The sequence below is a fragment of the Malaclemys terrapin genome, chromosome 1, assembly GCF_027887155.1.
Source record: "Malaclemys terrapin pileata isolate rMalTer1 chromosome 1, rMalTer1.hap1, whole genome shotgun sequence".
Lineage (NCBI taxonomy): Eukaryota > Metazoa > Chordata > Testudines > Emydidae > Malaclemys > Malaclemys terrapin.
The window spans coordinates 4143143-4213375 of NC_071505.1; the positions used below are offsets into that span (position 1 = coordinate 4143143).

A 70233-nucleotide genomic window follows, 5' to 3' on the forward strand; every position below is an offset into this window, starting at 1 on the left:
AGATTTGCGTGTTTTTGTTTTATTTTGCTTGGTAACTTACTTTGTTTTGTCTGTTATTACTTGGAACTGCTTAAAACCTACTTTTTATGCTTAATAAAATCACTTTTTGCTTATAAATTAACCCAGAGTAAGTGATTAATACCTGGGGGAGCAAACAGCTGTGCATATCTCTCTATCAGTGTTATAGAGAGGGGACAATTTATGACTTTACCCTGTATAATCTTTGTACAGGGTAAAACGGATTCATTAGGGGTTTGGATCCCATTGGGAGCTGGGTGTCTGGGTGCTAGAGACAGGAACACTTCTTAAGCTGTTTTGGGTTAAGTCTGAAGCTTTGGGGCACATGGCTCGGACCCTGGGTCTGTGTTGGAGCAGACTGGTGTGTCTGGATCAACAAGGCAGGGTTCTGGAGGCCCAAACTGGCAGAGGAAACGGGCTCAGAGGCAGTCTCAGCACATCAGGTGACAGTCCCAAGGGGGTCTCTGTGACTGAACCTGTCACACGTCCATCCGATGATCCCCAAGTGCATCACAGACACTCCGGGTGTTACCTTCTTCCCCGCTCTGAGCAGCAGGTCAGGATCATTAGCTCCACCGCACAGACTGCGATGGGGAGGGGCTTTCCCCAGGGATGGTCACACAGGAAGCCGATGGCGGCCAGGCCAGCAATGGAACCCAGGAGTCCTGGCTCAGTCTTCTGCTCTATTAATGAAGTTTGATTTCTGTAGCACCCTACAGTAGATGTGCATGGAGCCTGTGTACCCACTGGGACGTGTGTGCTAGGTGTACTTCTCAGTGCCTGATCTCAGGAGTCTGCTACAGCTTTATCTCTCACTGTGCAGGGTCCTGCTTCCAGCTCTGAAGGACAATGATGTTTACACAATAGCTAGACACGGCCCTGCTTTGAGGAGCTCAGGGTCTGAGTGGAGATGAGACCAGGAGGAGATGGGTGGGCCAGAAGAGAGGAAACTCTGGGTATTGCAGATATCTGGAGGGAGATCATGTCCTGTCCCTTAGCCAAAAGGCCCTGCCTCCCTCTGGGGGTCCCCTTTCTCTCCTCCACTGGGATCTGGGCGGTTCAGGACACAGTCAGAGGGGGCTGGATGGACGCCTCTATGCGGGGCCAGGAATGGGACAGAGGAGACACACACAGAACTACGTGCTCAGGAGACTTTATTCTTTTCGTGGGCTGCAGCCACTGAGGGGAAGGGAGGGAAGGGGCAGGCGTGTAACTAGAACAGAGACACTTGGGGGAAGAGAGTTTGCAGCTGGGGAAGTGAGATCTGGTCTCTCAGGGAGGGAGGGGACAGGCCCTCGATGCAGCAAAGGCATCGGAAAGTCTGGGCCGTTGCCTGATCATGCCCAAGGAGCCCAGACGCTGAGCTCCCCCTTCAGGCGCAGGCGTGTGACTCCCCTCGCTAGAGTTCATACTTGCAAATGAAGGCATGTTTTGATGCACAGCTAACATTGTTCCATTCCTTAAAACCTAGAAAGTAAAACAGAAATCACTGGGGCAGGGGAAGGGCGAGTGGGGCCATTCCTGCCCTTACAGTGACACACACACCCCATTGCACCCTGCTGAGAGAAGGCCCCAGCTTCTGGGCATGAGGCTGCGAGGAATAAGAGGCTGGAGACAAAGCCCCATGTGCCTCAGACAGAGACAGGCTCCATCACTTCCTGAGGGACGCTGTGTCAGCGTGACAGTGGGAGACCCTCTTCTATTGTGTTGGATTGTGTCTGATGAGAGCACGACGGGGCCTCTTGGTGCTAGGTGCTGTGTTCATACACACACCCACAGACAGTCCCTGCCACAGGGAGCGCACAGTCTAAATAGACAAGAGGTGGGAGGGGAAACTGAGGCCCAGAGTGGGGAAGTGAGTTGCCCAAGGTCACCCAGCAGATCAGTGGCAGGGCTGGGAATAGCAGTTAGGTCTCCTGAGTAACAGTCCCTACAATTCCACTAGGCCACGCTGCACCTGCTGTTACCTCCCCTCCCCTCAAAAGGCCAGAAAGAAGAGCACAGAGCCCTGGCCAGCTGCCAGTGGGGAGACAAGCTCAGGAAGAGGGACGCCGGCTCGCTCTGTGCTGAACGAGCCGGCCCTACCTCCATCTCCTACAGCTCTGGGTTTGGGCGTGGCCCAGAGGCAGCATCTCGCCCTAGGGTCAGCACTACGGATTGGGGTTGATGAATTGCTGTGAATTTCACCCTCTTTCCCGTTCGCAGAGCCCCACAGCCCCGGGAGCGTTCTTCAGAAACGGTGCCCACAATCGTTTTGCAAAAGGTTTCACTTCAACTATTAGCTGTGTGTGATTGGTCGTGCAGGTCACATGGCATTGTTCCTGCTCCAGGATTGGATGAGTGACACTTCTAAGTAGGAGACTGGTGGGGGGGGAATCCTGCCCAGTGTGAGTTTGGGGGACAGAGCATTTGTGCCAACGCTGCTGAACACTCCGACTCAGGAGCATCGGAGGGTGGGCGGGGCCGTGTTCCTAGCATAGCCCAGGGAGAATGAGTTACTCATGAATTAGCAAGTGAGATTTCCCTGTTCAGCCAGCTCCATGTCCTACTTCCAGCAAGGGGACAAGGCCTTCAGCCCCGCTCCACCCTGCTACACCACTCCAGCAACACGGACAGCAGGAAGCTGGCTTAATGGTTAGTTAGGGGTTCTTCTTGCAGAGGGGAACCCAGCAGAGATACAGCTGCCCTGCCCAGCCCTGGCCTCCCCAGCATAGGGGACAGGCAGGGGTGTGGCTGAAGCCCCTGTGCTCTGGCTGCCCAGTTTGTTACTGCCATGGTCAGAGCAGCCCTGAGGCTGCTCTAAATTGTCCTGGGGCCAAAATAGCCCCCTGTCTGCCTCCAGAATCAGAGTGGCAAAAGCCACCAATGCATCAAACCAAAGAATCCATACCCCACCTGCATATCAACAAGTGTGCGATAGTTATAGAATCATAGAACTGGAAGGGACCTTGAGAGGTCTTCTAGTCCAGTCCCTGCATTCAAGGCAGGACTAAATATTAGCTAGAGCATCCCTGACAGGTGTTGTCTAATCTGTACTTAAAAAACTCCAATGATGGAGATTCCACCACCTCCCTGGGCAATTTATTCCAGTGCTTAACCACCCTGACAGTGAGGAAGTTTTTCTTAATGTCCAACCTAAACCTCCCTTGCTGCAGTTTAAGCCCATTGCTTCTTGTCCTATCCTCAGAGGTTAATGAGAACAATTGTTGTCTCTCCACCTTATAACAACATTTTATGTACTTGAAAACTGCTATCATGTCCCCTCTCTGTCTTCCCTCCTCCAGACTAAACAAACCCAGTTTTTTCAAACTTCCCTCAGGTCATATTTTCTAGACCTTTAATCATTTTTCTTGCTCTTCTCTGGACTTTCTCCAATTTGTCCACATCTTTCCTGAAATGGGGCACCCAGACCTGGAGACAATACCCCAGTTGAAGCCAAATCAGCACAGAGTACAGTGGAAGAATGACTTCTCGCGTCTTGCTGACAACATTCCTGCTAATACATCCCTGAATGATGTTTGCTCTTTTTGTTGACTCCTATTTAGCTTGTGATGCACTATGACCCCCCAGATCCCTTTCTGCGATACTCCTTCCAACACACTCATTTCCCATTTTGTGTGTGTGTCTATGTTCTGGTCGTTCCCTTTAACTGATCGTCTGGGGCCTAATGTACTGTGTGGCCTGCCTCTGACTGGAGCTGAGCCTCAAACTGGGACTACCCGTGGGGGAGGAGTTACCAGGTGAGATCAGGGGAGAGAGAGCGGCAGTGTGAGCTGCGGGAGAGAGGCAGGGTGACAGGACAGGAGGCCATCTCCGCAGAGAGAGCTGGAGTGTGTGGCCAGGGTCCTGTCTTGGTTCCTTTGTTGGTGCATGTGTATTTGAGCATCTGTTTACCCCTGTATTTCAGCAGCTCAGTGCAGTACTCGTTGTTCAGGTTGTGTGGTTCTCCAGCTTTCCAAGCTTTGTAGCGATACAGGGAGCCATCTGTCCATGTCCAGGTTCTGTCCTGCAGAGACAGGGGAGAAAGGTCGTGGGATCCCACGGAGAAGAGACCTTGGTAACAAGGCACCATAGAAACACCTAAATCCAACACAGAAGTGCCCCACTCAGGCAGTGGGAGAGTCGGGGAAGGGCCGTGGGGCAGTGGGTGGGGAGAGGCCAGCTCAGGGGGACGGGACCTGGAGACGCTGATCTAATAGTAACACTTAGCACATGAACTTCACCTTCTCCCTTTCAAGCTCTTTGCCTGTATTAACAAATCTTCACACCATGACGCAGTCACTCTGCAGTGTGTTCTAGTCCCTAGTGGACACAGCCCCCCGGGGGGCACTGGTGGTTTTAAGGTGGGTGATCTTGTCCTGTGTAAGCAAAATAAAAGTGTGTCTGTGATGGAGATGCTGGATGGATCAGTGAATGGGATACGGGGCCTTTCCCCCTCTAGTGGGCTCAGCGTCAGCCTGGCCCCAAGTTAGCAGGACTGACTAGCGCAGTAGAATCAGAGAAGGGGACATGGGGCCTTTCACCTCTGGGGGTGCTGGCTCTGGCCTGGCCTCAGCTCATGGGGGGACTCACTGGCTTTGGGGGGTTAGAGAACTGGATCCAATCCATTGCCAGGCCGGGGGGAGCTGGAGGGCTGAGGACACTAGAAAACGGGATACAGAGCCTCTCACTCCTCCCGCACTGGGTCCAGCCCAGCCTCCAGTCTGGGCAAGGGATCCTTGGGCTGAGTCTGTGCGTGCTGTTCAGGGAGCCTCCTGACCCCATGTGATGTGACCCAGGGTATAATCTGGACTGATGGAGGGCTGTGTCCCCTCAACTCTCCATCCTGGGGTGCCTTTTACCCTGCTCTTCTGTGAGAGCTACCGCTCCTGATCTGTTCTCACACAGTCCCTAGCACAGAGGATGTCACAACACATTTTTTGGTGGCTTCAGTGTGGCCACCAACCCTTGCTGGTGGCCGCTCTGACAATTTTTCCTAAATTACTTTATTAATTTTAGGAAAAACAAATAAATATGTACAGATCCACGTCCAAATCATTGTAATTTATTGATGGAGGGTTTGGGGTTTTTTTTGGCAGACTCAATAATAAAAGTGATGTACAATTGTCTCTGTTCTTCCCTGGACCTAAACAGAATAGAAACACAAAGAAGGTGCTTCGCATGTTTTGCTTTATTTGGTTGATTTTGTTTTTTAGACGTGCTAGCTAGTAAATATGCTACTGTGAAAAGGGTTGTTGGTATATTTGTTAATATCACTTTTCACAGCAGACTTAGGGCTGGTCCACACTAAGCCCCCAGTTCGAACTAAGATACGCAACTTCAGCTACGTGAATAACGTAACTGAAGTCGAAATATCTTAGTTCAAACTTAAAGGTACTTACTGCGGGTCCACACGCGGCAGTCAGGCTCCCCCGTCGACTCCACCTATTCCTCTCGTGGAGCAGGATTACCGGCGTCAACAGCGAGCACTTCCGGGATCGATTTATCGCGTCTAGACAAGATGCGATAAATCGATCCCAGAAGATCGATTGCTTGCCGCCGAACCAGCGGGTAAGTATAGACGTACCCTTACTCAGCCTTTGCAAGCAGCGGGACAAATTAAGCCCTAGATGGGAAGGTGGGGAGGGAGGCAGGGAGGGCCAGGAGCAGTGGGAGGGTTGAATCCAGGGCTGGAGCCGGAAACCCCATGGCTGGGGGATGGAGTCCCCCGCCACACAGCCAGAGCCTGTTATCCAGCACCCCAGTGCCGAAGCCCAAGCCCCACCGCCCTCAGGAAGGTGGGGAAATCACACTGGTCCCCTGTTCATACGGTGGCCCTATTTGAGAGATGCTGCTCTAGCATGTAAATCACTCCCAGCTACACCGTAAGAATGCTATAGCCAGCCACTCCTGAATTATATAACACCAGCAAATTCCCAGTCCCAGACTTGTCCCCAGAAATGTGCATCCTGCACTGCCCAACTCTCTTCTTCTGGGCAATATGAGCTCATAGAAAGTCCATCATTTCATTACATTCCGAGCTTTACCAGGCAGTTTTGCAATCCGTGTGGGGACCTTGTTTTCCTCAGGAATGTTATGAACTTCACATAGCTTTTCAAAGGTGGGCATGTGCTGTTCAGTGCAGTCTGTCTCTTTGTATGCAGGACACAGCTGGGGATTCTTTGAGTGGAGGGAGATGTTGGAGACGCTGGGAGCCGTCCATGCTTTTCTAGCAGTTCTAGACTGTATTTCTGCTCCTTTTCCTTCCCCTCGGCTTCTTGTTTCATCTCCATGGCTCTTTTATGGGCTTCAGCTTCCAGCGCAGCGGCTGCCTCTTTCTCCTTCAGCTCCATCTCATTTTCTTCCAGTCTAATAGCTGCTTTTTTCTGTCTCATTTCTGCTTCCCACCTCTGGAACTAGCGTTCTCGCTCTCTTTTTCTGCTGCCTGCCCTCCTCCCCAGGTCTGACTTTACAACTGTTTCACGGTCACTTGTTTTTACGCTTTACTGTTTCTACTCCCCTGACCCGAAATAAGCACAGAAAGCAACAACCTGTAACCGTCCGCAATCACCACACCTGAGTCTCACTTAAAATCGCTAGTCCAGTGCTTAAAATGTAAACCTCCCTTAAAACAACAAGCCGGGCATATTCCCTGCGACTCACTGTGTCACTCTGACATTGCCCAGGGTATCAGCTGGATGGATGGACAGCTGTGTCCCCTCAACTCTCCAACCTGGGGTGCCTTTCACACTGCTTCGCTCTGAGAGCAACCACTCCTGAGCCACTCAGACACAGCCGTCAGCCAGTAAATCACTCCCAGCTATACTGTATGAGTGCTATAGCCAGCCACTCCTGAATTATATTACAGATTAACACGAGCAAATTCCCAGTCCCAGACGTGTCCCCAGAAATGCGCATCTTGTACTGCCCAGTTCTCTCCTTCTAGGCAATACAAGCTCATATAAAATCCATCATTTCATTAATAGAAAATGATATGCACAAACCCTGTTATCTCAAATGGAGGTTCCCAAACACTTCAATCCAAACACACTGGTTTAGATAAAACAATAGAACACGTTTATTAACTACACAAAGAAAGATTTAAGTGATCACAAGTAATGAGGCATAAATATCAGAATTGGTTACAAAGAAAATAAAAGGTAAAATGCAACTAACCTATAACTTAACAAGCTAAATGAATTCAAAGCAAAAAATTTCTTACCACATGCTTTTTTTGTTGTCTGTGCTGGCTGTGTACTGATGTGTGACACATCACCTCCATATTGGTGCACATGACAAAATTCATGTGGTGGAAGTGGGGCTGAGGAGATCGGAATGTGGGAGGGGGCTCAGGGCTGGGGCACAGGGGTGTGAGGGGTCCAGCTTGGGCTACGGTCTCTGGGATGGGGCCGTGGATGAGGGGTTTGGGGTGCAAGCTGCCCTAGGGCTACGGTGAAGAGAGAGAAAGAGGTCTTCTCCCAGCTCTCTCTCCCCGCAGCAGCACCTGGACTGGGTGGGAGAGGTGCCTCTCCCCGCCGCAGCAGCTCTGGGGTTGGAGCCGTGGGATAGGCGCCCTGTCCCCGGCCGTGGAAGGTCTGGGCTGAGGCTGGATTGGGGTCTGGGGGGGTGCCCCTCCCCTGGCCGAGGCAGGTCTGGGGCTGAGTTGGGGCTGGAGGAGGAGTGCCCCTCCCCAGCCATGGCAGGTCCTGTCTGGGCGGGTTCCCTGAGCACCTGCGTGGCACTTCATAGGCTGCGCACAGCTTACAGGGAACTTAGTCTGCAGCCCCTATGAAGGGCTCATGGGCCAGGGTCTCTGCCCAGCCCCTGGGAAATAGCCAATGGGAGACGCAACTGCCAGAGGCAAACCAGGCGCTGAGCATTCACCTTGTCGGGGTCATGGAGGCCGATCCAGACGTAATCCTTGGAGCCTGACCGGGTGATATAGTTGGCCACCATCTTCCTTTCTGCTTCAGTGAGAATGGAGGCGAGATGGGACCCCCTGCGGTGATGCTGACACTGCACCTGCAGCAGGGACATCGGCGAGGCCTGTTACCTCCCTGCAGGAGGACACTGTTTGGCACTGGTGTGGGGTCCTGCCCCATCAGGCTGCAGCCAGAACAGGGACGGCTGTGAGGGGAGACAGCCCCCTCTCGGTGCCTCTTCCTGAGCCCCAGGGCCTGGCACCAGCCTTCCCCACCCCACCTTTGCAGGAATACCCCGGGGCCAATGGTGATGTCACCAAACCCCTTCAGCCCCTGCCCACTAACCCACCCCGCCCAGTGGATCCCTGAGAAGAGCCTCATACCTCAGCTTCTGACTAGGTCTTCTTTTCGGGGAAGAACCTATAGCATTGGTAGTTGTAGTGCAGCCAGCCACGACGACAGGATGTGGTCCGTATTCCTCGTCCAAGACGGGGAGAGAGGACAGTGTGGGGAGCAGCTGTTTTGGAGAAGAGAATGGGAGCAGAGCTGTCAGTTGTCATCATTCTAGCTTATCTGGATCTCCAAAAATGCTGTGAAATTTTGTCCTCTGTCAAAATGGCCACTATCTCCTATGACTTTCAATGGGGCTGAAGCCACTCAGTTAAAACAGCTGACACTTCCTTGCCACCTTTGTCTGTGGCAGTGCGTCTGACCTACTGAAAATTACCACTGTCTTCCTTCCAAGGGGACAGGAACTGGGCTGTCCTCAAGGAAGATGGTCACCTCCTATCTTCTGTGCAGCATTGGGGAACATGACGGGGTGAGGTATCAAGGGGGTTGAGTCAGAGTACACAGGGGACTATAGGGTAAGGGTGGGGAGCACTGGGTGTCATGGGGAAACTGGTGAGGCTGGGAGCAGAGGGGAGGTTGCGGACATTGGCGTATAGTAGAGGCTGAAGGGACACCACACACCGATTTGCCAACCTAGTGAGCAGGGTTTAGAAGTAGGTTCAAAAGGGACGGGTGACAAAATCCCACAGGTGACCTTATCAGAAGGCTAAATGTTGGGAGGGAAATGGAAAATTACAATTGAATCATAGGAGCAACAAGAGGGATAACTGCGGGAATCTCCTGTACGTCTCAGATGTCTATATACAAATGCAAGGAGTATGGGGAATAAATGGAAGAACTGGAAGTATTAGTATATAAGCTACATTATGACTTAATCGGCATCCCAGAGACTTGGTGGGATAAATCTCCTGACTGGAATATTGGTAGAGAGGGGTATAGCTTGTTCAGGAAGGACAGGCAAACATATTAACTGTCTTTTAAAAGGGGAATGAAGAAGATCTGGGAAATTATAGACCAGTAGCTTAACTTTGAAACCTGGAAATACACTGGACCAATTTATGAAACAATGAATTTGTAAGCATCTACAGGATAATTAGGTTAAAAGAAAAAGCCAACATGGAATTGTCAATATCAAATTATGCCAAGCCAACCTAATTTTCATCTTTAACAGGGTTACTGGCCCCATGAAGTGGGGGAAGCTGTAGACTTGGTATATCTTGGTTTTAGTAATGCTTTTGACAGTCCCACATGATGTTCTCATAAGCAAACTATAGAAATGTGATCCAGATGAAATTACTATGAGGTGGTTGCATAACTGGTTGGAAGACCCTACTCAAAGAGTAATTGGGGAGGTGTACTTGTTTACTGTCAAACTGGGCCAACATGTCTGGTGGGGTACCCCAGGGGTCTCTCCTGGCTTTGATACTGTTCAACATTTCCATGAATGACTTGGATAATGGAGTGGAGAGTACGCTTATAAATTTGGTGGATGACACCCAGCTGGGAGGGTTTGCCAGTACTTTGGAGGACAGGATTAGAATCCAAATGGCATTAAGAAACTGGAGACTTGGTCTGAAATCAACAAGATGAACTTCAATCAAGACAGGTACAAAGTACTTCACTTAGAAAGGCAAAATCAAATGCACAACTACAAAATGGGGAATAACTTGCAAGGCGGTAGTACTGCTGAAAGAGATCTGGAGGCTATAGTGGACCACATATTAAATATGAGTCAACAATGTGGTGCAGCTGAGAAAAAGGCTAATATCATTCTGGGGTGTATTAACAGGAGCGTTGGATGTAAAACACGGGCGGTTATTGTCCTGCTCTGCTTGGCTCTGGTGGGGTCTCAGCTGGAGTTCTGTGTTCAGGTCTGGGTGCCGCATTTTCAGAAAGACGTGGACAAGATGGAGAGATTCCAGAGGACAACAACAAAAAAGCTAAAAGGTTTAGAAACCTGATCTGTGAGGAAAGTTTAAAAAAATGGACATGTTCAGTCCATAGAAAAGAAGACTGAGGAGTGACCAGAGAACAGTCTTCACATCTATTACGGGCTGTTATAAAGAAGATTGTGATCAATTATTCTCCATATCCACTGATGGTAGGATAAGAAGTGTAGTGAGTTGGTGTGGCTCCCCTCCTGCCCAGAAGAGGGAGCACCCTTGCAGGCACCGGAGTGGGTGGAGCCACCGCCGCCTGTCCCCGCCCCCCGGAAGTCAAGGGGCGGGACAGGAAGTATAAAGGCCGGCCGCCAGAGCTCAGTCAGCCGCCAGCCACCACAGGGAGCAGATGTGCGGCCGGGAGCTCCCGGCCAGGAGACCTCCGAGGCCCGAGGCCAGGGCCCTAACTGGCCGGAGCTGCCCCGGACCCACTACGAGGAGGAGCCGCCGGAGCCCGTCCGCTCCCGTCGTTGGGAGGAACCCTGGGAGCCCCCCCACACTAACCCTGAAGGCGAGACCGCCCCAGAGCCCCTCCGCCCCTGCTGCTACCCGGAGGAGCCGCCCGAGTGCAACTGGCCTGATTTCCCGGCAGAGCTGCCGGACCTGCCACCAAGCCCTGGCCGAGAGGAGCCCATGCAGCTGGACTGGCCCGAGCCCGGTGCCACGAACGAGGTAGGCTCTGAGGGGGAACCTGGAAGTAGCCCGGGGATAGCCGACCCCGGTCAGGTTGCAGATGAATGTGAGCCAATGTCAGTGTGTTTCGGTCAGGATACCCCACTGACCAGCAGCGGCAGTAACCGCTGCTAGGGCCCCGGGCTGGAACGCAGTGGAGTGGGTGGGCCTGCGTTCCCCCCTGCCACCCCCTGCACGGGTGGCAGGCTTCCCCCTCACCCAACGCTCGGCTGTAGGAGCCTGGGCTCCGTAACTGTTTGCTCGCTCAGCCCCTGCACCAGAGGGCCTGAGCTGTAACTGTGTGTGCCCCGCCCTGATCCAGGGCCTGGGCTCCCTAACTGTTTGCTTGCTTAGCCCCTGCACCTGAGGGCCTGAGCCTTGAACTCACTGTTGTCAGCTCGGCCCCTGCACCTGAGGGCCTGAGCCCTGAGCTAGCTGTCAGTTTTGCTCCGCCCCTGCACCGGAGGGCCGGAGCTTCTGAACTAACTGGCTGTTTATTCCAGCAGTAGTGAGTCGGTGTGGCTCCCCTTCCGCCCAGGAGGGTCGAGCCCCGGCACGGACCTATTACAAGAAGCAATGGGCTTAATCTGCAGCAGGGAGATTTAGGTTAGATTTTAGGGACAACTTCCTGACACTAAGGGTAGTTCAGCTCTGGAACAGGCTTCCAAGGGAGGTTGTGAGTTCCCTGTCACTGGAGGTTTTTAAGAACAGGTTGGAAAAACACCTGTCAGGGATGATGTAGATTTACTTGGTCCTGCCTCAGCGTGGGGGGCTGGACAAGGTGAGCTCTGGAGGTCCCTTCCAGCCCTACATTTCTACGATTCTCTGAGAGCTGAGGGCCCAGAGAGGGAAGGGAAGGCAGAGAGCTAGTGACAGATGGGAGGGGGAAGGGATTAGCAGTATGTGGAGTAAGTGCAGAGATTTGTGGGGATACGTAAGGAAGGGGTGCCGGGGAGAGAAATACTCTGTGGATCCCAGGATTTTTGTTTGCACAGGGTTTGGATTATCCATAGCACAGGGATGAAGCTCACGGAGAGGCGACATTTTGAGCCCAGTGAAAAGAGATGGCTGTCACTTGTCTGGGATGTTATTGGCACATACTGTTCCCTGGTTGGGAGGGGACCCCTCTGCCCCGATGGGGAAAGTCCCCCTCTAAGCCGCAGCAGATGGGGGCGGGTTTAGCTCCCAGCCTGTCTCTCACACTCAGCCCCAGGAGGTCTCAGGGATTCCCTCTGCACTCAGAGCCAGGGGCAGCAGGAAGCCGCCTTTCTCCTCAGGCAGGTGCTGAACCGCTGGTTGGGGTCTGGATTAGTGGGGTTAGTGGGGAAGGGGCTCTGGGGACCCAGCTGTGTCGGCTGCTCCTCCATGATGGGGCTGAGGGCCCCTGAGTGAAATGAATTCACTTCCCATTGGGGGAAAACAGAGCCTGGGGTCTCCAGCTCCGAGCAGGGACTCACCTTCCAGCGCGGGGTTAAAGATCAGGCAGCCGAGGAGGCAGAGGCTGAAGTAGGCGACTGACCCCATCTTCTCGCTTCCCCTGGGGGGAATATACACAAGGGAGATGGTGCATGACAGCCTGAGACACCCCCTGGAGCGACCCCTCTCCCCTGCGTGGCATTTCACAGGGGGAGGCGTTTTGCAGCTGGGGCTGTTTTCTAAGTGACCTGGCTGGGCTGGAAGGGCCCCGAGAGGGATCCCGTCCCCCAGCCTGAGGGGATGCAGCTCGGAGCCCATGTCCCTGGTTCCAAAGGGCCCTTCTGCCTCTAGCCCTCACCGAGCCGTGCCCCAGGGACAGAACTGGAGACCCGGCAGGGAGCCAGGTCCCAGCTCCTCAGTGACTGTGCTCTGCAAGCCGCACCGCCAGAGACTCAGGTGGGGAGGAATCGGGGGTCAGCAGGGAGGCCGGGGTCACTCAGATAGGGCCTGGGTCCTAGGCAACAGGGTCCTGTTTACAGAGCAAAGTGGTCCTCAGACGGGGCATTTGCCATCTCCTGCTGTCCCTCTCTCCCCAGTGCTGGGACTGGCAGGTCCGCACAGTAGCCACCTACATGGAACGTGGAGGGAGGGCACAGGTGGGAGGAGGGAAGAGTTTGGAAGAGGCCCCAGTGCCACCAGGATGGAGGCCAGTCTGTGTGCACAGGGCTGGAATGCCGGCTGCAGGTGCAGCACCTCTGCAATAGTTCTCTGACTAGAGACCAGTTCGGTGTTAGAAACATGGAGCCTCTCGTGTTATCACCCACTGACCCCACCCCGGGGCCTTTCCCCCACTAACAGGTATTTGAATCACACTCATATTTCCAGCTCCAGGGAGACTGAGTGTCTGGGAAGCCAACACTGTGTGTTTGGGGCAGGGGGCGGAGGGGAGGGGTGATAGTCACTGCACCTCATGGTGAGGGCTGGGATCCCCGTGACGCCATGACTGGGAGAAGGGGTCCAATGGGAGAGCCGCCCGGCAGAGTGATGCTCCACTGGGGACTAGACACAGGACTGGATGCTGGGCCCAGCTCAGGGAGGGGCAGAGCGCTCGGCATGGCTCTGCAGGCGTTAGGGTGCCACATGCAGGGCTGTGCTGGGTGGGAGGAAGGGGTGAGACAGAGACGGCCCCGGATCAGGGGACTCACACCGGCATCCACCCCTGTAACGGATCAGCTGCCACCAGCCACCCCGAGCAGGAGGAGAAAGAAGCTGGAGGAAGCTCTGAAGGGTCTCACCTGATTGTCTCTCCGCGTAGCCGCTCTGGTGCAAGGTCGGATCAAGTGCAGCCTGCATGGGACACTGGCCGTGCCTGGGGCATTTATAGACCAGTCCAGGAAAGGGGAAGAGGGAACCAGGTGTCAATACTGAACATGCAAATGTATCCTCATGACAGATACAATCATTTAATTCCAGGCAAACAGAGATAAGAGGAGCCATGACCCACCCATCTGCTGGGCTGTGAGCAGGAGGAGGCACTTGGCAGGGCTCATATAACAGATAAAATAAAAGCTGTCCCCTCCCCCGCGTCTGATCGCGCTGAGGTCAGTGTGGCTGTGGGGAGCCATTGTGCCCTGGCCCTGACTGGCCCTGACTGGCCCAACTGCTCACGTCCATCTTGTCCCATGGAAAGTTCCGGGCAGGTCCCCAGGGAATGTAAATCAGCTGGAGTCCCCCTGAAGTCAGTGGGGGGATCCCCAGCGGGTACAGTCTGGTGTGGAGCTATTGGAGTCGTTGGGGTCAGACCCCCAGCGGGTACAGTCTGGTGTGGGGCTATTGGAGTCGTTGGGGTCAGACCCCCAGCGGGTGGACGTTGTTCAGAGCTCCGCTGGAATCACCGGGGCTAGAACCGCACCGGGAGTAAACTGGCCAGTGCTTCACGGGAGTCAATGGAGACACACCAGCTGGGGCCTGGCCTCCATCAGTGCAGGGTAAAATGGCAATTCCTGGCCCTCAAGCCCGGGGAGCACTCGGCCCATCACGCGCCCTGTGCTTGGCTCATCAGCACCCTGCACTGGGTGTTGTCATTTATACCTGTGCGAAGAGACTGGAAAATGCACCGTCCTCCCTGGACGGCGATTTACACGTACCGGGCTCTGGTGTAAATGGTGACGTGTGGGGCCAGGGGAAAGTCAGGCCCACGAGGACTGGACTATAACTTGAGGGCGCTGCCTGTGGCCGAGGTATTGGCTCTGTAATGGGCTCCCCACACTCCCTCGTGTCTGTCTCTCTGCTGCATTTCAAAGCAGCCTGTTACCCTGGTATCTAGGTGCTGCGGTGTAAGACGTGCACCCGAAGTGACTCTGTTTTCACATGTCTTTGGTTTGGCTGCTTATATCTGGGGATATTTATTGATCATCATGGCTCCTTTTACAGTGGCAGGGGGCAGGGCTTAGGGCTTTCTGGGGCTGGACAAATGACAATGATTAATCTTGTCAGTAAGTACATATTTCACTGAAGAATGGATAGTTTTCAGTAACACAGGGGACAATCCTACCAGCTAGTCCCACTGCTGCAAAGCCCAACTAGTATCAAAACCTTCTTTAGACAGGAGGTGAATCCCCTCTTACTTCACTTAAAATGTGGAGGCATAAGACACAGGGTGGAGCCCTGTTCCCTGGTTCTGACTCAATCCAGCTTCCAGCCCTCTTTCAGTAGCCATCTGGGGACTGCCCAGAAGAGCGCAAGGGAAAAAGGAAGCTCTCATCCTCATAATGAGAAAGATACAAGTCGAGATCTTCCTCTGACCCACCACCCTTCCTAGTCTACGACTCCATCAAATCACAATCACTGTTCTCTTCTGCTCTCCCAACATGGCTATCAGAGCACAAGATTGTCTCTTACATTCCCCAGGATTCGCCTGGGTCTTATTCTGAGAATTCTTCAGTAAGGCCCTAACAATTCCTTCACTCTCCACTGTTTCGATCCAGACACTTCCTGCTCCAGCCTGTTATTCTCTCGCTCACTGTCACACCCCTGCTTCTGCAGTGCCACTATCTGAGCAGCCCTCAGGCTGGGTATTTCTTTGTCTTTCTCTTTCTTTAACTCCTCTATTTCTGCCTTTAACTGATTTATCACTTTCTCTACTAGCATCACTAACATCTGCTTACGGAGCTGCAGGAATGCTCTGGAACCAGTAAAACTCCCAGGCTTCCAGAAACCATAAAATCTGCCAAGCGGTTACCCCAAACCATTTCCAGCTTTTCTTTCTTTCCAGATGTTCCCTTTCCTTCTGACATATCTTCTTACCCGGCCAGGCTGTCTACCTGAGCCCGAATCAATAATGGAATGTAACTGTAAATCAACTCACGGGCTACGATGTGGAAAATTACAGGTTGCGACCCTGATCCACTGTCCCCTTCCCCTACTGCAAACCAACAAACAATTCCTGAGTAACAACCCCTGCCATTAGACTTTGAGGGTTTTATTTAACTCTCTAAGGCCTTTGTCCCATCTTTACTAAAAAGCACCGATGCGTAGCCAATGCTTAACAATCAGTCATAATTTGGGGCCTTAGTCCCTACACGGTCATGACAGGATTAAGGGAGAGCCGGTCTGAAACAAATGATCCCCACACGGGGGCTCTGTTCTCTCCTGGTGTGACCGAACCGGGAATGGTCTGTAACGTTTTTATGAACACTGTTCACTTCCGTTGCCCACTGGCCTTTGTATTATTACTCACTGGATGCAGAGGGGTTAAAATGCTTCCCCTGGAATGGAGGGAAGGGATGAGGTGTTTGACTCATGTAGCTCTCTGGTTGGAGACCAGAATCATGAACATGAACGGAATAGAACCTACAGAGGTGAGAGGAGGATCAGGTGATACAAAGGGAGAGCCAAAGACCAGGACACTAACACTGAATGACTGGGAAGTCGAGGCCGGCTGAACATGTGAACTCAGCATGGCTGGCAGCAGGAGGACAATGGACAGCAGGTGTCAGGGGCCTGTGTTAAGAGCGGGGTTCACAGACACACAGCAGCTTTCATTCTGGGACTCCGAGAACAGAAGAGAGAAGAAGGAGGTCAGATAAGCAGGGCATGGCAAAGCCATGGCTTCCACCAAGGTGAATTCTGTCCTAAGCTTACAGCTCATGCTGGCCAAAAGACTCTTCCAGCTGCTGTATTTGCAGTGACTAATAAATGTTACCGTGTTTTGAGAAGGCTCCCCAGTGTCGCTGCAAAGACTGAAGTGCGTTGCACCCAGAAGGGGTAAAATGTCTCTCTCAGGAGTCTGACTTCAGGTGGACTCGCAGCAGGGAGTCACAGACAGACACGGGCTGTTGGATCCCGAGGGCCCAGACTTGCAGTCATTGAAGTCCTGGGCCTGCCCTTGTGCAACAGCTTAGACCTTTGGGGTCCAACAGACCAAAGGGGCTGCACTCCAGAGATTGTTTAAAGGCCGCGCATAGCATAGACCCTGTGAGTTCATGACACATCGTAACTTCACTCATCTCATTTCCAAGTACCTAATTCGAATTTTATGCCTAGATTCCAAGGCCAGGAAGAAACACTGTGATCATGTAGTCTGACCCCTTTAAAAAACAGGCCAGAGACTTGCCCCAGAATAATTCCTAGAGCAGATCTTACAGAAAAACATCCAATCTGGATTCTAAAATTGCCAGTGATGGGGAATCTACCAAGACCCTTGATAAATTGTTCCAATTACCTTCACTATTAAACATTCACGCCTTATTTCCAATCCGAATTTGTTTAGCTTCAACTTCCAGCCACCGGACTCTGTTGCATCTTTGTCTGCTAGACTGAAGAGCCCATCGCTAAATAGTTGTAACCCATGTAGGTACTTATAGACTGATCAAATCATCCCTTAAGCTTCTCTTTGTTAAGCTAAACAGCTTGAACTCCTTGAGTCTATCACGATAAGGCAGGTTTTCTCATCCTTTAATTGTTCTGGTGGCTCTTCTCTGAACCCTCTTCAAAGAATCAACATCTTTCTTGAATCGTGGGCACCAGAACTGGAGACAGCGTTCCAGCAAACACTGCACCACTGCCAAACACAGAGGAAAAAATAACCTCTCCACTGATAAACCAGATTCCCCTGTTTGTGCATCCCAGGATCACATGAGCCCTTTTGGCCACAGCGTTGTGCTGGGAGCTCATGTTCAACTGATTACACTGGTCTACAATTTTTGAGAAGTCGTCTGCTTCAGAGATAAAATGTGCTATTTATTGTGTATTTCGATGTGCTGAATTCAAATCTGACAATTAAAACAACTGATTGGCTACTGTTTCTAAGATATTTAAGTTTTTACATTTTATGTCTATGTATATTGTGTAGATAGTAGAGTTTTAATCATAAATTGTAAACCTAGGTCTTTTCATGTGTTTATGGTTGCTTTATATGATAATATTTCACCTGTCCTGTTTATGTAACACTTTAAAAATCAGCAAAAGGGTTATATAAATAAAATTTATTATGAAACAAAAGGCAAAAAACTATTATGTACATAGTTTAGTCCTATTCAGTGTCTACTCGGCACTTCTTGGCTTGTCTCTTGTATTCATTAAATGGAGCATCTCTTGTCACTGTCCAGCAATAGTCTGCAAGCATTGATGGGCTCCATTTACCCTGATAGCGTTTCTCCATTGTTGCAATGTCCTGGTGAAATCGCTCGCCGTGCTCGTCGCTCACTGCTCCGCAGTTCTGTGGGAAAAAATCTAGATGAGAGTGAAAAAAATGTTTAGTGACATGTTGCAGCCAAGGCTTTTGTATGCCTTGAGGAGGTTTTCCACCAACAACCTGTAGTTGTCTGCCTTGTTGTTTCAGAGAAAATTTATTGCCACTAACTGGAAGGCTTTCCATGCCGTCTTTTCCTTGCCACGCAGTGCATGGTCAAATGCATCATCTTGAAGAAGTTCACGAATCTGAGGACCAACAAAGACACCTTCCTTTATCTTAGCTTCACTTAACCTTGGAAATTTTCCACGGAGGTACTTGAAAGCTGCTTGTGTTTTGTCAATGGCCTTGACAAAGTTCTTCATCAGACGCAGCTTGATGTGTAAGGGTGGTAACAAACTCTTCCTTGATTCAACAAGTGGTGGATGCTGAAGACTATTCCTCCCAGGCTCCAATGACTGTCGGAGTGGCCAATCTTTCTTGATGTAGTGGGAATCTCTTGCACGACTATCCCATTCGCAGAGAAAACAGCAGTACTTTGTGTATCCAGTCTGCAGACCAAGCAAGAGAGCAACAACCTTCAAATCACCACAAAGCTGCCACTGATGTTGGTCATAGTTTATGCACCTCAAAAGTTGTTTCATGTTGTCATAGGTTTCCTACATATGGACTGCATGACCAACTGGAATTGATGGCAAAACATTGCCATTAGGCAGTAAAACAGCTTTAAGACTCATCTTTGATGAATCAATGAACAGTCTCCACTCATCTGGATCGTGAACGATGTTGAGGGCTGCCATCACACCATCGATGTTGTTGCAGGCTACAAGATCACCTTCCATGAAGAAGAATGGGACAAGATCCTTTTGGTGGCCACAGAACATGGAAACCCTAACATCACCTGCCAGGAGATTCCACTGCTGTAGTCTGGAGCCCAACAGCTCTGCCTTACTCTTGAGTAGCTCCAAATCCCTGACAAGGTCATTCAGTTCACCTTGTGTTATGAGGTGTGGTTCAGAGGAGGAGGATGGGAGAAAATGTGGGTCCTGTGACATTGATGGTTCAGGACCAGAAGTTTCATCCTCTTCCTCTTCCTCGTCTGACTCAAGTGAGAATGATTCTGGTGCATCAGGAACCGGCAGTCCTTCTCCGTGGGGTACAGGGCTTATAGCTGATGGAATGTTTGGATAATGCATAGTCCACTTTTTCTTCTTTGACACACCTTTCCCAACTGGAGGCACCATGCAGAAATAACAATTGCTGGTATGATCTGTTGGCTCTCTCCAAATAATTGGCACTGCAAAAAGGCATAGATTTCCTTTTCCTGTTCAACCACTGGTGAAGATTTGTTGCACAAGTGTTGCAGCATATGTGTGGGGCCCACCTCTTGTCCTGATCTTCAATTTTGCAGCCAAAATAAAGGTGATAGGCTTTCTTAACCATAGTGGTTATACTGCGCTTTTGTGATGCAAAAGTTACTTCACCACAAACATAGCAGAAGTTATCTGCACTGTTCACACAAGTACGGGGCATCTCTGTTCACTTTGGCTAAACAGAAATGTGTCCCTTTGCAAAATCAAACACTGACAAATAAGAGAGCACGACACTGTATGATTTCTAGAGCTGATATAGGGCAATTTGTTCAGCAGAGTGATGTAAGCTTCGTTATGATTGCATCATCCATGACTTCTAGGAATAACATCATGCAATTCATATCATGTATGACGCAATACCAGCTTCAGATTGCATCATTCATTGTTTTGCCTAAAAAGCAAGTACTGTCCAAACCCAGTCATAGATTTATTCATAGATCCAGGCAAAGATGTATTTTAGTCATTTCTGGTTTAAATTGAGATCCCTTCCCTTTATAACTCACTTATCCTCCGCCATTCCCAAGTCAAGGGTCATATATACTGACCCAATAGCATATCTTGAAAACTAGAGCCAATCAACAATTTTAAGCATCATTTTCGTTCTCAGTGACCCAGAATTAGTAAAGTTTGACTACATTTATTTCAGAAGCATTTTGGCTGTAGAGCAGTGTTATCCATCCCCACCCCCAAATCTTTCACAGAGTCACTGCTTCCCAGGATAGAGTCCCCCATCCTGTAAGTCTGGCCCATGTTCTTTCCTCCTAGATGTCGACATTTACATTTAGCTGTACTACAACCCAGATCAACGACCTGTCCTCTTCATTATTTGCCAGTTCCCGCAACAGACATCAAATACAATTAACATCCTGGTCTTCAAAGATTTGCCTCAGAAATATTTTCCTCAGCAAATATTGATTCACAGTTTACTGCCATTCCTGGAACCTGTATTCAGCCCCTGCACAGCTAGCCAGCTTTACTGCTCACCCCGACTATCACATGTCACAGAATAAATATGATCAACGATCAAATTATTGTTGTGCTGAAAAATGCAGATGCAGGTCGACTGCAACAATTCCTGAACCTGGGTCAGTTCTGGATCATGGTTTTGTTGGATTACAACGAATACATTTCGGAAATGTCGAAATGGTTTGTCTCGGCCTTTCTTAAATGCAACATTTTGACTTTCCATTTGAGAAAGCCATTTTGGCATTTCATTGAATTTTATTTTACAGAAACTTTAAGAAAGGTTTGAAAACATCAAGAATGAAACGAAACGTTTCTTTGACCTGAAACAAAATGTTTTCTTTTTGCCAGAGACTCAATTTTTTTCCTTTTGGTTTTTCAGTTCAGTCACTGAACCGAAATACTGATTATTTTGACATCTCTACCCAGTCCTCAGGGCCAAGCTGGCAGCAAAATCTGCAGCAAGGTTCCTCCCTCCTCAATTTCTGCAGCGCTCCTGTGGGACAGGCTGGAGATTCTGCGGCAGAGTCACCGGTCTCTCGGAAACGCAGGTTTCCATTGAATTCAGCAGGAAGGTGAAGAACCAGCATCCTGGACCTGTTCCTCCCAGGCTCGGATTCCCTCTGTTTTTAGCCCCAGCCCTGGATTTCCCGGCTGGTGCAGGGCACGGGGCTGGCAGCGTGTTGCTGCATTGCAGAAGATGTCAGGGAAAGGGCTGGGGCTAGGGGCTGCTGGGGAAGGGACAGTGGCGGTCATTGCCCAGCCAGAAGGGGTGTGTGGGGGAATAGGCCTGGTTGGCCTCCCTTGCACCGATCAGAACATCGGCAAAGACTCGTCATATAGGCCCGCCCTGCAGGCCACAAGCCGGAACTAGGCTAAGTGACACAGCCTCCTGCCAAACTCGGTCAAGGGTCATAACCAGAGGAGGGAGCGGGAGGGAGCAATGCAAAAGGCCTCAGCAACAGAATAACCGCTTGTTTAGGAAACAGGATAACCGCTTATATGAAGAAATTGCTTCTAGTAAAGGCCAACTTCTCCTGTAGTTCCAGCTAACTGCCAAACTAGCCAATCATATATCATCTTTGGGCGTCCCGTAATAAATCCCTATTCCCTTAACAGTAAAACCCCGGAAAAAAACAATATGTACCTTGACAGGAACAACACTCCAACTGGTGCCAAGTACCACCCATGGCAGAAACCACCAAGCAACCCCCCACCCAAAAGGCACCCAATTCTCGTAAATCATGAGGAAGCTGCCGGGAAAAAGGGACAGCCCCCAACCCTTATTTTCACATAAATGATGTATTATTTGTACTATGCTTGCGGTTTGACGGAATAAAAGCCGCCTGGGTGCTGTGCTAGGGGTGGTAGTTTTCGGACTGCTACCCCAACGTGTTGGTATGTATTGCAATAAACTGGCCTAAGGCTTGAGTCTGTGAACTAAAATCAATGCATGGGTGACTTTTTCCACGACAGGTGAGAGGACAGCTGGGTTCTGGAGGCAGCTGACGATGCAATTCTCCCTCCCGTGTGTGGGCAGGGTCAGGGTGACGATACCTTGGGGAGGCTTGAACTCCTATTTCCCCACCCTGGCAGCCCTTGATAGGAAGCAGCTGCTCCCCTGGGCCTCAGGCCGGTCCTAGGGCCCAATCCCTCCCCGACACCGCGCTGCCCCAATGCCAGCTAAATGCAATTATCTGGAGCACGGCGAATGTTTCTGTGAGCAGGGAGGTCCTTCCCTTTGCACCCCCATTGCCTCTCACTGATTCTCCCCATGGGCTGCCCACAGAGCACCAGTGTCCCCGCACAGGGACAAATGCTGATTCGGGGCTGGCTCACGTGCCCCTTAAATCAACAGGAGCGTAGTTTCCAAGAAATGCTGGTGGCCACTTAATCAGCCCTGAGAAGCAGAAGAATGATAAGAGCCTGTAGGCGAATGCCCATCTCCAGATGAAATGCAAAGCAGGTCAATATTTGCTGATGGTTGGTGCCTGGGGTTCGGCCTGTGACTCCCCACCTACCTCTCCTCCCCCAGTCAAGCCCAAGTCTCCAGCTGTCTCTCTGACATCTCTTCCTGCTGCCAGCTCACCGAGCACCCCACCTTTCCTCCAGCGCCATGCCGCCACCCCTTCTCTGGCACCCTTAATAAGGCTAATGAATGGCTTATGGATAGTAGCAGGAAAGCTAATGTGAACGAGGATATGGACGTAGAAATTACCACATCGGGTGGAAGTCAAACAGCTTAATGGGACTAAATCAGGGGCCCGGATAGTCTCCATCCAAGACTATTAAAGGAACTGGCACACGAAATTGGGAGCCCAATAGCAAGGATTTTTAATGTATCTGTAAGCTCATGGGTCGTACCCTGTGACTGGAGAATTGCTAACATAGTACCTGTTTTTGAGAAAGGGGAAAAAAACATTTTCCAGGAAACTATAGGCCTGTTAGTTTGACCTCAACTGTGTGCAAATGCTGAGGAGAAAGTAGTTAAGGACACAGAGGTAAATGGTAATTGGGATAGATTATAACATGGGTTTACAAAAGGTAGATTGTGCCAGGAGAACCTAGCGACAGGAGGGGGTTCCCAGGTTCCACGTATCTGCTAGACACTGTTTCTCAAATGCAGCCACCAGGGGGTTTCCCTGTGGTGATGGCAGTTTCCTGGGCAGGTGGTGGGGGAAGCATCCGGCACTCAGAGATCCCGCCTGGGGACTGCCCGGGGGAGGGGTGCCCCTCCCCTGGTCCCCAACCTGCCGCAGCTGGGATGCCCCTCCTCCGGCCCCAACTCTGCTGGGGTGGCCTGGCTCTGCTGCGGTCAGGGTGGAGAGGCCGGAGTGGCCGGGCCGCTGTCCCTTTCCCAGCAGCCACTAGCGCCAGCCCCTTCCCTGACATCTTCTGCAATGCAGCAACACGCTGCCAGCCCCGTGCCCTGCACCAGCCGGGAAATCCAGGGCTGGGGCTAAAAACAGAGGGAATCCGAGCCTGGGAGGAACAGGGCCAGGATGCTGGTTCTTCACCTTCCTGCTGAATTCAATGGAAACCTGCGTTTCCGAGAGACCGGTGACTCTGCCACAGAATCTCCAGCCTGTCCCACAGGAGCGCTGCAGAAATTGAAGAGGGAGGAACCTTGCTGCAGATTTTGCTGCCAGCTTGGCCCTGAGGACCGGGTAGAGATGTCCAAATAATTCGTATTTCGGTTCAGTGACTGAACTGAAAAACCAAAAGGAAAAAAATTGAGTCTCTGGCAAAACAAAAACATTTTGTTTCATTTAATTCTTGATGTTTTCAAACCTTTTTTAAGGTTTCTGTAAAATAAAACTCAATGAAATGCCAAAATGGCTTTCTCAAATGGAAAGTCAAAATGTTTCGACATTTCCAAAATGTATTCATTGTAATCCAACAAAACCATGATCCAGAATTGACCGGGGTTCAGGAATTGTTGCCGTTGACCTGCATCTGCATTTTTCATCACAACAATAATTTGAATAAAAAATTCCGCCCCGCTCTATACAAGGGGTCCTAGCTAGAGTTACAATGGGGTAGCGCTGATCGGGGTTCATGAGTGGGTCTCCCTCTTAAGAAGAGACCACGGTATAATGCTATCTGAGAGCTGCTGCCCCACATCCCACCCTCTCCTACAGCCCCCTGTTCCCAGGCAGCGCCCATGTGGGAATATGGGGCAGCGCTAAAGGCTCGGCCGAGCAATCCCACTCTCCGTGTTGAAAGAGAACTGGAGCAAATGAGTGAAACTGCAGCTCTCAGCTAGACCTTCTATGTGAGACAAATAAGGACCCTTGTAGAGCCCCTCTATCCCCACGCTGCCTGAGACTGCGGCTGCCGAGGGTCCCACAGTGAGGCCCAAAATGTTTAGATATTTTGGCTCTGCCCCACCCGTTGGTGGCTTTCACTGAACTTCTGGGTGTCTGACCATCACTAAGGAGGGTTCAACAGCTGCAAAATGGGCCAGAGGGTCAACTGGTCCCCACAGCTATTGGCTTATGGGAGTTGATCATATTTATTCTGTGACATGCGATAGTCGGGGTGAGCAGTAAAGCTGGCTAGCTGTGCAGGGGCTGAATACAGGTTCCAGGAATGGCAGTAAACTGTGAATCAATATTTGCTGAGGAAAACATTTCTGAGGCAAATCTTTGAAGACCAGGATGTTAATTGTATTTGCAATTTGCAAAAAAGTCTGTTGCGGGACCTGGCAAATAATGAAGAGGACAGGTCATTGATCTGGGTTGTAGTACAGCTAAATGTAAATGTCGACATCTAGGAGGAAAGAACATGGGCCAGACTTACAGGATGGGGGACTCTATCCTGGGAAGCAGCGACTCTGTGAAAGATTTGGGGGTGGCGATGGATAATCAGTTGAACATGAGCTCCCAGCACAACGCTGTGGCCAAAAAGGCTCGTGCAATCCTGGGATGCACAAACAGGGGAATCTGGTTTAGCAGTGGAGAGGGTTTTTTCCCCTGTGTTTGGCAGTGGTGCAACAGCCAACAGCTGCTGGAATCCTGTGTCCAGTTCTGGTGCCCACAGTTCAAGAAGGATCTTCCAGCTGATTTACACACCCTGGGGATCTGCCCAGAACTTTCCATTGGACAAGACAGACGTGAGCAGTTGGGCCAGTCAGGGCCAGGGCACGAGGGCTCCCTACAGCCACACTGATCTCAGCGCTGCCAGGTGAGGGGGGAGGGGACAGCTTTTATTTTATCTGTTATCTGAGCCCTGCCAAGTGCCTCCTCCTGCTCACAGCCCAGCAGATGGGTGGGTTGTGGCTCCTCTTATCTGTATGCCTGGGCATTAAATGTTTGTATCTGCCATCTGGACAGATTTGCATGTTCAGTGTTGACACCTGGTCCCCTCCCCAGACTGGTCTACAAATGCCCCAGGCACGGCCAGTGTCCCATGCAGGCTGCACTTGATCCGACCTTACACCAGAGCAGCTACGCAGAGAGACAATCAGGTGAGACCCTTCAGAGCTTCCTCCAGCTTCTTCCTCCTTCTGCTCCGGGTGGCTGAGGATCCACTACTGGGGTGCGTGGGCAGGCTTGCCCTCTGCGTCCTCTGACCCTGGGACCGTCTCTGTCTCACCCCTTCCTCCCACCCAGCACAGCCCTGCAGGTGGCACCCTAATGCCTGCGGAGCCATGCCGAGCGCCCTGCCCCTCCCACCAGTCCTGTGTCCAGTCCCCAATGGAGCATCACTCTGCCGGGCGGCTCTCCCATTGGACCCCTTCTCCCAGTCATGGTGCCATGGGGATCCCAGCCCCCACCACGAGGTGCAGTAACTATCACCCCTCCCCGCATCCCAGACACAGTGTTGGCTTCCCAGACACTCGATCACCCTGGAGCTGGAAATATGAGTGTGATTCAAACACCTGTTAGTGGGGGAAAGGCCCCGGGGTGGGGTCAGTGGGTGTCTCATGTACCAGGTGCTGGGTGATAATACGAGAGGCTCCATGTTTCTAACACTGAACTGGTCTCTAGTCAGAGAACTATTGCAGAGGTGCTGCACCTGCAGCTGGCATTCCAGCCCTGTGCACACAGACTGGCCTCCATCCTGGTGGCACTGGGGCCTCTTCCAAACTCTTCCCTCCTCCCACCTGTGCCCTCCCTCCACGTTCCATGTAGGTGGCTACTGTGGGGACCTGCCAGTCCCAGCACTGGGGAGAGAGGGACAGTGGGAGATGGCAAATGCCCCTTACGAGAACCACTTTGCTCTGTAAACAGGACCCTGTTGCCTGGGACCCTGTTGCCTCTGAGTTGGCCTGGCCTCCCTGCTGCCCCCCAGCTCCTCCCTATCTGCAGCCCTGGTTCGGGGAGTCCCTGGCAGTGTGGCTTGCAGAGCCCAGTCACTGAGGAGCTGGGACCTGGCTCCCTGCCGGGTGTCCAGTTCTGTCCCTGGGGCACGGCTCGGTGAGGGTTAGAGGCAGAAGGGCCCTTCGGAACCAGGGACATGGGCTCCAAGCTGCATCCCCTCGGGCTGGGGGACGGGATCCCTCTCGGGGCCCTTCCAGCCCGGCCAGGCCCTTTAGCAAACAGCCTCTGCTCCAAAGAACTGAAATGCCCACGAGGGATGGGAGCGGGGTTGCTCCAGGGGCTGTCTCAGGCTGTCATGCAACATCTCCCTTGTGCGTTTTCTCACCAGGAGAAGAGAGAAGATGGGACCAGTCACCTACTTCGGCCTCTGCCTCCTCGGCTGCCTGATCTTTAACCCCTCGCTGGAAGGTGAGTCCCTGCCTGGCCCCTCGGAGCTGGAGACCCCAGGCTCTGTTTGCCCTGGATGGGAAGTGAATCCATTTCACTCAGAGGCCCCAGCCCCACCATGTTGGAGCAGCCATCACAGCTGGGTCCCCAGAGCCCCTTCCCCACCAAATCTATCAATCCAGACCCCAGCCAGCGGTTCAGCATCTGCCCAAGCCGAGAGGCCCTCAGCTATCAGAGAATCATAGAAATGTAGGGCTGGAAGGGACCTCCAGAGGTCACCTTGTCCAGCCCCCCACACTGAGGCAGGACCAAGTAAATCTACATAGTTCCTGGCAGGTATTTGTCCAACCTGTTCTTAAAAACCTCCAGTGACAGGGAATCCACAAACACACTTGGATGCCTATTCCAGAGTTTAACTACTCTGGGAGTTAGCAATTTTTTCCTAATATCTAACCTAAATCTCTCTTGCTGCGGATTAAGCCAATTCCTTCTTGTCCTACCCTCAGTGGACATGGAGAACAATTGATCACCATCCTCTTTAGAACAGCCCTTAACAGATGTGAAGACTGTTCCAGGAGGGATCCTAGTTTTCCAGGATAAAAAAAATTCTCAGCTAAAGAAAAATATAAAAATCTGTGTTTTTCTGTGATTATAATTAAATGCTGAACTTTAGTTTCCCTAGCCACAATATATATAGGTATCAGTTGAACACGTTTTTCTGATATATTTACAGTTGTAAAACGATGGAATGATCCAGTCACAGTGCATTGTTCCATTGCTGTTGTCGATGACCCTGCTGTTTCAGACTCGGTTTTGCGTCTTTTCATTCAGCTCATGTTTAGTGCTTTCCATGTGTTCTACAGTTGTCTGCCTTTGAACATTATCTACAGCCTTGCCGCATACAGAACAGAACAGCACATTACCATCAACGTGAAATTTGTCCTTCCAACTCAGTGACTTGATCTTTAGGGGTGATTTTTAAAGTTTTTGGCATCTTTTCATAACTTTAATTACTCACATCTGGAGGCTGCAGTGAAATTTGAAATGCATTAAAACACAAACCCCTATATGCCATTCAGTAAGATCTATACGCCGGAAGTAGTTTATTGGAGTATGTTTAGCTATGTAAATTTAAAGCACATTCAAAAATCAACCACAAGAGGGGGAGGTTGCATGCATTGCATAAGTGGCACTGGTACTTTCAATAAAACTTATTTAATAGTTAATATATATTTTTATTTTTTCACAAAATGTAAAAACTAAAGATTCTCTGTAAAAAATGCAAAATCCACATTTTTCCACAGCAAACAGATTTCTAGGATCTCTGATTGTCTGGTTCCCCCTCAGTCTTCTTTTCTGTAGACTAAACATGCCCATTATTCTCATAGGGCAGGTTTTCTAAAACTTTTATAATTTTTGTTGCTGTCCTCTGGAAACTCTCCATCTTATCCACGTTTTTCTGAAAGTGCGGCACCCAGACCTGAACATTCCAGCTGAGACCTCACCAGAGCCGAGAAGAGTGGGACAATGACCTCCTGTGTCTTCCATACAACACTCCTGTTAACACACCCCACAATGATATTAGCCTTTTTGTCCACTGCATCACATTGTTGACTCATATTCAATTTCTGATCCACTATAACCCCCAGAACCTTTTCAACAGTACTACCACCAAGTTAGTTATTCCCCATTTTGTAGTTGTGCATTTGATTTTTTCCTTCCTAAGTGAAATACTTTGCACCTGTCTTTATTGAATTTCATCTTGTTGATTTCCAACCAAATCTGCTCTTTGTTAAGGCCATTTGAATTCTAATCCTGTCCTCCAAAGTGCTAGCAACCCCTCCTAGCTTGGTGTCATCCATAAAATTTATAGGCGTACTTTCCACTACATTATCCAAGTCATTAATGAAAATGTTGTATAGTACCACACCCAGGACAGACCCCTGATGGCCTCACTAGATATGTTACTCTCTTTGACAGCAAAGCATTGATAATTACTCTTTGAGTATGGTCTTTCAACTGGTTGGGCACCCACCTTATAGTAATTTCATCTGGATCACAGTTCCATAGTTTGCTTATGAGACGATCATGTGGGACTGTGTCAAAAGCATTACTAAAATCAAGATCTGTCAAGTCTACAACTTCCACAGCGTCACGGGGCCAGTAACCCTGTTAAAGAAGGAAATGAGGTTGGCTTGGCATAATATGATCTTGATAATTCCATGCTGGCTTTTACTTATAACCCAATTATCCTCTAAAGCAATGGTTCCCAAACTGGGGTTCGAGAAGCCCTGGGGGTTCATGAAATGTTACAGGGGGTTCTCAGGAAAAAATTCCCTAATGGTGGACAGAGCTGTCCCTAGGGACCCCGGGCAGCATGGGGCCAGCGGCCTGGAGCCCCTGGACTTCCAAGAGCTAAGCAGATGAAAGCAAGCATAGCTATCAAACTTCAAGACTCCTTATAAGAAATAGAAAGAGGGGTGGATATTTTTTGCTGTTTTTAAAATTAAATAGTAGCTAGTCTTGTTTTTAAAATTATTATGAAGAACAAGTTTAAGGTTTGTTGTAACGTGCGTTGTTTGCCTGGACTGCTCAAGACCTGAATGCTTGTGTAGGAGGAACTCGTTGAGTTGGCTTCTTAAATACCTTCCTGCTGTTTCACATCTGATACTCCTTGATGAAACGTAGGAGCTTTGTCTTATAACAGGCTTATTCAAAGTGATACAAGCTATGAAAGCGAGATCTTGGAAGAGCATTGCAATTTTCATAATGTAATAAAAATACTGTAATGATAAACAATAATTAATAATAGTATGTAATAAGCATGTCATAAAAACAAATTTTATATTTCCAAGATCACTGCTTTTATAATTTATATTCAGGTAAAGGAGAAAATCCCTGGAAATATTCATTTTGAGGCGGGGGTTCGCGAGACTTGACATTTTAATGAAAGGGGTTCACAGGTTGTTAAAGTTTGGGAACCACTGCTCTAGATGCTTACAAATGGATTGTTTCATAATTTGTTCCGGTCTCTTCCCAGGTATCCAAGTTAGGCTACTGGTCTATAATTTCCCAGATCTTCTTTGTTCCCCTTTTTAAAGACAGGTGCTATGTTTGCCCTTCTCCAGTCCTCTGGGACCTCACCCACCCTCCAGGAGTGCTCCCCATCCTCACCCCCATGTCGCCTGTGTACTTTGATTCAACCGTGTTGCTACTTCCCCTCCCCATCAGGTCCCCCAGTGGTCCTGCACAGAAGATAGGAGGTGACCATCTTCACTGAGGACGGCCCAGCTCCTGTCCCCTCAGGAAAGGAGACAGTGGTAATTTTCAGTAGGACAGCCACACTGCTACTGACAAAGGTGGCAAGGGAGTGGCAGCTGTTTTAACTGAGTGGCTTCAGCCTCATTGAAAGTCATAGGAGATAGTGGCCATTTTGACAGAGGGCAAACGTTCACGGGATTTGGGGAGATCCGGAGAAGCTGGAAGGATGACAGCCAGCAGCTCTGCTCCGATTCTCTTCTCCGAAACAGCCTCTCACCACACTGTTCTCTCTCCCCGTCCCATCCCCTCTCTCGGATCAGGAATTGGGGCCACGTCCTGTCCCAGTGACTGGCTGTTCTACCAAGGTCGATGCTATGCGTTCTTCCCTGAAAAAGTGTCCTGGTCGGAGGCTGAGGTACGAGACTCTTCTCAGGGGTCCACCGGGCAGGGAGGGTTAGTGGGCAGGGGCTGAAGGGGTTTGGTGACATCACCATTGGCCCCGGGGTGAATCATTGCAGAGGTGGGGTGGGGAGGCTGCAGAAGTGATGTGACTGGTGGAGGCCCTGGGGCTCGGGAAGAGGCACCGAGAGGGGGCTCTCTCCCCTCACAGCCATCCCTGCTCCTGCTGCAGCCTGGTGGGGAACGCCCCCACCTGTGCCAAACAGCGTCCTCTTGCAGGGAGGTAACAGGCCTCACTGATGTCCCTGCTGCAGGTCCAGTGTCAGTATCACCACAAGGGGGCCCATCTCGCCTCCATTCTCACTGAGGCAGAAGGGACCATGGTGGCCAGATACATCAGGGAGTCACACTTCAAGGATAACGTCTGGATCGGACTCCACGACCCCCGGAAAGTGAGTGCCCAGAGCCTGCTTTGCCTCTGGCAGCTGCTCCCTCCCCGCCCCATGACTCTGTTTCCCAGGGGCTGTGCAGAGACCATGTCCCATGAGCCCTTCATAGGGGCTGCCAGGATCTCCCTCCCCCGCTCCCAGGGTCTCCCATCTGCACTCCACCTTTAACCCCTGCCCTCCCGCACCCCTTCCAATTCCATCCTACCATAAGCTCCGACTCCCCTTTGGCTTTTCCCTTCTAAATACAGCCAGGCCCTGCTCTCCCCCATCATCAAACCGACCTTTGACCTCTCCAGCTACTGCCCTGTCTCCCTTCCCCCTTCCAGCTCATGCAATGTGCCGTGCCCTCCCCGTGCACCCCACATCCCGTCTCCACTCGACTCTCACCAAGTTTTCTAGCCACTTTTTCCTGCCCAAGACTTGAGTCTCTGCTCCCCCTTGATCTCTGCGCTGCACCATCACTGCTGGTCGCTCCCTCAGCTTGGGGATCCCGTCCCCACCTGGTTCTCCGTAGGAGAGCCCCCAGCTCCTTAGGGCAGGGACACGAAGGGGGAGCAGTCCCAGGCTGGGAAGGGGCCCCAGGGGGCGAAGGAGCCATTATGAACATCGAACTGGAAAGAACCTCCGGGGTCACCGAGTCCAGCCTGTGCTATGGCCGGCAACACGACCCCTGCGTGAACTTATCAACCTCCATCTGAAGCTTTGTCTCCATCTGTTTCCTTTCCCTCCCCCTGCCAGGGAGGCTCTGGGGTCAGGAGGCTCCCCAAATAGCACCCACAGACTCAGCCCCTGGATCCCCCGCCCCGGACTGGAGGCTGGGCTGGACCCAGTGCAGGAGGAGTGAGGGGCTCTGTATCCCTTTCTCTAGTGTCCTCAGCCCTCCAGCTCCCCCCGGCCTGGCAATGGATTGGATCCAGTTCTCTGACCCACGAAGCCAGTGAGTCCCCGCATGAGCTGAGGCCAGGCCAGAGCCAGCACCCCTAGAGGTGAAAGGCTCCATGTCCCCTTCTCTGATTCTACTGCGCTAGTCAGTCCTGCTAACTTGGGGCCAGGCTGACGCTGAGCCCACTAGAGGGGGAAAGGCCCCGTGTCCCATTCACTGATCCATCCAGCGTCTCCATCACAGACGCACTTTTATTTTGCTTACACAGGACGAGATCAACCACCTTAAAACCACCAGTGCCCCCGGCGGGCTGTGCCCACTAGGGACTAGAACACACTCCAGAGTGACTGCGTCATGGTGCGGAGATTTGTTAATACAGGCAAAGAGCTTGGAAGGGAGATGGTGAAGTACATGTGCTAAGTTAGGGTTACCATATTCAAACATTTAAAAAAGAGGACACTCCACGGGGCCCCGGCCCTGCCCCCGGCCCTGCCCCAACTCCGCCCCTTCCCCGCCCCCAGCCCCACCCCAATCCCACTCCTTCTCCGCTCCCATTCCAACCCTTCCCCAAAGTCCCTGCCCCAACTCTGCCCCCTCTTGTGAGCACCCCGCATTCCCTCTCCTCCCTCCAGCTCTGATCTTGGTTGGGGGTTGCTAAGTGCTTCCCTGCTCCCCACTCGCCCCGCAGCCCCTATGCCCTTGCCTGCCCTGCTCCTCCACGCCCTGCAGCCTCTGCACCCCCCCGCCCCTGCAGCCTCTGTGACCCCTGCTCCCCACTCGCCCTGCAGCCTCTGCACCTCCCAGCCCCTGCAGCCTCTGTGCCCCCTGCTCCCCACTCGCCCTGCAGCCTCTGCACCCCCCCGCCCCTGCAGCCTCTGCGCCCCCTGCTCCCCACTCGCCCTGCAGCCTCTGTGCCCCCTGCTCCCCACTCGCCCTGCAGCCTCTGCACCCCCCAGCCCCTGCAGCCTCTGCGCCCCCTGCTCCCCACTCACCCTGCAGCCTCTGTGCCCCCTGCTCCCCACTCGCCCTGCAGCCTCTGTGCCCCCTGCTCCCCACTCGCCCTGCAGCCTCTGTGCCCCCTGCTCCCCACTCGCCCTGCAGCCTCTGCACCCCCCCGCCCCTGCAGCCTCTGCGCCCCCTGCTCCCCACTCGCCCTGCAGCCTCTGTGCCCCCTGCTCCCCACTCGCCCTGCAGCCTCTGCACCCCCCAGCCCCTGCAGCCTCTGCGCCCCCTGCTCCCCACTCACCCTGCAGCCTCTGTGCCCCCTGCTCCCCACTCGCCCTGCAGCCTCTGTGCCCCCTGCTCCCCACTCGCCCTGCAGCCTCTGTGCCCCCTGCTCCCCACTCGCCCTGCAGCCTCTGCATCCCCCTGCCTGCCCTGCCCCTGCAGCCTCTGCATCCCCCTGCCTGCCCTGCCCCTGCAGCCTCTACACACACACACCGCCACCCGCCTGCCCTGCTCCCCCCACTCACCCGGCAGAGGGAGAAATACAGGCTCCACGTGGAATCAAACACTGCCGCGCTGCTCTGTGTGTGGGGGGGGGAGGGACTCTGGCTGTTAGAGGCCCCAGTGGCTGCGAGCGGCTTTCAATCAGGCCAGGCGTCCAATCAGCCGCGCCGCACTCCGCATGAGGGGAAGGGGGAAATCCCGGACATTTCTACTTGATTAGAAATCTCCCCCCGGACGGCCATTTAAGGCTGAAAAAGCCGGACATGTCCGGGGAAACCCAGACGGATGGTAACCCTAGCTAAGTAAAAAGAACAGGAGTACTTGTGGCACCTTAGAGACTAACAAATTTATTAGAGCATAAGCTTTCGTGGACTACAGCCCACTTCTTTGGATGCAAGAAGTGGGCTGTAGTCCACGAAAGCTTATGCTCTAATAAATTTGTTAGTCTCTAAGGTGCCACAAGTACTCCTGTTCTTTTTGCGGATACAGACTAACACAGCTGCTACTCTGAAACCTAGCTAAATGTTACTATTAGATCAGCGTCTCCAGGTCCCATCCCCCTGAGCTGGCCTCTCCCCACCACTGCCCCACGGCCCTTCCCCGACTCTCCCACTGCCTGAGTGGGGCACTTCTGTGTTGGGTTTAGGTGTTTCTTTGGTGCCTTGTCACCAAGGTCTCTTCTTTTGGGGACCCTAAGACTTTTCTCCCTCGTCTCTGCAGTACAGACGCTGGAGGTGGACCGATGGCTCCCGGTATTACTACAAAGCTTGGAACACCGGGGAACCAAACAATGATCATGGTGTCGAGTACTGTGTGGAGCTGCTGAGCTACGAGGGTAAGCAGATGCTCAAACACATATGCACCAACAAAGGAGGCAAGTCAGGACCCTGGCCACACACCCCAGCTCTCTCTGCGGAGGTGGCCTCCTGTCCTGTCACCCTGCCTCTCTCCCGCAGCTCACACTACCGCTCTCTCTCCCCTGATCTCACCCAAAAATTCCTCCCCCCATGTGTCCCAGTTTGAGACTCAGCTCCAGTCAGTGGCGGGCCACACCGTACATTTGGCCCCAGACGATCAGTTAAAGGGAAAGACCCAAGCATGGCTATTGCCCACTAGGTGATATGCAGGCGGGGTACGGGTTCTTCCGTTGGTGCCTTTGGCACCCTGATTCTGGAGGCAGACGGGGGCTATTTTGGCCCCAGGGCAATTTAGAGCAGCCTCAGGGCTGCTCTAACAGTGGCAGTAAAAACCTGGATGGCCAGAGCACAGGGGCTTCAGCCATATCCCAGCCTGTCCCCTATGCTGGGGAGGCCAGGACTGGGCAGGGCAGCTGTCTCTCTTCTGGGTTCCCCTACGCAAGAGGAACCCCCAGCTGGCCATGTAAGCCATTTTCTGGCTGTCCGTGTTGCTGGAGTGGCATGCGGAGTGGAGCAGGGCTGAAGGTCTCACCCCATTCACTGACAATAGGACGGAGAGCTGGCTGAACAGGGAAAGCTCACTTGCTAATTCATGAGTGACTCATTCTTCATGGGCCCTGCTAGTCACACGGCCCTGCCCACCCTCCGATGCTCACGAGTCTGCGTGTTCTATTCCCAGCCCCGCCACTGATCTGCTGGTGACCTTGGGCAAGTCACTTCCCCTCTGTGGGCCTCAGTTTCCCCTTCTACCTCTTGTCTATTTAGACTGTGCGCTCTCTGGGGCAGGGACTGTCTGTCGGTGTGTGCATGCACAGCACCTAGCACCAAGAGGCCCCGTCGTGCTCTCATCAGACACATTCCAGCACAATAGAAGAGGGTCTCCCACTGTCACGCTGACACAGCGTCCCTCAGGGAGCGATGGAGCCTGTCTCTGTCTGAGGCACATGGGGCTTCATCTCCAGCCTCCTCTTCCTCACAGCCTCATGCCCAGGAGCTGGGGGCCTTCTCTCAGCAGGGTGCATGGGGGGGGTCACTGTAAGGGCAGGAATGGCCCCACTCGCCCTTCCCCCGCCCCAGTGATTTCTGTTTTACCTTCTAGATTTTAAGAACTGGAATGATAAAGTCTGTCATACGCAAAACGGCTACGTTTGCAAGTATCGACCCTAGCGAGGGGAGTCACACGCCTGCGCCTGAAGGGGGAGCTCAGTGCCTGGGATGCAAAAGAACTGGGCTCCTTGGCTGTGATCAGACAACGGCCCAGACTTTCCAATGCCTTTGCTGCATCGAGGGCCTGTCCCCTCCCTCCCTGAGAGACCAGATCTCACTTCCCCAGCTGCAAACTCTCTTCCCCCAAGTGTCTCTGTTCTAGTTACACGCCTGCCCCTTCCCCCTCTTCCCCTCAGTGGCTGCAGCCCACGACAAGAATAAACTCTCCTGAGCATGTAGTTCTGTGTGTGTCTCCTCTGTCCCATTCCTGGCCCCGCATAGAGGCGTCCATCCAGCCCCCTCTGCCTGTGTCCTGAACCGCCCAGATCCCAGTGGAGGAGAGGACGGAGACCCCCAGAGGGAGGCAGGATGGGTCTGGCCTTTTGGATAACAGAAATGACTTGGTTTTCCTCCAGATATCTGCAATAACCGAGTTTCCTCTCTTCTGGCCCACCCATCTCCTCCTGGTCTCCTCTCCACTCAGACCCTGAGCTCCTCAAAGCAGGGCCGTGTCCAGCTGTTGTGTAAACATCATTGTCCTACAGAGCTGGAAGCATGGTACTAAGCAGTGTGAGGTCGCTGAATACCACCCCCTGGACCTTGTTTCCAGCTGGTCAGTGTTGGACAGTGACTGGGTTATGTTACTACTCCTGGGGGAATTCTGCACCACTGTGTGTGCAGAAAATATGCCCCCGTCCGCTTCCCCCGCCTCCGCCCCCCCCTACACTAAATGTCTTTGCTTCCCTGCAGAAAGGGGGGGGGGGTGCTGGGGAGGGGTGAAATTTTGGAGGATTTTCCCCCAAACAGAGGTGAGGTGGGGGGCACATGGGGTTACATGCCACTGCTCCCTCCCACCCCCCATTTCTGTGAGCGAGCGCGGAGCTGCATGTCTGAAAGAGGCTGTCCCTGAGCTCTGCCGACTTTGGAGCCGGATGCTTCTTCCTGGGTCCTAGTGCCACTTGCGCTCCCTTTCCGTGGGCTGGGAGCCATCCTGTTTTCTGTACAGTACTGAATGCCCACAGTGGAGCAGGGCAAGGGGGGCGAGGTGGCGTGGTGTGGGAAAGGGACAGTGGGGAAGGAGGGGGTTGGGAGGGGATAGGGCAGTGGGAAAGAGAAGAGGATGGGGAAGCAGGGGCGGGAGGACAGCAGGAGCCCGGTAATGAGCCCCACCCCCTCTGCACCTGGACCACCCGAATGAGCCCCAGCTCCCCTGCACCCAACCCCCCGCCCCTCCCCCGCTGAGCCTCCCACACCCAGCCCCCTCTGCTGAGCCCCAACCACCCTGGAGAGTCCCATTTCCCCCGCGCCTGGAACCCACCAATGAGCCCCTATGCATCCAGATCCCCCACTGAGCCACCCACAACCAGACTGCCCCACACAGAAACCTCTCACCCCACAGCTGGATCCCCCCACACTAAGCCCCTCCACACTTGGATCCCGCTGGGCAGAGCCTGCCTACCCACACCTGGTGTGTCTGGTGCAGAGGGGCAGGGCACTGGGGTGTTCTGGGGAGGTCCAGCCCTTGTGCTGTATCAGGGTCCGGAGCAACCTCACTGCCGAGTCCTGTCCTGAGAGGTTGGGGGGGGCGCTGCAGCGTGATCTCCCACTTCTGTGCAGCCAGTGGCCTGTGCTCCCCACGGCCACGCTAGATCAGCCGCATTTATTTATTGACAAATAACATTTGCTGAATTTTAAAATACTGTGCACAGACTTTTTATTTTTTTGGCGCAGAATTCCCTCAGGAGTAGTTAACACCTTTGGCCCAACTATTCCATCCAAATTAATACAACAGACCCTGACGTGAGTGGGGCCTCTAGGCGTGGCCTACCACAATGTAACTTCACCCTTCTGCCAGGGGGAGTTGCAGCACCAAGGGCCGGGTTCAGTATCTAGGGGTCCCGCTTAACACTGCCACAAACAACCAGCTCGAGCCCCCACCCAGTAACCTGGGAAAACTTAACACCATCCCGGGTGTTTCCAAGAGACTTCCCCACCCATAGGCACGGAGTCTGTGTGTAACCAAAGAGAACTGCTATTGAAGGGGACAGGGAACCCAGCATTAGTTTGGAAAAACACCACAACCTCATTCAAACACGTGTGATCATCAGCCAACGCGACCCCACACCACGAAAGGGCAGTGCCCTTTGCCTCAGTTTCCCATATTGTGGTGGGAAAGTCTGAGGAATGAATGTCCCGTTAGTACATCGCTCCCCTCTCCCTCCACTGCACCCCACTTACGGTTGGCCAACAAAGACCCAGAGCTCAGAGGGGCCTTCATGTGGGTTCACCTCCCACCCCCGGGACATGCATCCATTGGGGGCCACGGCCGGAGGAGCGCTGTGGGCGCTAACAGGGCGGCGTGGCCGGAGGAGCGCTACGGGAACAAACAGGGCGGCGTGGCTGGAGGAGCGCCGCGGGAGCTAACAGGACGGCGCGGCAGGGCATTGCCAGAGCTAACAGGGTGGCGCGGCCCGAGGAGCATTGCGCTGCCCTGTTTGCTCCCATGGCGCTCCTCCGGCCGTGGCCCCCAATGGATGGTCTTGCGCACCCCATTTTGGAGACCACTGATCTACACCATCCCTGACAGGTGTTTGTCCAACCTGCTCTTAAAAATCTCCAGTGATGGAGATTCCACAACCTCCCTGGGCAATTTATTCCAGTGCTTAACCACCCTGACAGTTGCTCCCTTGCTGCAATTTAAGCCCATTGCTTCTTAGCCTATCCTCAGAGGTAAGAAAAACGTTTTTCTCCCTCCTCCTTGTAACAACCTTTTATGTACTCATGTAAACACAGGAGTCTTTTCCCCCAGCCCATCACTAGATGTCAGGGAAGAGCTCATTCACTCCCTGCACATAACCACTGGGCGCTGACAACAGGGAGGGGTTGGGAGGGTTAACAGGCCTGTGGGGAACAAGGCTCCCTCCCACCAGCCAGGCCCCCCAGTGACTGAACCCTGCAGAGACCAGGCATGAGGGGCAGACGCAGCCCTGCTTCTATCCCCCCAACCCCTGCAACCCTCTGCAGGGCCCCACAGAGCCAGGATCAGCCCCAGCACAGCAGTGGCGGGGGGATGGGGGGGAGATGTGTTCTCAGGGAGCATGCGTGTGAGTGGTGAGAATGCACAGTGGGCGGGGGGAGTTCACAGAGGGGAGGGTTGTTGATGTCTCTGCTGTTGCCCCCCCCCCCGTCCTGGGCGCCTGCCAGCTCTTCTTGCAAGGGGTCAGGAAGCTGAAACTCAGAGAAATGAAACCTAAAGGGGCTGTGAGAAAACAGGAAGAGCAGGGCCAGGAAACGCAGCGGGCTGTGGTGAGCCCCCACCCCCTGCCAGCATGCCCCACTCTGGGGCGAATGCACTCGGCTGGCAGCCCCCACCCACCCGCCAGCATGCCCCACTCTGGGGCGAATGCACTCGGCTGGCAGCCCCCACCCACCAGCCAGCCTGCCCCACTCTGGGGCGAATGCACTCGGCTGGCAGCCTCCACCCCCGTGCCAGCCTGCCCCACTCTGGGGCGAATGCACTCGGCTGGCAGCCCCCACCCCCGTGCCAGCCTGCCCCACTCTGGGGCGAATGCACTCGGCTGGCAGCCCCCACCCCCGTGCCAGCCTGCCCCACTCTGGGGCGAATGCACTCGGCTGGCAGCCCCCACCCCCCCCGCCAGCCTGCCCCACTCTGGGGCGAATGAACTCGGCTGGCAGCCCCCACCCCCCCGCCAGCCTGCCCCACTCTGGGGCGAATGCACTCGGCTGGCAGCCCCCACCCCCCCGCCAGCCTGCCCCACTCTGGGGCGAATGCACTCGGCTGGCAGCCCCCACCCCCCCCGCCAGCCTGCCCCACTCTGGGGCGAATGCACTCGGCTGGCAGCCCCCACCCCCCCGCCAGCCTGCCCCACTCTGGGGCGAATGCACTCGGCTGGCAGCCCCCACCCCCCCCGCCAGCCTGCCCCACTCTGGGGCGAATGCACTCGGCTGGCAGCCCCCACCCCCCCGCCAGCCTGCCCCACTCTGGGGCGAATGCACTCGGCTGGCAGCCCCCACCCCCCCCGCCAGCCTGCCCCACTCTGGGGCGAATGCACTCGGCTGGCAGCCCCCACCCCCCCGCCAGCCTGCCCCACTCTGGGGCGAATGCACTCGGCTGGCAGCCCCCACCCCCCCGCCAGCCTGCCCCACTCTGGGGCGAATGCACTCGGCTGGCAGCCCCCACCCCCCCGCCAGCCTGCCCCACTCTGGGGCGAATGCACTCGGCTGGCAGCCCCCACCCCCCCCGCCAGCCTGCCCCACTCTGGGGCGAATGAACTCGGCTGGCAGCCCCCACCCCCCCGCCAGCCTGCCCCACTCTGGGGCGAATGCACTCGGCTGGCAGCCCCCACCCCCCTGCCAGCCTGCCCCACTCTGGGGCGAATGCACTCGGCTGGCAGCCCCCACCCCCTGCCAGCCTGCCCCACTCTGGGGCGAATGCACTCGGCTGGCAGCCCCCACCCCCTGCCAGCCTGCCCCACTCTGGGGCGAATGCACTCGGCTGGCAGCCCCCACCCCCCCGCCAGCCTGCCCCACTCTGGGGCGAATGCACTCGGCTGGCAGCCCCCACCCCCGTGCCAGCCTGCCCCACTCTGGGGCGAATGCACTCGGCTGGCAGCCCCCACCCCCCCCGCCAGCCTGCCCCACTCTGGGGCGAATGAACTCGGCTGGCAGCCCCCACCCCCCCCGCCAGCCTGCCCCACTCTGGGGCGAATGCACTCGGCTGGCAGCCCCCACCCCCTGCCAGCCTGCCCCACTCTGGGGCGAATGCACTCGGCTGGCAGCCCCCACCCCCTGCCAGCCTGCCCCACTCTGGGGCGAATGCACTCGGCTGGCAGCCCCCACCCCCTGCCAGCCTGCCCCACTCTGGGGCGAATGCACTCGGCTGGCAGCCCCCACCCCCCTGCCAGCCTGCCCCACTCTGGGGCGAATGCACTCGGCTGGCAGCCCCCACCCCCCTGCCAGCCTGCCCCACTCTGGGGCGAATGCACTCGGCTGGCAGCCCCCACCCCCCTGCCAGCCTGCCCCACTCTGGGGCGAATGCACTCGGCTGGCAGCCCCCACCCCGTGCCAGCCTGCCCCACTCTGGGGCGAATGCACTCGGCTGGCAAGGCCTCAGGCTGCTCTGAGAGCCTCGTGTGACCAGGGCTGGGGAGCACACAGGACATGATGGGATTTGTGTCTTTAAGGAGCCTTTTGTGCATCTCCAGCAAGGGACTCTCAGCTGGGAGCAGGTCAGGGCCCGTTAACCCTCGCACGCCCAGGCCTCAGGCACTGACACCCCCCAACAAAAAGCGACCGCGTCTTTGCAGCCTCTTTAAATCAGTTGCTCTAGGTGTGGCCCTAGGGTGCTGGCTGTTCCCCCCTCACCCCTCAATGATGGGAGAGTCCCCCCCCCCCCCCCCGATCGAGGGCAGAGAACCAGGCAAACGAGTCCCCGAGTTTGTTGAAATCGGCTTTTTAAGTGTATTGTCTTTATGCTGCTGCTCCCCCTCCTTCCTTCCCCCAGGATCACAAACTCTGTGGTCACTTTCCCCCAAGTTGCCTTCCACCTTCAGATTCACAGCCAGCTCCTCCCTATTCGTCAGAAATAGCAACTAGCCACCGGCCGTCCCCCCTCACATCCCACACCTTCTGAAACAAAACAAAATGTATCTTTCAAAAAACCGTATGGAAACAAGACACTTAGTTCTCCTCTGGGGAGCAGAGAACCCAAACACGGGCCAGGTGATAGTGACAGTGGTTAATGCACAGCCAGACCGAGCCCAGACACTGCAGGGAGGAGCAGAGGGTAAGAACCTACATAGGACTGAACAGAAGAGACCCCACAGTGTCCCCACAGCGCAGCGAACCAGGCAGGGCCCCACGGAGATAGAACGTGATCGTGTAATTCAAGAGTGCACCAGCCTGCGGTGGTGCAAAGGGCAGAGATGAGGCTGCAAAGGGAACCCGACTATTATTTCCTCACTTCAGAGGGTTTGATTTTTATGTGGGGGAGGCATTTTCAAAAGCACTGAAGTGATTGAGGAGCATGGATCACGCTGGCAGCCAACGGGGCCTGGACATCTAAATCAGGGGGGCACTTTTGAAAATCACCCCCTGCACAGATAAAGCTGGGGGAGGGATCGGGGAGGAGGAGGAGACCTGGGGGAGCAGGTATGTTAGCCAAATGGGCTCATTTCCCCCTGGAGCTGCCCAATTACCCCAAGGAGGCACGGGAGTCTAGAAGACGGCTTTAAGTTTTTATTGACCAGTCAGCTGAGTGGGCGCTCTCCTCGGCTAATGCCAGAGAGAGAGCCCCTTACAAGTGCGGAGCAAGCCTTTTTATACCTAGCAACAAACAACTTAGCATGCATACCTGATACGCCTACGCGGAAGGAACATTTCAAAAGGCCTTGTATGCAGATTGAGAGAGAGGCAAGGGAATGGATACATAACAGGATGCGGTTTAACATTTGCTTGAACTCATCGCTTCTTTCCACAGCCACCCCCTTTCCCCCCCGCCCGCACTCCACTCTGAGGCATATGTTAGACTGAAATGGCAGTGCCTGTCTGTCTCACCTAGGCTGGTGGTTTGGCCGCCTTGTGTTATCACATAATCTTGCTGCACAGAAGGCTGCAGCGCGTGTTTTGCAGAAACAGTCGTTGCTCCTGATATAACAGCTGGGCTTATAGGCAAATAGTTGACCTTTTTTGCTCTAACAGGTACAAAGTGCTCACATTTTGCTAATCACCCTGCCTCAGTCATTTCCCTCTGCTCCTCACTGCTAAGTGCCCCGTGCCGGGGGCGGGGACAGGCTGCCAACTGTGCCACACAGCACGAGCCGGGCTGCCCACTGCCCTGGGCAGGTACCTTGAAGTGAATGAGGGAGAGCTCCTCTGTGCTATGGGCCCCATCCTCTGCACACAACCGCAGCCCCTGTGCTCAGGGCAGTGCAGGCTGTTCCCACCCGGGCGACACGAACACCCAAAGGTGGCGGGGAAGGGCTGGCCGGAGGCTGGGATACGGCCAACCTGGTCACCCCACGGGGCTGTGGAGTTGATTGGGTGCGTAACAGGGAGTGCACTCCGGTGTGGTAATGGTGAGTGACCTGTCTGTGTGCAGGGAAACCCAGGGCAGGATTGTATGTGTGCAAACGTGTGTGCGTAGAGACACAAACACACACACACACACACACACCCTGTAACCAGTCCCATGTCACCCAGGGAGCTGCAGGTGGCAAGTCAGGCAGAGTGGAAACTGAAGATGACAAGTGGAGCTGAAAGTTAAGGTTCAGTTTCCTTTCCCCCAGCTCACTCTCGCTTTCAGTTCCCCAGCCAGCCCCGTGAGCTCCCCAGCCCGCAGCCCAGGCTGGCTATAAAAGGGCAGGGGGGTCCGAGCAGACACAGTCCGTTCTGGCCCCAGACAGAACTCGGGTCTCTCCCAGAACCGGGCACTTCTCCAGCTCGGGAAGAAACCCAGTGCAGTGACAGGAGCCGTCACCTCCCTGGCTGGGCTGGGGACTCAGCAGATCGCAATGAGGTAGGAGCATTGGGGTTGCTGGGCGGGGGGGGGCATTTCCAGCAAGGGCTCAATCCAGACACCTTCCCACCCCTCTGCGCATTTCTTGGGCTGTCCATCTCCGGCTTTTCTACCTCTGGGGCGGGGTGAATCTGGGGTCATTTGCAGCCTGTTGATGCTCCAGGCTGGTGACTCACAGGGCTAGAGCAGGGCACTGTTTATACCTCACCCTGGGAGCTCACCTTGCTGTCACTTCCCGGAGAACTCCCCGCTCTGGCCAGCGCTCACTCCGGCTTCACTCCGCATCAACCGAGGAGCCGGTGAGAGACCCCGCCCGTCCCCTCTCCCTGTTGTAAGAATAACAGGAGTACTTGTGGCACCTTAGAGACTAACAAATGTATTAGAGCATAAGCTTTCGTGGACTACAGCCCACTTCTTCGGATGCATACATGCATCCGAAGAAGTGGGCTGTAGTCCACGAAAGCTTATGCTCTAATACATTTGTTAGTCTCTAAGGTGCCACAAGTACTCCTGTTCTTTTTACGGATACAGACTAACACGGCTGCTACTCTGAAACATCTCTCTGTTGTGGTTTTAAACATCCACGTGGCTGTTACCAGACTAGGCACCAGCCTTAACTCCCGCTCCCCTCCGCACAAACCAGGGGGGGGATTAACTCCGATCCCCGGGGGGCTGGAGCCAAGGGGCAGCCAGGGGGCTGGACCCGCCCGGGAGATGCAGCGAGAAGAGGCAGCAGGAGAACGGAGCGATGGAGGAGGAGGCTGCAGGGAGGGGAAACCAACTGCTTGCAGAAGGGGGCGGGGGGGCTCTTGTGAACGCTCAGCCTGGACTGAGACCACGTCACCCCCTCAGCGCAGGGCACCGGCCCCAGACCAGAGCTTGGGGGGGGGGCGGTCAGTCTCTCTAGCAAGGCGGGGGGGGTGTCGATGTGTCTAGCAAGGGGTGGGGGGGCGGGGTGTCTAGCAAGGCGGGGGGGAGTGTCGTGGTGTCTAGCAAGGGGCGGGGGGGGCGGGGTGTCTAGCAAGGCGGGGGGGTGTTGATGTGTCTAGCAAGGGGCGGGGGGGTCGGGGTGTCTAGCAAGGCGGGGGGCTGTCGATGTGTCTAGCAAGGGGTGGGGGAGGCGGTGTGTCTAGCAAGGCGGGGGGGTGTCGATGTGTCTAGCAAGGGGCGGGGGGGCGTTGATGTGTCTAGCAAGGGGCGGGGGGGTCGGGGTGTCTAGCAAGGCGGGGGGGGGTGTCGTCGTGTCTAGCAAATGTTGTACTTAAAGTACTGCACAGGATCTTTTCAGGGGGAATAAGGCAAAATGCCACATTTATTAGTAATACATGTATTCATTAACACTGTTATATGCATATAATATATTACACTTACACTCACACACACACACAAACACACTCCGTCTTGTTGTTACCAATTAGTTGCTCCCCTTAACTTCACTGGCCAGGTGAGTTAGATGGGGGAGGGGGTGGAGCCGGGCTTCTGCCGATCCGGATCGATGCTCCCATGTTGACAAGACGAGACCTGGGGTCCTCTGCAAGACACCTCACTTTTATAGCAGCTTTCCTCTTATGCAAATCTATACCAGATTCAGACTCTGTGTCTGTGTCCATTGGTCCTTTGTGCTGCTTTCTTTTGAGTGTTGTCCCAATGCTGCAAAGAGGGTGTTTCCAAAAGAAGGTGCTTGCTTCTAACCCCCGAGGCCGTCGGTATGTCTGCTTGTCTTTAATGAGCCCACTTGACACGTTTTATTGTCCTTGGGTCTGGCTCCCAGCCCCTCTCCAACAGTTGAGGCTGGCTGGAGGTGCTGCCTTCCATGCCTTGCTCATCCACACCTCATTCATTCAACAGGGCAATTGATTAAGAGTGGGGGCGGGGAGAGCTCTTGTTTTACTGCTAGCAAAAAGAATTTTTTCTTCTATCTTATTCTATCCTTAGGGGCTATAATATTATACCAAGGGCAATGCAAAGTTTCTAAATGAGGCTTTGATACAAAGTCCCATGAAAACAGAGGTCACACGTGGGTAGACCCACCACAAGGTTATACGAAGAGGCACAATGTAAAGTTATATGAAAATTATCAGAGATTGATCTACACAAGGGGCGGGGGAGGCGGTGTGTCGAGCAAGGCGGGGGGTGGGGGTTGTTCTATTATTCAGTGCGATGCTTGTTCCCAGAAAGAGGACACTGCCGGGTGGGGAGGGGGAGGGAACGGGGGCACAGTTCGGGGTGTTGGAGGGGGTACCTGCAGTGGGGAGCTCACTGGAGGTGGGGGGCAGTGTCGCTCCCTGTCATAGTGGTGGGGATGATTGCAGCGTGCAGTGGAAACTCATTCAGCCCAGATGGAGTCTCATTTCCCCCTCTCTTTGCAGCCCCCTGCGCCTGAAGGAGAAGCTGCAGGCCCTCCAGTGCCACTTCACCTGGAACTTTGAAATCAGAGACAAGGTAGATGCAACTCACATCCTCCAAACTCTGACTCTCAGGATTGCCCACACTCACTACCAGAACCAGCCCGTGCTCCTTGCCATGCAGGCTTATCTCTACCACCTGCAAGGGCAATATGAAGACGCTCTGCAAAGCCTTAGAGAAGCCGAGGAGATTCTGCAAAGAGATCACCCAGATAACTTCCCCCGGCAGGTCCTGGTCATTTACGGAAACTACGCCTGGCTCTATTATCACTTGGCCCACTATGATTTGGTTGAGCTTTACCTGGACAAGGTTAGAAAGATCTGCAGCTCCCTGAAGAGCCGCTCTCCATATGCAGCTCAGATCCCTGAGATACATGCACAGAAAGGCTGGTCTCTCCTGGCAGCAGGCTTCCGCAATGGCAGAGAAGCAACAGAGTGTTTCCAAATGGCATTGAGAGAAGACGAAGCAAATGGGGAGTTTCTTGGTGGTTTGGCAATCGCAGCCTTTGCATCATGGACTCACTCACGCAATTCTGCATCTCGGAATGCTGCCAGAGAGAAGTTGGGCGCCATTATCCGTGAACAGCAGCAAAACTATGAAGCTAAGGTGTATTTAGCCAAGATCTTTAAGAGCGTGAATAGACAGCAAGCAGAAGCCCTCTTAGAAGATGTTGTCCAGAATAGCCTGGACCCTGAGGTCCTGAGAAATGCAGCCATGTTCTTTCAACGAGAATTCGTAGAAAAAACAATCTCTATCCTACAGCGAGCAATATCTCTGAACCCCGATTATCATCTCCTTCACTATGACCTTGGCGTCTGCTACAAGAAACAACTGGAGGAGGCCAAGTCAGGCAGAGGAGAAATATTGGCAGCAGCTATTGAGGCCTTCAAAAAGGCTTTGCAGAAAGATCCAGTCTCTGTATTTTCAAAGCTGGCTTTAGCTGAAGTGTATGGAGAAAATACACCTCACTACCAAGAAGAGATTTATCTCAATCTCATGAGTGAAATGCCCAGCCTCAGCAAGAAGTGTCAGCAGGCCGTCTACCGTCACTGGGGGGATTTCCTCTTCTACAAGCAGAAGTCACTGCGGGAGGCAGCTGAGATGTACAAAGCAGGTTTCGCCATTCCAGACGACTATCCGGAGAGGCAACAACTGAAAACCAGGTTGGAAGAGGTGGCAGGAGAATTCCAGCAGAGCTCCCAAACCGCTGAGGCTGAGGACATACATGACTTCATTCAACAGACTGAAACTCCACGGTACAAGGGGAGATCCACTGCTGGCAGCAACAGAGCAGGAGACTGGAGATGTAGAGAAAATATGTGATCCTTTCCCTTCCCTGGACACACTGTCTGAAGTGAGTCACTTTCCCCAGCTGTGTAACAATGGCATTCGTGTTGCAAATGATTCTGGGCCCCCGGAATAGTTCACACCACGGCACATGCTGCTGTTGCTTCTTATAATTATCATTAGCTACCTGTATTGTGATAGCGCCTAGGAGCCCAGACATGGACCAGGACCCCATTGCGCCTACAGTCTGCGACCAGAGACAACAGGAGGGAACCAGCAGACAGACGGGGGAGCACAGGCAGACGATACTGGTCAGCAAAATGGACAGTGGGCTCAGCCCACCAGCTACCCAGCCACTGTCCAGTGTTTTGTAAGCATCACCGCAGAGGAGAGTTTAGCTTCTGATCCTGAGCAGCTGTTTCTACCCAGAGGGGACGGTGCGACCATCCTTGTCTCTAAGCAAACCTACCTGCCAGCTCTGCTGCCTTCTAACCTCCACACAGCAAATAGGTGTGGAGTTTCTTCAAACAGCCTTGAGTTCTTCTATCTGCATAGCTGAGGGCCTGTCGTGTGTCTATATCATGAGTCCCATCTTTGCTTTCTGCACCTCTCACTGACAATAACTCACATTTACATGGCACCTTCACCCCCAGCTTGTCAGGGATCTGCTATGTTTTTATTTCATTTATAATAAAAGTAACTGAGAAAACAGAAATAAATCAATTCCACCATCTTGGAACGTTCCTTTCCCTGCCCTTCGGTTGCATCGGGGTGAGCAGCACACGGGCACGTCCAGCTCACAGTAAAGCACCGGGACAGTCACTGATAGCGCAGGAGCCAAGGCTGGAGTTTCGGAAGTTGACTTGGTGGAAATGAGTGTCCAGATTGACCCAATAGCTCAGCACCCAGCAGCTCCCGTCGTTCTCAGCTGGGGTCCGAGCCCCCTGCACTATTCTCAGGGGATGGGGTGCGGTGGAATGCTCTATTGTTCTCAGGGCAGGTGCAAGGATGTTTCGTGCCCTAGGCGAAATTTCCACCTTGCACCCCGCCCCCCAAGCCCTGTGGCATCTCTCCACTCCGCCCTAAGGCGCCCACCCCTACAGCAGCTCCCCACCCCCCTCCACCCTGAGGGCCCCCCCCCACCGCGGCAGCTCCCCCCGGCCCGAGGAGCTGTGTGGCAGCTCCCCGCCCCAGCTCACGTCTGCTCCGCCTCCTCCCTGAGCACGCTGTCGCCGCTCCACTTCTCCCGCCTCCCTGGCGCCGCAAGCCTGGGACGGAGAGAAGCAGAGCGGGGCGGTGTGCTCAGGGGAGGAGGTGGAGCAGTGGTGAGCCGGGGCGGGGAGTTCCCCTGCGTGCCGCCCCCATCTTACTCGCCTAGGTCGCCTAATGGATTGTACCGGCCCTGATTGTTCCCAATGGGGGTGGGGTGAGGCCGATTCTCCATTGTTCTCGGTGGACACTGCTAGCACTATTGAAAAGCGGCCATAGAAGCTTAGGCAGCTAACGGGGTATCTTTGAGGTCTGCTGGGCACTCAATGGATTACCATAAAGGACCCTAAGCTCCCGGGTGGGTGAGGTGGACAAAGGGATGGGGCAGAGGCGTGGGTAAAGGCTCCTTACCTGGCATGTTCAAAAGTCCTCCCGGGGTCCTGTGTGCTCCAACCCCTCAGGCACAGGGACCCCATCAGGTGCAGGGGAACAGGCTCGCCGCAGCGCTGCTGACTGGCCAGGCGCGTCCAAACACCATGGACCCCTTTGCGCTGCGATGAAGGGATCAGCAGACAGCCAGGGCAGGCTGGGTGCGAGTGAGGGGGTGGGAACTGGCAGGTTTCCCCTGTCGGGGGGTGCTGGAGGGGACGGGGCGCAGATCCACAGCTCCAGCACGCCACAACCCCTCCACCCCCGAGGGCTGCTCCGGCTCCAGCCCCGCCCACCCCGGGGCTGCTCCGGCTCCAGCCCCGCCCTCCCCTTAGCTCAGCCCTGCCCTGGGTCAGGCAACTCCAGCTCACACAGGACGGGACCCCGGGCTTCTGACTCCCTCCTTGGCCTGACCGCCCTGTCAATCAGCCTGTCCTGGAGCATTGGCCCCAGGGACTCAGTCTCTGGATGCTGATTTCTCCATGGTCCTTTCCCAGTACTGGGACAGGGCAGCCAAACAACCCCACTCAGTTCCCGTGGGGGGCCAGCAGCCCCCTTATACCGAGACGGCTTCTGGCTGACGTCACCCCACTGAGAGTAATGGGAGACAGCAGCCAAAGTGGCTGCGGAAAACATCACTCATTGGCAGCGTGGCGGGTGAGGGCAGGGCCTAGAGGGCAATGCAGGCCTGAGCCACCCTCTGTGTCAGGGCGGGAGGCTCGCCACCCAGGCCAGCTTGCTCTGTGGTACGTGGTCGCTTTACACCAAGGATCACAAAATATTCAGGTTAGTCTCACTCACAAAGGACCCGTCACGGACACCCAGCTCAATTTGCACCTTAGATCTCCCACCAAAGACAACACTTGTAGACATTTCTCTAGTAAACTAGGATTTATGAACCAGGAAAAAGAAATCACAGCATTATTTACAAGGTTAAAACAAAGAACCATACACAAAAAAACATGTTGCCATCTTAGGTGCTAGAGCTGCTGAAATACGCCCGCTAGAGATGTGCATTAGAGCGAACCCAGGTTAGTCCTGCGCATTTCTGGCTTGTGTTTAGGAATCTTTGCCCCCGAGAATCCAAACAGGATAAAAGGACCATAATTCCTTCTGCGCCGAGATTGTTATCCCCATCTCCCTAGAGTCTGGGAGGAGTGCTTCTACCTGCTTGATTTAGTTCTAAGTGGAGCACAGGATTCGGTCCAAGAGGTGAATATAGCTGAACCGCTTTGTAATAGCATCCATAAAATAATTAAATTTAACATATCGGGGGGCGGGGGACACCACCAAAGAAGTCCAACACAGAAGCCTTTAATTTCAGAAAGGGGAACTACACAGTAATGAGGATGCTAGTTAAACAGAAATGAAATGTACCATCCTAGAACCTATGTATGTAACCTACCATTGAAACCAGCCTCTGTACCAGATGACTGGAGGAGAGTTAATGTGACACCAATTTCTAAAAAAGCTCCAGATGCGATCCTGGCAATTGGTTGAAACTATAACGAGGAAGAGAATTATCAGACACGTAGATAAACACCATTTCATAGAATCATAGGACTGGAAGGGACCTCAAGAGCTCTTCTAGTTCAGTCCCCTGCACTCAAGGCAGAAGGGAGTATTATCTAGACCATCGCTGACAAGTGATTATCTAACCTGCTCTTTGACAGAGATTCCACAACCTCCCTGTGACGGGATGGGATTCACCGCTCTGGCGTCTCCTACTGGCTGTCATGGTAATTACCTTATTCACCAGGGCACCCGCCTCTGGTAGTGCCTTGTCGCCATCGCTTTTGTTCCAGGACCCACGTCCTCTTCAGTGACACTGCCCTCTGGCTGTGCCACACTCGGTGTTCCCCCCTTCCGGGGGACCCACAGTATCTGTCCAGCCACTCCTTCATTGGCTACTGCAGTGCATTGTCCCAGGGCCACTTCCCATGCAGCTGCAGCACCCTTTTCTGCCCACACCTCAGGTCCATAGCAGCCAGCCCGCAGGCCGTAGCAGCCAGCCCGGAGCTCTCTCTAGCCCCCCGGGACCTGCTTGCAGCACTTCTCTATCCCAGGTGCTGGCACACATTCCTCCTGCTCAGAGCCTGGTCTTCTCCCCACAAGCTCCATTCAGCTACTGAACTCTGCTATGCCGTGCAGCCCTTCTTATATGAGCCTGCCGGGCCATGATTGGCTGCTCTTCTCAGCCCATTTCTAATTGGCTGCCTACAGCGCACCCTCCGTGGGGCTGCTTTTAACCCCATTTCTGCCAGTGAGAAGCAGCCACACCATCACATTCCCTAGGCACTTTATTCCAGCGCATAACCACCCTCACAGTTAGGAACTTTTTCCTAATATCCAACCTAAACCACCCTTGCTGCAATTTAAGTCCATTGATTCTAATCCTATCCTCAGAGGTTAACAAGAACAATTTTTCTCTCTCCTGCTTGTAACAACCTGTTATGTACTTGAAAACTGCTATCATGTCCCCTCTCAGTCTTCTCTTCTCCAGACTAAACCCCTTTTTTTCAATCTTTTCTCATAAGTCATGTTTTATAGACGTTTAATCATTTTTGTTGCTCTCCTCTGGACTTTCTCCAGTTTGTCCACATCCTTCCTGAAATGTGGTGCCCAGAACTGGACACAATGCTCCATTTGAAGCTGTATCAATGTGGAGTAGAGCAGAAAAATTACTTCTTGTGTCTTGCTTACAACACTCCTGCTAATACATCCTATTTGTTGGGGAAGAGTCAACTTGGGTTTTGTACAAGGAAATCATGCCTCACCAATCTATTAGAATTCTTGGAGGAGGTCAACAAAGACAAGGCTGGTCCAGGGGCTCTGACAGAAAGCCTGTGACAAGGTCCCTTACAAAAGGCTTTTAAGCAAAGTAAGCTGTCATGGGTTAAGAAGGAAGATCCTCTCATGGATCAGTAACTGATTAAAAGACAGGAAACAAATAGTAGGAATAAATGGTCAGTTTTTAGACTGGAGATAGGTGAATAGTGGTGTTCCCCAGGGGTCAGAACTGGGACCAGTTCTATTCAACATATTCATAACTGATCTGGAAAAAGGGGTAAACAGTGATGTAGCAAAGTTTGCAGATGATACAAAATTACTCAAGATAGTTAAGTCCAAAGCAGACTGAGAAGAGTTAAAGGGATCTCACAAAACGGGGTGACTGGGCAACAAAATGGCCGATGAAATTCTATGTTGATAAATGCAAAGTAATGCACATTGGAAAACATAATCCCAACTATACATACAAAATGATGGGTTCTGAATTAACGGTTACCACTCAAGAAAGACTTGTGGATACTTCTCTGAAAGTATCTGCTCAATGTGCAATGGCAGTCAAACAAGCTGACAGAGTGTTAGGAACCATTAGGAAAGGGATAGATAAAATAGAAAATATGATGTCATCTCTATATAAATCCATGCCACGCCCACATCTTAAATTCTGTGTGCAGATCTGGTTGCCACAGCTCAAAAATATATATATTGCAATAGATAAAGTACAGAGAAGGGCAACAAAAACGATTGGGGATATGAAACAGCTTCCATATGAGCAGAGGTTTAAAAAACTGGAAGTTTTCACCTTGGAGAAGAGATGGCTAAGGGGGGAATATGATAAAGGTCTATAAAATCTTGACCGGTGTGGAGAAAGTGAATAAGGAAGTGTTAGTTAGTCGTTTCCATAACACAAGAACTAGAGCTCACCCAATGAAATTAATAGGCAGCAGGAAGTACTTCTTTATATAATGTACAGTCAACCTGTGGAACTCCTTGCCAGGGGATGTTGTGAGGCCAAAACACTAACAGGGTTCAAAAAAGCACAAGGTAAGTTCCTGGAGGACAGGTCCATCAAGGGCTATTAGCAGGATGGGCAGGGATGCAACGCCAAGCGCTGAGTGTCCCTAGCCTCTGTTTGCCAGAAGCTGGGAATGGGCGACAGGGGATGGACCTTGTGATGATTCCCTGTTCTGTCCATTCCCTCGGGGGCACCTGGCACCGGCTGCTGTCAGAAGACAGGACACTGGGCTAGATGGACCATTGGTCTGACTCAATATGGCTGTTTTTATGTAATCTCTTCATGCTCCATTTAACCCCCTCATGCATCCTTGACCCCCATCTCCTCACGCCCTGCCCCAGACTATACAGCACTGCACAGACAAGCTGCCCTCAGTTCCTTCTCGGCCACAAAGTCCCATATGGGAACTCTGAAACAGTGGAAACAGGGTGGGTGGTGGGGCACCCACAGGGACACACATCTTGAAGATCTCCAGAGACTGCACAGGGGAATTACCTCTCCTTCTTCTTCGAGCAGTGTCCCTACATGTGCCCCACTTCTGGGGACTCCTGAGCAGAACCCCCAGCTGGGGGAAGGGGCTTTGGAGCCAAATCCAAGACTGAGGACCGAACTGCATTTCCAAGGGCGGCATTTGGTCAAGAAGCCTGCGCCACCACACAATGCTTGGAAAAGGTACGTCGGGAAGCCAAGATGCAGCCGTGCAAATCTCCACAACGGGAACTTCTCGGAGTGACATGGCAGAGGTAGAAAGGGATCTGGTGGAGAGGGCCAGGACCCTGGAGGGAGGTTGTATGTTGGCACATTCAGAGCATGATATAATACAAGGAGAAACCCCCCTGGAGAGTCCCTGTGTGGCGAGTGTTGACCCTTTAGATGTACAGCAATAGACACAAATAATCTAGATGACTTGGTCCTGTCTAGATAGACGGCGAGTGCCCTGCCCACATCCCGGTGTGTAAAGCAGCATCCTCCTCCTTGTACTAATGTGGTTTAGGGAAAGAGACTGGGGGATGGATAACTTGGTTGATACGAAACTCAGATGAAACCCTGAGTAAAAACTGAGGATGTGGACACAAGAAACCTTATCTTTGAAGAGCGCTGTAAATGGGGTGTCTCCATTAGCGCCCCTGTTTCCCATGCCCTTTACCCAGGCGTGCGAGCCACCAGGACGGCCAGAGCCTCCAGCACACGTCCTTCCTCCTCAGTCAGCCCCGACCGAGCTGAGCTGAGCTGCCTCCTTCTATCTGCCCCTCCAGCTGGAGCATGCACAGCCGTGGGGCAGGGGCGGGGGGGGTCTTTGGGGCCCACAGTGATTGGTCGGTCGCTGCTTGCCCAGTGCGGGGTTGATTCTTTCTTTCTGCGACAGGGTGTAAGACAGAAGAAAGAGAGATCAGACGAGGTACGAGCTCTGACTCCTCAGTGGGCACACGAATATTCCGTCCCAGGCCCAGGAGACGAAGAAGGAACTGAGGGTGGGTGGCCCACGCAGACCTGTATAGCCTTGGAGCGGGGCACCGGGAGACGTAGGGCGTATGCATGGGTCGAACGGGCACTACTCTGAAAAGTCTCCAACCAAAGCGCCATGAGGTGTACGCACACCTGAAGTGGGCACCCACAGGGACACTACTGGAAGAAGAACGCTATCATTTTATGCTCACTTTCAACCAAGTTGCCTTCCACCTTCAGATTCTCAACCAGTTCCTCCCTGTTCGTCCGAATCAGATAAAAAAACAGAGGCCCTCAGTTACATCCTCCACCTTCTGAAACAAAAGAAAGTGTGTATTTAAAATGAAAAACATAACAAAACGAGGCGCTTCTCCCCTAGGGAGTGGAGAACCCAAACCCGTGGCAGATGATAGTCACGGCGGTTAATATACAGCCGGACAGGGCCCAGACACTGCAGGGAGGAGCAGAGGGTAAGAACCTACGTAGGACAGAACAGAAGAGATCCCACAGTGTCCTCACAGCGCAGCGAACCAGGCAGGGCCCTACGGAGATAGAACGTGATCGTGTAATTCAAGAGTGCACCACCCTGCGGTGGTGCAAAGGGCAGAGATGAGGCTGCACAGGGAACCCGACTATTATTTCCTCACTTCAGAGGGTTTCATTTTTATGTGGGGGAGGCATTTTGAAAAGCACTGAAGTGATTGAGGGTCATGGATCACGCTGGCAGCCAATGGGGCCTGGGCATCTAAATCAGGGGGTCACTTTTGAAAATCGTCCCCTGCACGGATAAAGCTGGGGAGGGCTCGGGGAGGAGGAGGAGACCTGGGGGAGCAGGTACAAAGTGCTCACATTTTGCTAATCGCCCTGCCTCAGTCATTTCCCTCTGCTCCTCACTGCTAAGTGCCCCGTGCCGGGGGCGGGGACAGGCTGCCAACTGTGCCACACAGTCCCCGTGTGTAGCACGAGCCGGGCTGCCCACTGCCCTGGGCAGGTACCTTGAAGTGAATGAGGGAGAGCTCCTCTGTGCTATGGGCCCCATCCTCTGCACACAACCGCAGCCCCTGTGCTCAGGGCAGCGCAGGCTGTTCCCACCCGGGCGACACGAACACCCCAAGGTGGCGGGGAAGGGCTGGCCGGAGGCTGGGACATGGCCAACCTGGTCACTGCACGGGGCTGTGGAGTTGATTGGGTGCGTAACAGGGAGCGCACTGCGGTTTGGTAATGGTGAGTGACCCCGTCTGTGTGCGGGGAAACCCAGGGCAGGATTGTATGTGTGCAAACGTGTGTGCGTAGAGACACAAACACACACACACAGACACACACCCTGTAAGCAGTCCCATTTCACCCATGGAGCTGCAGGTGGCAAGTCAGGCAGAGTGGAAGCTGAAGATGACAAGTGGAGCTGAAAGTTAAGTTTCAGTTTCCTTTTCCCCAGCTCACTCTCGCTTTCAGTTCCCCAGCCAGCCCCGTGAGCTCCCCAGCCCGCAGCCCAGGCTGGCTATAAAAGGGCAGGGGGGTCCGAGCAGACACAGTCCGATCTGGCCCCAGACAGAACTCGGGTCTCTCCCAGAACCGGGCACTTCTCCAGCTCGGGAAGAAACCCAGTGCAGTGACAGGAGCCGTCACCTCCCTGGCTGGGCTGGGGACTCAGCAGATCGCAATGAGGTAGGAGCATTGGGGTCGCTGGGCGGGCGGGGGGCATTTTCAGCAAGGGCTCAATCCAGACACCTTCCCACCCCTCTGCGCATTTCTGGGGCTGTCCATCTCCGGCTTTTCTACCTCTGGGGCAGGGTAAATCTGGGGTCATTTGCAGCCTGTTGCTGCTCCAGGCTGGTGACTCACAGGGCTAGAGCAGGGCACTGTTCACACCTCACCCTGCGAGCTCACCTTGCTGTCACTTCCCGGAGAACTCCCCGCTCTGGCCAGCGCTCACTCCGGCTTCACTCCGCATCAACCGAGGAGCTGGTGAGAGACTCCGCCCGTCCCCTCTCCCTGTTGTGGTTTTAAACATCCACGTGCCTGTTACCAGACTAGGCACCGGCCTTAACTCCTGCTCCCCTCCGCACATACCAGGGGAGGGGGATTAACTCCGATCCCGGGGGGCTGGAGCCAAGGGGCAGCCGGGGGCGGGACGGGACCCGCCCGGGAGATGCAGCGAGAAGAGGCAGCAGGAGAACGGAGCGATGGAGGAGGAGGCTGCAGGGAGGGGAAACCAGCTGCTTGCAGAGGGGGGGGGGGATGGGGGGGCTGTTGTGAACGCTCAGCCTGGACTGAGACCACGTGACCTCCCCCCCCCCCCTCAGCGCAGGGCACCGGCCCCAGACCAGAGCTTGGGGGGGGGGCGGTCAGTCTGTCTAGCAAGGCGGGGGGGTGTCGATGTGTCTAGCAAGGGGCGGGGGGGGTGTCTAGCAAGGCGGGGGGGGTGTCGATGTGTCTAGCAAGGGGCGGGGGGGTGTTGATGTGTCTAGCAAGGGGCGGGGGAGGCGGTGTGTCGAGCAAGGCGGGGGGTGGGGGTTGTTCTATTATTCAGTGCGATGCTTGTTCCCAGAAAGAGGACACTGCCGGGTGGGGAGGGGGAGGGAACGGGGGGTACAGTTGGGGGGTGCTGGAGGGGGTACCTGCAGTGGGGAGTTCACTGGAGGTGGGGGGCAGTGTCGCTCCCTGTCATAGTGGTGGGGATGATTGCAGCGGGCAGTGGAAATTCATTCAGCCCAGATGGAGTCTCATTTCCCCCTCTCTTTGCAGCCCCCTGCGTCTGAAGGAGAAGCTGCAGGCCCTCCAGTGCCACTTCACCTGGAACTTTGAAATCAGAGATAAGGTAGATGCAACTCACATCCTCCAAACTCTGGCTCTCAGGATTGCCCACACTCACTACCAGAACCAGCCCGTGCTCCTTGCCATGCAGGCTTATCTCTACCACCTGCAAGGGCAATATGAAGACGCTCTGCAAAGCCTTAGAGAAGCCGAGGAGATTCTGCAAAGAGATCACCCAGATAACTTCCCCCGGCAGGTCCTGGTCATTTACGGAAACTACGCCTGGCTCTATTATCACTTGGCCCACTATGATTTGGTTGAGCTTTACCTGGACAAGGTTAGAAAGATCTGCAGCTCCCTGAAGAGCCGCTCTCCATATGCAGCTCAGATCCCTGAGATACATGCACAGAAAGGCTGGTCTCTCCTGGCAGTAGGCTTCCGCAATGGCAGAGAAGCCACAGAGTGTTTCCAAATGGCATTAAGAGAAGATGAAGCAAATGGGGAGTTTCTTGGTGGGTTGGCAATCGCGGTCTTTGCATCATGGAGTCACACATACAAGCCTGTATTTTGGGAAGCAGCCAAAAAGAAGTTGGGTGCCATTATCCGTGAACAGCAGCAAAACTATGAAGCTAAGGTTTATTTAGCCAAGATCCTTAAGAGGGAGGATAGAGAGCAAGCAGAAGCCCTCTTAGAAGATGTTGTTCAGAATAGCCTGGACCCTGAGGTCCTGAGAAATGCAGCCAAGTTCTTTCAACCAGAATTCGTAGAAAAAACAATCTCTATTCTAGAGCGAGCAATATCTCTGAACCCCAATTATCATCTCCTTCACTATGACCTTGGCGTCAGCTACAAGAAACAACTGGAGGAGGCCAAATCAGGCAGAGGAGAAATATTGGCAGCAGCTATTGAAGCCTTCAAAAAGGCTTTGCAAAAAGATCCAGCCTCTGTATTTTCAAAGCTGGCTTTAGCTGAAGTGTATGGAGAAAATACACCTCACTACCAAGAAGAGATTTATCTCAATCTCATGAGTGAAATGCCCAGCCTCAGCAAGAAGTGTCAGCAGGCCGTCTACCGTCACTGGGGGGATTTCCTCTTCTACAAGCAGAAGTCACTGGGGGAGGCAGCTGAGATGTACAAAGCAGGTTTCGCCATTCCAGACAAGTACCTGGAGAGGCAACAACTGAAAACCAGGTTGGAAGAGGTGGCAGGAGAATTCCAGCAGAGCTCCCAAACCGCTGAGGCTGAGGACATACATGACTTCATTCAACAGACTGAAACTCCACGGTACAAGGGGAGATCCACTGCTGGCAGCAACAGAGCAGGAGACTGGAGATGTAGAGAAAATATGTGATCCTTTCCCTTCCCTGGACACACTGTCTGAAGTGAGTCACTTTCCCCACCTGTGTAACAATGGCATTCGTGTTGCAAATGATTCTGGGCCCCCGGAATAGTTCACACCACGGCACATGCTGCTGTTGCTTCTTATAATTATCATTAGCTACCTGTATTGTGATAGCGCCTAGGAGCCCAGACATGGACCAGGACCCCATTGCGTCTGGCCCCAAAGAGTCTTCAGTCTGCGACCAGAGACAACAGGAGGGAACCAGCAGACAGACGGGGGAGCACAGGCAGACGATACTGGTCAGCAAAATGGACAGTGGTCTCAGCCCACCAGCTACCCAGCCACTGTCCAGTGTTTTGTAAGCATCACCGCAGAGGAGAGTTTAGCTTCTGATCCTGAGCAGCTGTTTCTACCCAGAGGGGACGGTGCGACCATCCTTGTCTCTAAGCAAACCTACCTGCCAGCTCTGCTGCCTTCTAACATCCACACAGCAAATAGGTGTGGAGTTTCTTCAAACAGCCTTGAGTTCTTGTATCTGCATAGCTGAGGGCCTGTCGTGTGTCTATATCATGAGTCCCATCTTTGCTTTCTGCACCTCTCACTGACAATAACTCACATTTACATGGCACCTTCACCCCCAGCTTGTCAGGGATCTGCTATGTTTTTATTTCATTTACAATAAAAGTAACTGAGAAAACAGAAATAAATCAATTCCACCATCTTGGAACGTTCCTTTCCCTGCCCTTCGGTTGCATCGGGGTGAGCAGCACACGGGCACGTCCAGCTCACAGTAAAGCACCGGGACAGTCACTGATAGCGCAGGAGCCAAGGCTGGAGTTTCGGAAGTTGACTTGGTGGAAATGAGTGTCCAGATTGACCCAATAGCTCAGCACCCAGCAGCTCCCGTCGTTCTCAGCTGGGGTCCGAGCCCCCTGCACTGTTCTCAGGGGATGGGGTGCGGTGGAATGCTCTATTGTTCTCAGGGCGGGTGCAAGGATGTTTCGCGCCCTAGGCCCTCCGCCGTAAGTCGCTCACCCTTGCAGCAGCTCCCCACCCCCCCTCCGCCATGAGGCGTCCCTCCCCCTCCCCGCCCCAGCTCACCTCTGCTCCGCCTCCTCCCTGAGCACGCTGTCGCCGCTCCACTTCTCCCGCCTCCCTGGCGCCGCAAGCCTGGGAGGGAGAGAAGCAGAGCGGGGCGGCATGCTCAGGGGAGGAGGCGGAGCAGAGGTGAGCTGGGGCGGGGAGATCCCCTCCGTGCCGCCCCCATCTTACTTGCTGCAGGCGGCCCTCCCCACACCCCCACGCCCCAGCTCCCTCTGCTTAAATGCCGACGATGACCGGGGCGCCCGAAGATCCAGCCTCCGCGGTCACTGCCGAAGGACCCGAAATGCCGCCCCCCAAATGCTCGCGCCCTAGGCGACCGCCTAGGTCGCCTAATGGATTGTACCGGCCCTGATTGTTCCCAATGGGGGTGGGGTGAGGCCGATTCTCCATTGTTCTCAGTGGACACTGCTAGCACTATTGAAAAGCAGCCATAGAAGCTTAGGCAGCTAACGGGGTATCTTTGAGGTCTGCTGGGCACTCAAGGCATTACCATAAAGGACCCTAAGCTCCCAGGTGGGTGAGGTGGAGAAAGGGGTGGGGCAGAGGCATGGGTAAAGGCTCCTTACCTGGCATGTTCAAAAGCCCTCCTGGGGTCCTGTGTGCTCCAAACCCTCAGGCACAGGGACCCCATCGGTGCAGGGGAACAGGCTCGCCCCAGCGCTGCTGACTGGCCATGCGCGTCCAAACACCATGGACCCCTTTGCGCTGCGGTGAAGGGATCAGCAGACAGCCAGGGCAGGCTGGGTGCGAGTGAGGGGGGTTGGGAACTGGCAGGTTTCCCCTGTCGGGGGGTGCTGGAGGGGACGGGGCGCAGATCCTCAGGGAGCTTGGGGAAGGGGCAAAACACAGGAAGGTTCTTATCTGGTTGGGGGCTGCTTCACACGCAGAGCAGGTGCCCTGCTTCCAGCCCCGATCCTTTTCCACAGCAAACCTGAGCAGTCAACAGGTACCTGCCCTGGAGGGCTGTCCAGGGTTGGGGGCCCCTCCCAGCAGCTGTTTGTGGCTGGATGTATCACCACTGGGAGCCGGGTAGAGACCCGCCCCCCGGGTGCTCCGGCTCCAGCACGCCACTCCCCCACCCCCGGGCAGCTCCAGCACGCCACAACCCCTCCACCCCCCAGGGCTGCTCCGGCTCCAGCCCCGCCCTCCCCTTAGCTCAGCCCTGCCCTGGGTCAGGCAACTCCAGCTCACACAGGACGGGACCCCGGGCTTCTGACTCCCTCATTGGCCTGCCCGCCCTGTCAATCAGCCTGTCCTGGAGCATTGGCCCCAGGGACTCAGTCTCCGTATCCTGATTTCTCCATGGTCCTTTCCCAGTACTGGGACAGGGCAGCCAAACAACCCCACTCAGTTCCCGTGGGGGGCCAGCAGCCCCCTTATACCGAGACGGCTTCTGGCTGACGTCAGCCCCACTGAGAGTAATGGGAGACAGCAGCCAAAGTGGCTGCGGAAAACGTGACTCATTGGCCGCGTGGCGGGTGAGGGCAGGGCCTAGAGGGCAATGCAGGCCTGAGCCACCCTCTGTGTCAGGGCGGGAGGCTGTGCCAGTCACATGGGCGGCTCTGCAGGGCTATGGAGAGCTGTGTCCATCGGAGCTCCAAGCCCCCATGCGCCGGGAGAGCCCAGACGTGGCTCCCCAGGGCCATAGCGAAGCGTATTTATAGTCACACTGGCTGGAGTGGCTCACGAGTGAGAATACCAGCCTAGGGCAGACTTTGAAGACCCACAGCACAAGCCCCAAACTGGCTGGGAATTCTAGACTTCGCTTTCACCAACCAAGTGACAAGTTTGAACCCCTCAGGCTGAAAGCAGCTTTACCGTGGGGCCACAGACACTCCCCTGGGGCATTCCGCTCTATCTCGCCACCCAGGCCAGCTTGCTCTGTGGTACGTGGTCACTTTACACCAAGGATCACAAAATATTCAGGTTAGTCTCACTCACAAAGGACCCGTCACGGACACCCAGCTCAATTTGCACCTTAGATCTCCCACCAAAGACAACACTTGTAGACATTTCTCTAGTAAACTAGGATTTATGAACCAGGAAAAAGAAATCACAGCATTATTTACAAGGTTAAAACAAAGAACCATACACACAAAAACAGGTTGCCGTCTTAGGTGCTAGAGCTGCTGAAATACGCCCGCTAGAGATGTGCATTAGAGCGAACCCAGGTTAGTCCTGCGCATTTCTGGCTTGTGTTTAGGAATCTTTGCCCCCGAGAATCCAAACAGGATAAAAGGACCATAATTCCTTCTGCGCCGAGATTGTTATCCCCATCTCTCTAGAGTCTGGGAGGAGTACTTCTACCTGCTTGATTTAGTTCTAAGTGGAGCACAGGATTCGGTCCAAGAGGTGAATGTAGCTGAACCGCTTTGTAATAGCGTCCATAAAATAATTAAATTTAACATATCGGGGGGCGGGGGACACCACCAAAGAAGTCCAACACAGAAGCCTTTAATTTCAGAAAGGGGAACTACACAGTAATGAGGATGCTAGTTAAACAGAAATTAAATGTACAGTCCTAGAACCTATGTATGTAACCTACCATTGAAACCAGCCTCTGTACCAGATGACTGGAGGAGAGTTAATGTGACACCAATTTCTAAAAAAGCTCCAGATGCGATCCTGGCAATTGGTTGAAACTATAACGAGGAAGAGAATTATCAGACACGTAGATAAACACCATTTCATAGAATCTTAGGACTGGAAGGGACCTCAAGAGCTCTTCTAGTTCAGTCCCCTGCACTCAAGGCAGAAGGGAGTATTATCTAGACCATCCCTCATAAGTGATTATCTAACCTGCTCTTTGACCGAGATTCCACAACCTCCCTGTGACGGGATGGGATTCACCGCTCTGGTGTCTCCTACTGGCTGTCATGGTAATTACCTTATTCACCAGGGCACCCGCCTCTGGTAGTGCCTTGTCACCATCACTTTTGTTCCAGGACCCACGTCCTCTTCAGTGACACTGCCCTCTGGCTGTGCCACACTCGGTGTTCCCCACTTCCGGGGGACCCACAGTATCTGTCCAGCCACTCCTTCACTGGCTACTGCAGTGCATTGTCCCAGGGCCACTTCCCATGCAGCTGCAGCACCCTTTTCTGCCCACACCTCAGGTCCGTAGCAGCCAGCCCGCAGGCCGTAGCAGCCAGCCCGGAGCTCTCTCTAGCCCCCCGGGACCTGCTTGCAGCACTTCTCTATCCCAGGTGCTGGCACACATTCCTCCTGCTCAGAGCCTGGTCTTCTCCCCACAAGCTCCATTCAGCTACTGAACTCTGCTATGCCGTGCAGCCCTTCTTATATGAGCCTGCCGGGCCATGATTGGCTGCTCCTCTCAGCCCATTTCTAATTGGCTGCCTACAGCGCACCCTCCGTGGGGCTGCTTTTAACCCCATTTCTGCCAGTGAGAAGCAGCCACACCATCACATTCCCTAGGCACTTTATTCCAGCGCATAACCACCCTCACAGTTAGGAACTTTTTCCTAATATCCAACCTAAACCACCCTTGCTGCAATTTAAGTCCATTGATTCTAATCCTATCCTCAGAGGTTAACAAGAACAATTTTTCTCTCTCCTGCTTGTAACAACCTGTTATGTACTTGAAAACTGCTATCATGTCCCCTCTCAGTCTTCTCTTCTCCAGACTAAACCCCTTTTTTTCAATCTTTTCTCATAAGTCATGTTTTATAGATGTTTAATCATTTTTGTTGCTCTCCTCTGGACTTTCTCCAGTTTGTCCACATCCTTCCTGAAATGTGGTGCCCAGAACTGGACACAATGCTCCATTTGAAGCTGTATCAACGTGGAGTAGAGCAGAAAAATTACTTCTTGTGTCTTGCTTACAACACTCCTGCTAATACATCCTATTTGTTGGGGAAGAGTCAACTTGGGTTTTGTACAAGGAAATCATGCCTCACCAATCTATTAGAATTCTTGGAGGAGGTCAACAAAGACAAGGCTGGTCCAGGGGCTCTGACAGAAAGCCTGTGACAAGGTCCCTTACAAAAGGCTTTTAAGGAAAGTAAGCTGTCATGGGTTAAGAAGGAAGATCCTCTCATGGATCAGTAACTGATTAAAAGACAGGAAACAAATAGTAGGAATAAATGGTCAGTTTTTAGACTGGAGATAGGTGAATAGTGGTGTTCCCCAGGGGTCAGAACTGGGACCAGTTCTATTCAACATATTCATAACTGATCTGGAAAAAGGGGTAAACAGTGATGTAGCAAAGTTTGCAGATGATACAAAATTACTCAAGATAGTTAAGTCCAAAGCAGACTGAGAAGAGTTAAAGGGATCTCACAAAACGGGGTGACTGGGCAACAAAATGGCCGATGAAATTCTATGTTGATAAATGCAAAGTAATGCACATTGGAAAACATAATCCCAACTATACATACAAAATGATGGGTTCTGAATTAACGGTTACCACTCAAGAAAGACTTGTGGATACTTCTCTGAAAGTATCTGCTCAAGGTGCAATGGCAGTCAAACAAGCTGACAGAATGTTAGGAACCATTAGGAAAGGGATAGATAAAATAGAAAATATGATGTCATCTCTATATAAATCCATGCCACGCCCACATCTTAAATTCTGTGTGCAGATCTGGTTGCCACAGCTCAAAAATATATATATTGCAATAGATAAAGTACAGAGAAGGGCAACAAAAACGATTGGGGATATGAAACAGCTTCCATATGAGGAGAGGTTTAAAAAACTGGAAGTTTTCACCTTGGAGAAGAGATGGCTAAGGGGGGAATATGATAAAGGTCTATAAAATCTTGACCGGTGTGGAGAAAGTGAATAAGGAAGTGTTAGTTAGTCGTTTCCATAACACAAGAACTAGAGCTCACCCAATGAAATTAATAGGCAGCAGGAAGTACTTCTTTATATAATGTACAGTCAACCTGTGGAACTCCTTGCCAGGGGATGTTGTGAGGCCAAAACACTAACAGGGTTCAAAAAAGCACAAGGTAAGTTCCTGGAGGACAGGTCCATCAAGGGCTATTAGCAGGATGGGCAGGGATGCAACGCCAAGCGCTGAGTGTCCCTAGCCTCTGTTTGCCAGAAGCTGGGAATGGGCGACAGGGGATGGACCTTGTGATGATTCCCTGTTCTGTCCATTCCCTCGGGGGCACCTGGCACCGGCTGCTGTCAGAAGACAGGACACTGGGCTAGATGGACCATTGGTCTGACTCAATATGGCTGTTTTTATGTAATCTCTTCATGCTCCATTTAACCCCCTCATGCATCCTTGACCCCCATCTCCTCACGCCCTGCCCCAGACTATACAGCACTGCACAGACAAGCTGCCCTCAGTTCCTCCTCGGCCACAAAGTCCCATATGGGAACTCTGAAACAGTGGAAACAGGGTGGGTGGTGGGGCACCCACAGGGACACACATCTCGAAGATCTCCAGAGACTGCACAGGGGAATTACCTCTCCTTCTTCTTCGAGCAGTGTCCCTACATGTGCCCCACTTCTGGGGACTCCTGAGCAGAACCCCCAGCTGGGGGAAGGGGCTTTGGAGCCAAATCCAAGACTGAGGACCGAACTGCATTTCCAAGGGCGGCATTTGGTCAAGAAGCCTGCGCCACCACACAATGCTTGGAAAAGGTACGTCGGGAAGCCAAGATGCAGCCGTGCAAATCTCCACAACGGGAACTTCTCGGAGTGACACGGCAGAGGTAGAAAGGGATCTGGTGGAGAGGGCCAGGACCCTGGAGGGAGGTTGTATGTTGGCACATTCAGAGCATGATATAATACAAGGAGAAACCCCCCTGGAGAGTCCCTGTGTGGCGAGTGTTGACCCTTTAGATGTACAGCAATAGACACAAATAATCTAGATGACTTGGTCCTGTCTAGATAGACGGCGAGTGCCCTGCCCACATCCCGGTGTGTAAAGCAGCATCCTCCTCCTTGTACTAATGTGGTTTAGGGAAAGAGACTGGGGGATGGATAACTTGGTTGATACGAAACTCAGATGAAACCCTGAGTAAAAACTGAGGATGTGGACACAAGAAATCTTATCTTTGAAGAGCGCTGTAAATGGGGTGTCTCCATTAGCGCCCCTGTTTCCCATGCCCTTTACCCAGGCGTGCGAGCCACCAGGACGGCCAGAGCCTCCAGCACACGTCCTTCCTCCTCAGTCAGCCCCGACCGAGCTGAGCTGAGCTGCCTCCTTCTATCTGCCCCTCCAGCTGGAGCATGCACAGCCGTGGGGCAGGGGCGGGGTGGGTCTTTGGGGCCCACAGTGATTGGTCGGTCGCTGCTTGCCCAGTGCGGGGTTGATTCTTTCTTTCTGCGACAGGGTGTAAGACAGAAGAAAGAGAGATCAGACGAGGTACGAGCTCTGACTCCTCAGTGGGCACACGAATATTCCGTCCCAGGCCCAGGAGACGAAGAAGGAACTGAGGGTGGGTGGCCCACGCAGACCTGTATAGCCTTGGAGCGGGGCACCGGGAGACGTAGGGCGTATGCATGGGTCGAACGGGCACTACTCTGAAAAGTCTCCAACCAAAGCGCCATGAGGTGTACGCACACCTGAAGTGGGCACCCACAGGGACACTACTGGAAGAAGAACGCTATCATTTTATGCTCACTTTCAACCAAGTTGCCTTCCACCTTCAGATTCTCAACCAGTTCCTCCCTGTTCGTCCGAATCAGATAAAAAAACAGAGGCCCTCAGTTACATCCTCCACCTTCTGAAACAAAAGAAAGTGTGTATTTAAAATGAAAAACATAACAAAACGAGGCGCTTCTCCCCTAGGGAGTGGAGAACCCAAACCCGTGGCAGATGATAGTCACGGCGGTTAATATACAGCCGGACAGGGCCCAGACACTGCAGGGAGGAGCAGAGGGTAAGAACCTACGTAGGACAGAACAGAAGAGATCCCACAGTGTCCTCACAGCGCAGCGAACCAGGCAGGGCCCTACGGAGATAGAACGTGATCGTGTAATTCAAGAGTGCACCACCCTGCGGTGGTGCAAAGGGCAGAGATGAGGCTGCACAGGGAACCCGACTATTATTTCCTCACTTCAGAGGGTTTCATTTTTATGTGGGGGAGGCATTTTGAAAAGCACTGAAGTGATTGAGGGTCATGGATCACGCTGGCAGCCAATGGGGCCTGGGCATCTAAATCAGGGGGTCACTTTTGAAAATCGTCCCCTGCACGGATAAAGCTGGGGAGGGCTCGGGGAGGAGGAGGAGACCTGGGGGAGCAGGTACAAAGTGCTCACATTTTGCTAATCGCCCTGCCTCAGTCATTTCCCTCTGCTCCTCACTGCTAAGTGCCCCGTGCCGGGGGCGGGGACAGGCTGCCAACTGTGCCACACAGTCCCCGTGTGTAGCACGAGCCGGGCTGCCCACTGCCCTGGGCAGGTACCTTGAAGTGAATGAGGGAGAGCTCCTCTGTGCTATGGGCCCCATCCTCTGCACACAACCGCAGCCCCTGTGCTCAGGGCAGCGCAGGCTGTTCCCACCCGGGCGACACGAACACCCCAAGGTGGCGGGGAAGGGCTGGCCGGAGGCTGGGACATGGCCAACCTGGTCACTGCACGGGGCTGTGGAGTTGATTGGGTGCGTAACAGGGAGCGCACTGCGGTGTGGTAATGGTGAGTGACCCCGTCTGTGTGCGGGGAAACCCAGGGCAGGATTGTATGTGTGCAAACGTGTGTGCGTAGAGACACAAACACACACACACAGACACACACCCTGTAAGCAGTCCCATTTCACCCATGGAGCTGCAGGTGGCAAGTCAGGCAGAGTGGAAGCTGAAGATGACAAGTGGAGCTGAAAGTTAAGTTTCAGTTTCCTTTTCCCCAGCTCACTCTCGCTTTCAGTTCCCCAGCCAGCCCCGTGAGCTCCCCAGCCCGCAGCCCAGGCTGGCTATAAAAGGGCAGGGGGGTCCGAGCAGACACAGTCCGATCTGGCCCCAGACAGAACTCGGGTCTCTCCCAGAACCGGGCACTTCTCCAGCTCGGGAAGAAACCCAGTGCAGTGACAGGAGCCGTCACCTCCCTGGCTGGGCTGGGGACTCAGCAGATCGCAATGAGGTAGGAGCATTGGGGTCGCTGGGCGGGCGGGGGGCATTTTCAGCAAGGGCTCAATCCAGACACCTTCCCACCCCTCTGCGCATTTCTGGGGCTGTCCATCTCCGGCTTTTCTACCTCTGGGGCAGGGTAAATCTGGGGTCATTTGCAGCCTGTTGCTGCTCCAGGCTGGTGACTCACAGGGCTAGAGCAGGGCACTGTTCACACCTCACCCTGCGAGCTCACCTTGCTGTCACTTCCCGGAGAACTCCCCGCTCTGGCCAGCGCTCACTCCGGCTTCACTCCGCATCAACCGAGGAGCCGGTGAGAGACTCCGCCCGTCCCCTCTCCCTGTTGTGGTTTTAAACATCCACGTGCCTGTTACCAGACTAGGCACCGGCCTTAACTCCTGCTCCCCTCCGCACATACCAGGGGAGGGGGATTAACTCCGATCCCGGGGGGCTGGAGCCAAGGGGCAGCCGGGGGCGGGACGGGACCCGCCCGGGAGATGCAGCGAGAAGAGGCAGCAGGAGAACGGAGCGATGGAGGAGGAGGCTGCAGGGAGGGGAAACCAGCTGCTTGCAGAGGGGGGGGCGGATGGGGGGGCTGTTGTGAACGCTCAGCCTGGACTGAGACCACGTGACCTCCCCCCCCCCCCCTCAGCGCAGGGCACCGGCCCCAGACCAGAGCTTGGGGGGGGGGCGGTCAGTCTGTCTAGCAAGGCGGGGGGGTGTCGATGTGTCTAGCAAGGGGCGGGGGGGGTGTCTAGCAAGGCGGGGGGGGTGTCGATGTGTCTAGCAAGGGGCGGGGGGGTGTTGATGTGTCTAGCAAGGGGCGGGGGAGGCGGTGTGTCGAGCAAGGCGGGGGGTGGGGGTTGTTCTATTATTCAGTGCGATGCTTGTTCCCAGAAAGAGGACACTGCCGGGTGGGGAGGGGGAGGGAACGGGGGGTACAGTTGGGGGGTGCTGGAGGGGGTACCTGCAGTGGGGAGTTCACTGGAGGTGGGGGGCAGTGTCGCTCCCTGTCATAGTGGTGGGGATGATTGCAGCGGGCAGTGGAAATTCATTCAGCCCAGATGGAGTCTCATTTCCCCCTCTCTTTGCAGCCCCCTGCGCCTGAAGGAGAAGCTGCAGGCCCTCCAGTGCCACTTCACCTGGAACTTTGAAATCAGAGATAAGGTAGATGCAACTCACATCCTCCAAACTCTGGCTCTCAGGATTGCCCACACTCACTACCAGAACCAGCCCGTGCTCCTTGCCATGCAGGCTTATCTCTACCACCTGCAAGGGCAATATGAAGACGCTCTGCAAAGCCTTAGAGAAGCCGAGGAGATTCTGCAAAGAGATCACCCAGATAACTTCCCCCGGCAGGTCCTGGTCATTTACGGAAACTACGCCTGGCTCTATTATCACTTGGCCCACTATGATTTGGTTGAGCTTTACCTGGACAAGGTTAGAAAGATCTGCAGCTCCCTGAAGAGCCGCTCTCCATATGCAGCTCAGATCCCTGAGATACATGCACAGAAAGGCTGGTCTCTCCTGGCAGTAGGCTTCCGCAATGGCAGAGAAGCCACAGAGTGTTTCCAAATGGCATTAAGAGAAGATGAAGCAAATGGGGAGTTTCTTGGTGGGTTGGCAATCGCGGTCTTTGCATCATGGAGTCACACATACAAGCCTGTATTTTGGGAAGCAGCCAAAAAGAAGTTGGGTGCCATTATCCGTGAACAGCAGCAAAACTATGAAGCTAAGGTTTATTTAGCCAAGATCCTTAAGAGGGAGGATAGAGAGCAAGCAGAAGCCCTCTTAGAAGATGTTGTTCAGAATAGCCTGGACCCTGAGGTCCTGAGAAATGCAGCCAAGTTCTTTCAACCAGAATTCGTAGAAAAAACAATCTCTATTCTAGAGCGAGCAATATCTCTGAACCCCAATTATCATCTCCTTCACTATGACCTTGGCGTCTGCTACAAGAAACAACTGGAGGAGGCCAAATCAGGCAGAGGAGAAATATTGGCAGCAGCTATTGAAGCCTTCAAAAAGGCTTTGCAAAAAGATCCAGCCTCTGTATTTTCAAAGCTGGCTTTAGCTGAAGTGTATGGAGAAAATACACCTCACTACCAAGAAGAGATTTATCTCAATCTCATGAGTGAAATGCCCAGCCTCAGCAAGAAGTGTCAGCAGGCAGTCTATCTTCACTGGGGGGATTTCCTCTTCTACAAGCAGAAGTCACTGGGGGAGGCAGCTGAGATGTACAAAGCAGGTTTCGCCATTCCAGACAAGTACCTGGAGAGGCAACAACTGAAAACCAGGTTGGAAGAGGTGGCAGGAGAATTCCAGCAGAGCTCCCAAACCGCTGAGGCTGAGGACATACATGACTTCATTCAACAGACTGAAACTCCACGGTACAAGGGGAGATCCACTGCTGGCAGCAACAGAGCAGGAGACTGGAGATGTAGAGAAAATATGTGATCCTTTCCCTTCCCTGGACACACTGTCTGAAGTGAGTCACTTTCCCCAGCTGTGTAACAATGGCATTCGTGTTGCAAATGATTCTGGGCCCCCGGAATAGTTCACACCACGGCACATGCTGCTGTTGCTTCTTATAATTATCATTAGCTACCTGTATTGTGATAGCGCCTAGGAGCCCAGACATGGACCAGGACCCCATTGCGTCTGGCCCCAAAGAGTCTTCAGTCTGCGACCAGAGACAACAGGAGGGAACCAGCAGACAGACGGGGGAGCACAGGCAGACGATACTGGTCAGCAAAATGGACAGTGGTCTCAGCCCACCAGCTACCCAGCCACTGTCCAGTGTTTTGTAAGCATCACCGCAGAGGAGAGTTTAGCTTCTGATCCTGAGCAGCTGTTTCTACCCAGAGGGGACGGTGCGACCATCCTTGTCTCTAAGCAAACCTACCTGCCAGCTCTGCTGCCTTCTAACATCCACACAGCAAATAGGTGTGGAGTTTCTTCAAACAGCCTTGAGTTCTTGTATCTGCATAGCTGAGGGCCTGTCGTGTGTCTATATCATGAGTCCCATCTTTGCTTTCTGCACCTCTCACTGACAATAACTCACATTTACATGGCACCTTCACCCCCAGCTTGTCAGGGATCTGCTATGTTTTTATTTCATTTACAATAAAAGTAACTGAGAAAACAGAAATAAATCAATTCCACCATCTTGGAACGTTCCTTTCCCTGCCCTTCGGTTGCATCGGGGTGAGCAGCACACGGGCACGTCCAGCTCACAGTAAAGCACCGGGACAGTCACTGATAGCGCAGGAGCCAAGGCTGGAGTTTCGGAAGTTGACTTGGTGGAAATGAGTGTCCAGATTGACCCAATAGCTCAGCACCCAGCAGCTCCCGTCGTTCTCAGCTGGGGTCCGAGCCCCCTGCACTGTTCTCAGGGGATGGGGTGCGGTGGAATGCTCTATTGTTCTCAGGGCGGGTGCAAGGATGTTTCGCGCCCTAGGCCCTCCGCCGTAAGTTGCTCACCCTTGCAGCAGCTCCCCACCCCCCCTCCGCCATGAGGCGTCCCTCCCCCTCCCCGCCCCAGCTCACCTCTGCTCCGCCTCCTCCCTGAGCACACTGTCGCCGCTCCACTTCTCCCGCCTCCCTGGCGCCGCAAGCCTGGGAGGGAGAGAAGCAGAGCGGGGCGGCATGCTCAGGGGAGGAGGCGGAGCAGAGATGAGCCGGGGCAGGGAGTTCCCCTCCGTGCCGCCCCCATCTTACTTGCTGCAGGCGGCCCTCCCCACACCCCCACGCCCCAGCTCCCTCTGCTTAAATGCCG

At 53.6% G+C, this 70233-nt stretch overlaps 3 protein-coding genes, 1 long non-coding RNA gene and 2 pseudogenes across 6 annotated transcripts; 4 read left to right on the top strand and 2 right to left on the bottom strand.

The window, feature by feature from the left end:
- Nucleotides 1–1207: 1207 nt before the first annotated feature.
- LOC128830341 (C-type lectin BpLec-like) lies at nt 1208–12406 on the bottom strand (annotated as a pseudogene).
- Nucleotides 12407–25212: 12806 nt separating this feature from the next.
- LOC128826441 (C-type lectin-like) lies at nt 25213–35085 on the top strand (annotated as a pseudogene).
- Nucleotides 27785–44739, bottom strand: LOC128826516 (uncharacterized). 2 transcript variants are annotated; one of them, XR_008442856.1, is made up of 3 exons: nt 44051–44739; nt 28574–28707; nt 27785–28095 (listed from the first exon to the last, which is right to left on the bottom strand). It is a non-coding gene; the product is annotated as an uncharacterized LOC128826516 (long non-coding RNA). The 2 variants fall into 2 exon arrangements; XR_008442852.1 differs by having other exon boundaries at nt 44011–44739.
- Nucleotides 38284–47015, top strand: LOC128826336 (interferon-induced protein with tetratricopeptide repeats 5-like). Of its 2 annotated transcripts, none has more exons than XR_008442844.1 (2): nt 38284–38408; nt 45009–45099. XR_008442844.1 is itself a non-coding variant. In XM_054009609.1 (2 exons), the coding sequence occupies exons 1-2, from the start codon at nt 42635–42637 to the stop codon at nt 46366–46368; spliced, it is 1365 nt and encodes a 454-aa protein (XP_053865584.1). In that variant the 5' UTR covers nt 40182–42634; the 3' UTR covers nt 46369–47015. The 2 variants fall into 2 exon arrangements, 1 of the variants encoding a protein (XP_053865584.1); XM_054009609.1 differs by lacking the exon at nt 38284–38408 and adding an exon at nt 40182–42639 and having other exon boundaries at nt 45009–47015.
- Nucleotides 47016–54878: 7863 nt separating this feature from the next.
- LOC128830323 (interferon-induced protein with tetratricopeptide repeats 2-like) lies at nt 54879–58278 on the top strand. Its single transcript, XM_054016142.1, has 2 exons — nt 54879–54883; nt 55871–58278. The coding sequence occupies exons 1-2, from the start codon at nt 54879–54881 to the stop codon at nt 57321–57323; spliced, it is 1458 nt and encodes a 485-aa protein (XP_053872117.1). The 3' UTR covers nt 57324–58278.
- An 8048-nt stretch (nt 58279–66326) lies between these two features.
- Nucleotides 66327–69869, top strand: LOC128830316 (interferon-induced protein with tetratricopeptide repeats 2-like). The gene is made up of 2 exons (XM_054016131.1): nt 66327–66471; nt 67553–69869. Exons 1-2 carry the CDS (start codon nt 66467–66469, stop codon nt 68910–68912), a joined length of 1365 nt encoding a protein of 454 aa, XP_053872106.1. The 5' UTR covers nt 66327–66466; the 3' UTR covers nt 68913–69869.
- The last annotated feature ends 364 nt before the right edge of the window (nt 69870–70233 follow it).